Genomic DNA, 65,484 nt, shown 5'->3' on the forward strand with positions numbered 1-65,484 from the left:
CACTTAGATTCTGCTTTTATCCAGAGGCTACCAAGAAGCCATTTGCAATGTCATTAATACCAAGACATGTCTTTAATTGCAAGAGAAACATTATGTTGTCAGAGGTAAACAGAAGATACCATAAAGAATATTCTGGTGGAGTTCACCGTGTTTTTGCTAGACTCATCTTGGAGGCTCAGCTTATCATCTCAGCTCCTGCCAGAGGTTGCACAGCTGGTTCCTAGCAAAGAAGAGACACACTGCACTAGTTTGCTGCTGAGCAAAAAAAGTGTTTAACTTCACGTATGTCTGCACTTCTGTATCTGTGCAGTGTGCTCATTGTTGAACTGGACGGCTGTCATGGAAAGACCCCTGATTTTCTTCCCATGTTCTTTAACTGTAGTCACATGTGGCCAATCCAAACCCCTGCAGTGCAACTGTTTTTTCCTATTTACACATGTTACTAAGAAACATCAGCTAAGGATATGTTATTACAAGTTTGGGAATGACCCTGTTTTTGGCACAGGGCCAAGCCAAACATTTTATTTCATTTAAAAAAGCAGAATATGATAGAGTCAGTAGTTATAATTATGATTGGCAAGCAGAGGTGGAGTGCTACTATGAAACAGAAAGACGGGAAATTCCAATAATCCTAATTGATAAGCATGGTCATTAATTCCATCGGTGGGATTATAAAACAAATGTCATTCTGTCTTAAAAGCAGTTTGTCCAGGAAAGGGCACGGGAGACAAACTGTGAAAGAGACTGATTCATTGATCAAGGCACTTTGATGTGATAAAGATGTTAACACTGAGATATTTTTTTTTAAAGTTTGGTTTTGTGAGAATTATTAAGCTTCACATCTATAATCAAAAAAAGGGGGGGGGGTAATTAAAAAACAGAAATATGATTTAAGTAGCAATGAAGCAGACCTAGAGGGGGAAAAAATGATGAAATAGTCTTATGAAATAGGCAAAGAAGAATCTAAAATCCATTTAATTGTCTCTAAGCACAACACAGAATGCTTTCTCTTTGTCACACCAGTACTGTTGTAACTGATTTCTTAGTCCTCCCCTTCTCCTGTTTACATATACAAGAAGGAATATGCTGCTTTCTCTTTGTCAGTCTCTTGTTAGAACATACGAACCACAACATTCTAGTAACAAAATTACCCTGTCTTTGCGGTTATTTTCTGAAGAGGGACAGTAATTCAGAAATGACTATTTTCCTCTCTTTGTACTGGTTAGTTCATTGTGGACTCTAAATGCTGGCATGAGACACACAGACTGCGCTGGAGTCAAATTTGGAGGGGATGTTACTGGCGCACCCACTTGCACTGTTCTGCTTGAGAGTTTGTCAGTGTTTCAATTGCAAACCACTCCTTGCGGAGATTTATAACTAGGTCATAAAAGTTCCCTCCCAGCTAAAATTTGCACTTCTTTTAAGTTTTATGACACAAACACAAAATAGAAGTCTGATTTTTTTCAGGGGATATATTTCATCATAACATATAAAGATTTACACGCTTAAATCCCATCCTCCTTTGGGGGAGTTACATATCAGATTATATCTGTATTCATCAGCGCACGGAATATGGGGGCAAATCATCACCTGGTGCTTTGTCCCTAACCTCAGTGAAGCCCATAGACCAATGCTGATTCATATCAGCTAATCTGGCTCATAGCCATATGGTTGTGGGTTTTTTTTTCCTCAGCTTTTTGGTGAGGATGATTTCAGTACACCTCCTAAATGATTGGCAGAGGAGAGGGAGAATCTGTTTCAATGTACCTTCTGAAACTGGAGTCAGAGCAATACAGAACAGAGGTTAGAGTCTGAAATACATTTTTTTTCTCCCTGTCAGAGCTAGAGAGCTAGCAGCCTGAATCCAAAATGATCAGAGCTAATGATGTCCATTGGCCTCATTGTCTCTGAAGAACTGTATAAAGCAACAGCTAGAAAAGTGCCAAGCCCACAATATCCATAACCCTCTTTCACGAGATGATCTCCAATGTTATGCAAGGTACAAGGTGTATTATGCACACTGATGAATTGGTATTTCATTTGTTTGTGAGTTGTTTTTCATGTCAGACATGAGGATGTATGCATATTTTTTCCTGTTACTGTTTGTGGACAAAAGATGTGTTTCAGTTCATGGGCACCATTTACAAACATTGCCTAGAGCTGGCTAGAAGAGAAGTGTACAGGCTGTTGCGTCAAAAGCTTGCTTCCTTCCTGAAGCTTTAGCAGACCTTTCAGAGATTTATGTTGGTTTTGTTTGTTTTTGTGTGTTTTTTTTTTTCCCAAAGTACTGACTTTTCTTCCACAGTTACCCTGGGCTCTTGGAAGATCTTCCCAAACTGCCAGAAGCCAGATCTTCAGGTAGTTATGGTGAAAGCTGTGGGCTGCACAATTAAAGGACAGTGCAGTTGAAATGGTGCCAAATCCATCCTAAGTACAAGTTTTTCACAAAAACACCACAAAAATACTTAGTCTGACATTGCCCATTACACTTTTTTCTAATAAAATTGTTGTTATTTTACCAACCCAGTTTTCAGAGATTTAGTTCTCTTTTGTAGACACAGCCACGCTGTGTTTCCTTAGCCAATAACTAGGGCCATGTGAAATACTCCCTGTCAAATCCCAAACCACCAGACACCGGCCAGGTTTCAGTTTTCATTATGAACTCAAAATTCAGACCAGGATGGTCTGTTGAGGAAATGGTTTGTTAAGGTTCACAAACCTTGTGAACAATTTTTGGCCCTATTTTGATTAACCCCACCTCTAACGGGAGGAGGCATGTTTGAAAACCAGGTTGAAGATGGTCTTCTCCTGATGCATTTCCCAGGCCTTAGGCTAAGCCAAGCAGACAAACCAAGCCTCCACTCAGCCACTGCTTCTGAAAAAAATTTGTAGTGCGGTCTGGCACTCTTTACTTCTCAGATGGTTAACCTATGTTAAAGCACAGCACTGAAAGAGCCATTTCAAATGAGTTTGAAACGTGCCTCGTTCTCAGCATAAGCATGGAACTAGCTAATCAGAGCTGCATGGATATAGTGTTCAGACTTCTTGGTCTCCATCCAAGGGTACTTGGAGCTTGAGGTTTTAAGTTACTGCTTGGTTAGTTATATATTCAAAACAGAATGACAGTTTTAACTTCTAACTAAGATGATAAAAAAATGAAAACTTCCCTCACCCCCAATTTTAACACTCTGAAACTACTCTTACCATTACAACATGCAGTGCGTGGGGGTGTGTAGGCATGACGCACATACTTTTGCTTTTGTTTTTTGTCTGTCCTGGTGTTATATTCCTGAGACATTGTTTTATCACTAGATGAAAGCCTTGGCACTGAAATATTGCCGTGTGGCTTGCATTAGTGATAGTAATAGTCTGCTCCAGAATTACCCACCCAACATGCCTTTGAATTTATTTGATTGAATTGACCTGTCGAGGTCTCAGACATGGCTAATCTTGTTCTCCGGCAGACTGTCTTCATTAGGACATGGCAGGATCCTGCAGAAGCAGCATTCTGCTGGGATAGTGTCATTTTGCAGTATGGAGAGCTTGCAACCAGTAGGTTTGTCTGATACCTGGCAGCACAGAGCAGATTTAAATGAGTGTTAGGGTGTTTGGGGGTTTTGTTTGTTTGTTTTTCTCCTTGGTGTGAACTACCTCCAAAACTGGGGTTCCTTCTACCAAGTCATACTACTTGTGATGCCAAAATGGGCAGACTGTATGTGAAGGGAAACTCGAAGTCTGGGAGAGGCACTAAATCCAATATTGGTTGTGGCACTGTTGAAGCTAATTCTGGCTGGCAAGTATGAATGAGACTGAGTAATGCTGCAATCTGTCACCTCTCACCCTAGTTAGTATGACAGCACTCTCAAGGCATCCCATACAAAAATAAAACATATCTGAAAAAGTGTTAGAAACTGGTATGAGGTGACTTGCTTGATTTTAAACATAGAGTTATCAAAGAAACCAGCCCTGTTTCAGTTCAGCTGTATCCATGCAGTAGCTTCTATGATTGCTGTGGGTTTGTAAATTGTCCATGCAAAATATTTTCCTCCCTTTTTCTCACAATATCTTAGTTTATCTATATATTCAGAAGAATTCCAAGTTTCCGTTCTTGATGTTCTGTTCAAGTTTGTTTCACTGTAGTTAGTCACGTAAGAGAAGTCAAACAATTTTTTTTATGTGTTGCAGAATGGTTGAACTGTTTCCATCTTAGGGAAAGAGGGGAGGAAAAATGGGAAGACGTACTTAAGAGGGAAGTAGACGACTTGATTCACATATATCTAACAGTGAACATCAGAATATTATCTACAGATTGGGACATACATTGAGCATATAAGCAAAACATTTAGAATTGATTGAAGTAAATATTTTGATGCCAAACACGTAAACTGATTTGTCACAATCACTGCCAGAAGATGTTCTTCAGATTAAAACTATCTGGAAAAAGGGGCAATGCATCAGGTGGCGGAATGATGGGAAGAGATCAGGAACCACTGAGGCAAAGAAGGGAACTCATAGTGGATAGTGAAATGGAAGAACCTAGCACTAGCTGGGAAATTAAAACTGGATCAGAAGATAGCTGGACAGGGGAAAGATGAGGGAGAGGTAGAGGTGTGCTAAAGAAAAGTTGAGATCAGGAAACAAGGAAAAAGTGGAAGTGGCTGGGTGAAGATTTGAGGGCAAACAGCTGTTGAGAAGGTAGGTATGAAGACAGCATGTGTCCTATGGTTTGGAACACAGGAAAGAGAGGAATGGCAATGTTATGAGGCAGATGGGCAAGGGAAGTTAAAACAGAGTGGCAAGATGAGTAGGTGAGGATCTACAAGGTAAAATGGGAATTCAGGCTCTCTAGACAATAAGACTGAGAGAAAAAAAGTGATTTTATGCTTAAAAAGTCTGAGGACTCGGATTTGTCAGGCAAGGAGAGAGACATGCTGGGAGCAGCCAGTGGAAAGGTTTCATGGGAAAAATGAAATTGGGATCCTGAGCCAGCAGCAGGGAAGAGAGAACTAAGGCAAAGCTGTGTCAAGGAAGGTAAGAAAGGAGGGGTAATTCTGTCATGGGATAGACAAATAGCCAAGGAACATGGAACAGTACATGCGATACCAGTTCCTCTGCTGTCAGCAAATATCTGCTTAAATGCTAGCAGAGAGTGTGTCATTCTACTTTAGTGCTGCCAGTGGGGAGGTAAACAACCTATTGCTATAAGCAATTCCATTAAACTAAATTTCTTAGATCTGTGTGGAAAATTCATATGCTCGACAGTGTAGTACTTACAAGTAGTTACATAATGGAACTTCTGCTTTTTCACTTTGCTTTCTAAAAACATCTAAAATAAAAGCCAAATTACACAGAAAAAAATACATATTGAGTCATATTAAAGTTACATTTAAGCACCTGAAAGTTTTAAAATTTCCAAGGCACTCTGAACTTTGCCATCATGATTACATTTCCCTACCCTATCCCATAAATTTGTTCTCTGATACCATCTTTAATTGCAGAAATACATTTTTATTTTTTTTTTTCCCCACAGGGCACTTACTCACCAAGCTTCTTTGGGAGTGAATCGGGAATGAGTACTGGGGCAAGGTATTGTCTCTAATACTCTTGCTTCATTTGTTAAAAAAATCGTGAGATGTATAATGATAGAACAAGGGGGGTATAGGATGAAAAAGGCCAAGTCATACGGCTATGATGGTTGAATACTGGCTTACATAGTTAGATTTTCTCCCTTTCCCTTTACCATTCAGTCTCTGTGCCTTGCCAGGCATCACACTTTTCCACAGGTGGCCACTAATTGTGTGTTCCTCATTTCTGGGGTCCTCACAGGAGACTCTAGGGTCTGGTTTGCAGAAAAGCTGAGTATTCACAGCTGCAACTGGAGTTAGTGGTACTAGTGTTTTAAATGCATAAAGGACTATGTAGCATTATATACCCCAAAATATCCATACAATAAATTTTAAGAGAACTGATTAGTGAAGTCAACTGGCATAAGGAATACAGGGATTTGAATGTGGAGAAAGTTTGGAATTTCTCAAATCAAAGGTATAAAACTATCTGTTACTTGGATCCCAACAAGGAGGGGGAAAAAGACTTACCAAAGATGGCCCTAGCCCTAACTGCATGAAGAACCCTCTCTAAGGGGATATTAAGAGTAAGCATGGAGCTTACAAGGGATGGAAAAAAGGATCAACCAGCAAAGAAAACTATGTCTTGGAGGTCAGCAAGTATAGAGACAAAGTGAAAATTACCAGGAATCAGATTGAGTTGTACCTTGAAAATAAAACTAAAGCAAGCAGCAAGAAGTTCTTCAGTTATAGAAATAAAAAGAGAACAAGGAAAAAAAAAAAAAGAAGACTTGAGGGGGAGGGGGAGATGGAATGCTATAAGAAGAAAGAATATGGCAGTGATTGGTTTTCCAAGGTGGTGATGGGCAAGATGACAAATAGGAATGAGGATTTGGAGAAACCAAAATGAGGTGAAGCAAAATTCAAAATATTTACTACAATAAAGCGAGGAGACTGGATAATATCCACTTATGAATGCTGAAAGAACTGGCACATGAAATTGCAGGTTACATGCAAAGTAATTTCATAAATCTTTAAAACAGCAAGTGCCAGGCAGCCAACAAGAGTAAATGACACATTACTCTGAAACTGTATTTAATATTTCCAGTAAATTGAAAGCACAAGTCTAATGCTGCTAAAAGGAAGGAAATCTGATTTGGGGAATTTACTTACCTTCTAGGCTTACCTCCCTAATATGCAGCAATTTAGATTATATTTTAAAGATAAGGACAATTATAAATTGTGGGGGAAAGGATTCTATTGAAGCTAGGGTGTACCAAATTTTGTCATGCCAGGATAACTTGATATATGTGTTTGATAATCAGTGGATTTAGTTTGCATCTACTTCACTGAAAATCTCGTGTAGATTACATACGAATAAAATAAGTAGTTAAGAGACCACAGATATGGCTTAATATTGAAGTTTAAGGTGTGTAAAGGGTATGTAAGAGTGGCCAGTACCGACAGCTGGTGAGAGAACACAAGTAGAAGTCTGCAAAGAAGGTTTACCTACTAGAATATTTTCATAAATGATGCTGGCTCAGACTTAGCAGTATGCTAATGAAATTTGCTCTTGACTTCAAGATGGGAAGCACTGACAAAAGGAGGGATCCAGATATCATATATGCAGAATTGTATGACACTGAGGACTGGACTATTCATGAGGTCATGCACATAAAGAGCTAAAGACAGGAATTTCTGCTCTAGGCTGGGAGCTCATCAATTTTTCTATGAGCGAGGAGGAAAAAGGTTTGGTTTTACATTGTGAAAACAAATGTTCATGTCATTTGAAGGAGCCTAGGAATTAGAAAATGAAAGTCTAAACTACATCAGGAAAGATAACTGCAGTAAAAAGAGGGAAGTCCTAATATTATTTTAAAAGGCACAGGTAAGATCCAGTAGGGTATACCAGGTATAGTTCTGTATGCTGAAATATGATGATTTGAACTAGAACCCATGTCTGTCTTGTAAGACAAAATAAAAGCAGCTTTGCTTGCTTTGTCTGGTAGAAAAAGAGGCTGAGGCAATGTATGGTTTATCTCTCTTAGTACATGTGAAGAGGTGGAGCTGGTTTGAAGGTATGGGGGAAGAAGGAGGGTAGTCAATACTGGATTTCAAGAATTCTCTAAGCTAAAGGAAATTAAGGGCAAAAGAAGGCACAGATATGAAATACTCATATATGCATTAGCCTAGGAACTGGGATGAGCTTTGTGAGCATCAGAAGGGTACTGAAAACCTTCCAGCAGAAGAGAGATGAGCAAAAATGCTGTTCTGCAGCTGCATCTAGCAGCCCCCCAATGCATACCGACTTTCCTGCTGTCTCCTCTCCTCTGACAGGCAGCAGCCTGGATTCTTCCCACCAAGCTCCACGCAGGTTGCTACATGTTGCCTTTAAAATGTGTTTGTTGTTGCCATGTCCTTTGTGCCAGTACTTGCTGATTTTCTGAAGCCAGACATTACAAGTACATAAGTCACAGAAGAGACAAGGAATCCTGTCTTGCCAGCCCATTACAGCCTCATAAGTCTCACAGATGTTCAAATATATTGGTTTTGAAATGAAACTCCCACTATGTGGTTGAATTATTGCTGCTAGTGAAGGACCTGCCTCCACCCTATCTGGCTTCCCTTTATTGTTCCGTGGTGTTTTCATGGTTGTTTGCGTGACTGGCATATCTTATTTCCAGTGATGGCTTAAGCTCTTTCAGAGTTCCCAAATTCTGGAATTAATTCCATTTATCACAACATGTGGAGTTTTTACACTTATTCCACAGAAATATTCGCATTTTTCTCTACCTCTGTCTTGCATTTGCTGTTACCCCACAACAATGGGCTGGGTTAAGCTTGAAGGTCCATCCCTAACCCGGTATCTCATTTCTGAAGATGGTCAGGGCCAGATGACTGAAGAAGGGTGTGGGAAGAGGGCAAAAGTAGTGAGACTTCCTCAAAACACTCTTCAGCCTCCAAGAATTTGTGGCTCGGGTAATTCCTGAGCCAGAGATGGGGCCTTTGTTTTTAATAGCTCTGATGGATTTTTCTTCTGTGAATTTGTTCATGAATTTTTAAATACAAGTTAACTTGTGGTATCCCACAGCATCCTGTGGCAAGGAGTTAGCTGGCTTTACTGTGAGTTAAGAAAGGGAAAATCTACCTTTTTATTTGTTTGAAAAATGCTTCCTGCCTTTCATTTGATGCCCTCTAGCTTGTATACTAGAAGAAATAGTGTGTAGTTGTCTTCTGTTTGCCATCTTCATGCCACTTGTGATTTTACAGATATCTATCATGTTGTCACTTAGGCTGGAGTCTTAGTCTATTTAATCACTCCACATATGGAAGCCAGTCCATACCTTTTGTCAGCCTTGTAATCATTCTCTGCGCCTTTACCAGCTTTTACTGATTGTTTGGGCGTAGTGGGAAGTGTGGTGGTGGTTTCCTCCGGTGGCGGTTTGTACTGGGGCTTCATATCCAGCCAGAACTGAAAGGTGAACTAATGGCACCTTTGCATTCCCAAGAGCTCAATCAGGTAGTGTTTTAGCTCTGAAAACTTTAATGTGCCTCTGTCCACTGCTCAGAGAAGTGCTCTGATCTGCCAGCTTTGCACGGTCTTCCTCAAAGTGCTTCATATTGTTCCTGTTCCTCCCTCCCTTCTGTCCACCTCTCCCTTTCCCTGCATGCATTCATCCTCTCTGGCCTTCTAAAGACCCTTTCTATGCTGAGTGCCCCCATCTGAAGTATAACACATGTATCTCTAAAAAATAAATCTCTTCCTAACAAACAAACATGGCATCTTCAAATGCTAGCAGATCAGAACCTGTCTAGTCTACCTCTCCCAACTTCCCAGCCCTTGCATGCCAGCTCCTGGTTCATTGTCACTTCCTATCAGTTTCTCTGTATTTCTACTCCCAAAGCCCTAGGATTTCTCCCCCTTGTTGTCTCCTGTCCTCGCACCCCCTACCTGCACTAACTTCCATGGCATAGTGGTCAGAACTTCAATGGGGTTGATGTCCCATGCCTCTCAGTGTTCAAGAGATATTTGGATAATGCTATTAATAATATGCTTTAACTTTTGGTTAGCCCTAAAATGGACTCAATGATCTTTGTAGGTCCCTTCGAACTGTTCTGTTCTGTTCTAGCAGCCTGCCTCAAGCTGATGATCTTGAACTTGCCCTGAAGGAGGAATCCATTTTGCCAGTACAGGAGCCACAGATCATGCCCTCAGCCCAACTCAACTCACCAATGCACCAGGAAGGGAAGGCATAGGAAGGAGTCGACAGCCATCCAGCAGCTGCATGCACATAGAGATCTTCACCATAGCCACAACCTTTGGTCCTGTTGGCTTCCTATCCTTGTGCCACCACCAGCTCAAAGTGAACTCAAAGCATCTTCAAGTGCCTGTCAGAGAAGGAGAGAAATCTTACAGGTAGGAAAAACAAGCAAAAGAAAGCAGGAAAAGGAGAGACAATGTTCTGTTGCTTCTTTCCCTGCTCTTCCTTGTAGTTATTTTGAGGCCACACAAGTGAGCTACCCCCATCTGAGAGCTGCTGCCTTCTCTGCCCAACAGACTGAGGAACTTTGGGATATTCTTATTTTTTTCAGGGTCCATTCAGGACCACCCCTATGTGATATCATTGTATGTTAATTGTCTAAGGGAGAGCTAGGAGGAAGCAGAGCCCAGAAAACCAGCGGGCCATGAATGTAAATCAGTGGTTTCCCCCTTTCATCTCCTGGTCTAGGCTTTGCTTTTATCTCTCTGCTTCTCAGGTCTGACCAATATCTCTCAGAGATCAAAAGATGTCTGGCTTCATCTTGTCTGCATTCAGATATATTCCACTCCTAGTACTTGCTTGGGAATTGGTTGTGATTGTTATTGTGAAATTAACTGGATAGCCTGTTCTTGTTATCTGTGGCTACTGCAATAGTGCTGTGGTGAACTACATGCCTGGTGCTTCTGAATCCCTCTAGTTAGTGACAGGTTTAGTACTTAGCATAAAACTTGGGTAGCTGGGTTCGTGACAATAATATTTAGACTCAAAGTTAAATGTCAAATGCAATGACAAATGGTCAGGTAACTGGCAGTAGTTCTGGTGCCACAAGCCACTGTTGGCATCAGAGCGTTGTTGCCCAAAACAATTTTGGTAGTAACTGCACCATTACTAAGGGTGCAAGTCTATTCAGTATTCTGCTGCGTAGAACCCTTCCACTTTGCTTTGAAGGCTTTCTCTTGATTATTAGACCAAAGGTTTATTCTATGCTGGTTTCTGGCTGTAATGGCTATTGTCATCGTTAGTGACTTATTCAGGGCTGCGTTTTGTGCCGCACATGAAAAGTTATTTCTGGCTTCAGCTTGTCTTGTATCGGTCTTCTTGAAATGTGGCCTTATATGCTTGAGACTAATGAACAAAGCAATTATTCTTGTTCCTGTTGCATACTGAGAAAAAATTCTGATTAGTTGTATGATTTGCACTGAGCTGCTTCTATTAGTGGATTGGTGTGTCAGTGACACCAAATTTTTCACACTAATGTGCTTTCATGTATTTGTATATGTATATGTAGATGCTTGTTTCTTCCCCAGAGTTTGAACCAGATCCATTGCTCCAGAATAATAATTAGTGAACTGATCAATTATTCCAGTCTTACAATATTTTCTTATATTACCAACAGAATGGAATTAAGTTTGATGAATTTGTTGATCTGATATATTCATAGAAAGCATTTTTGGTGGTGGCTTAATTAAATTTAAAAGACACCATGACTTATCATTTGCTTGTTTTCTACCAGTTCAAATCCTTATTGAGGCCAAAATTGGCATCTGTGCGAACCGTTTGCTACATTATTCCCATGGCCTAGTCATCCCTAACTGCCCTGAACCACAAATCATTTGCTCATTCCTGTTCAAGCCATCAGCCTAGCCCTCTGGGCTTTGCAGAATCCAGCAATAAATCTAGCTCTGGTGACCCAGATCTTCTGAACCCTAACCTTAAAATTAAGGTTAATAGTCCAGAGACCCCTAACAGCAAGAGAATTAATCATAAGCCATTTGTCTCTGATAGCCTATCTTCTAGTCCTACAGGTCATGCAGTGACCAACAATAAAACTATCTCGTTAGTCCTTGCTGTCCCAAAAGTAACCTGAACCCTAGTTCTAACTTTTAACCTAACCTCAAAACCAATATCTGACCCTGAATTAAGCAGGCATCTTTGGTCTGTGGCACAATGAAGAGAGATCATTGGTTAGCCTTGCTGTTGATGACATCAGAAACTGAAAAAGTATGGCTTAAGGCTAGCTGCTGTAAAATTCTCAGTGCTAGCCCATGGACTCATAGGAGCAAGTCTGAATGAGTAAGGATAGTTTCTGCTATTATGGTTAGAAATGAAACTGAAACTAGCTGGCAGAAATGCTTAGTTTTGTGGCTGTGATAAGTTGGCAAGTTATAATTAGGAGCAGGTCTGGTTATAGAAAGTGAGGAACTGAAGAATTAGCTCTACAGCTGGATCATTTTCTCTCCAGTGAGGCAAAGAGGAGATCTGGAGACAAAATCTTCTAGTGTTGAAAACAAAGGAGAGACCTAGAGGCAGCATGGCCAGATGCTGCCATATTCTCCAGATTCTCATACTGACCTGAAAAAAAAAATGATTTTAAATACCTAATGCTGACTTGAGCCCTATTCCGAAACAGAGAAACAATTCTGTCCTGCCTCGTAAGCTACAGCAAACTACAGTTTGTCTTCAAAACCCTAGACTTAATCAACTCTGCATCCAAGAGGCCAGGAATACTAAACTGCATGCTCTTCCTGAGCTGTCCATCACCCTTTTCCTGGAGAATTTGTAGAATGAAGAAAATAGTTTGTCCCTCCATGTCTCCTGCTTGAAATCTTGCCCTTTTCTAAATGCTACCATTGCCTTAAAGCTAGCAGAGAGGCTAAGAACAGGTAAAGATCCTTCTGGTTACTTCTTTAGCACTTGGTCTTTGAACATGGCAAATCTGCAGTCCTGTAATAACAACCAAAAATACTCAATCTGTGTTAAGCTGAATGCTGAACCTAACCCAGCAGTTTTCCAGTGCTGGAAAGTGGAAAGGACGTCTTTTCATTTGGATTTGAATATGAGTTGTTTTGGATGTTAGAATTTAGTTTAGGTTTACAGGTAGCATCAGAAAATAAGAAACTGTGACTTACTCTACAGAAAAATTCTATTTGCCCAAATCTTGGAAGCCCCAAAAGACTTTCAAGGGTGCAGATAAATGGCTTATCATTAGATTAAACCTAATGCAAGTGACAGATCTTTCTTCAGGTTTGGGCAAGGTTTAAGACTGAAGAATGCTAGCTTTAGCTTTATTACCAAAACTCAGCTTCCAGTGAAGGGAAGTTTATGGATGTAGTTTGCGGAGACAAAAGTCTTACTGTGACTGTGATTCCTGTCAGGCTTTCAGCCCTCTCTGCCAGGGCAGGGTTTAGGAAGCAAAAAATTTTGAAGGTAGATTTATTCCTGAATCTTACAGGCACTGAGAGGGTAAGATTCTGGATGAAGTTAGCAGGGAAAAAGAATTTATGACTAATTTCTTATCCCTCATCAGACGCGACCGTATTAAAATAGGCTAGGACTAAACAACCTGCAACTCATAAGGACTACAAAATTAATCATAAACTATTTGGCCTGCAGGCTACTTACCTCATGTTGGTCATGTTGGCAAGTTTCCAGAACAAGAAAAGTCCCTGAAGTTCTAGACTTCCTCTCCCCCATCTTACCTGTGCCCTGAAAGACAGGTTCTTAAAGTGCTGAAATTACTCATCAGTTATTTTTTCCTGGTAGCCTTGTCCCTCATCTTACCTGTTATGACTTGCAAGGTACAAGCATAAAACTATTCAGACTTTCACCCTCTAAGCTGCAACCCTGAAATGGAGCTTTGCCTTCTTACAGAAGCAAAACTTAAATAATTTCTGTCAAATGAACACATGACTCTGGCACAGCTTCTAAGATTCAGGAGTAGTATTAACATTACTTTTCCGAATAAAACTCTATCAGTACACCTAACCATGTTACTAACCATAATCCAAAACAAAAAATCACAAACTATTACAGCAAAAATATAGTTTTCCTGCTAACTTCATCTCTCCTTCCTTACCATAACTAGACTCAGAAATGAACATCATTCCAGATTTCTTCTTTCCCTGGCCTACAAACACTAAGCATCTGAAAGAGCTGCTTACAGCCTAAGAAAATTGATCTGAAATTCCAGTATTTGATACTAGAACTAGTACTATTTAAGCTAGTAGAACTAGAACTAGTGCTATTTAAGCACAAGATTTAAGCACAAGATTAAGCACAAGATAGTGCTATTTAAGCACAAGATTTAAGCTTGTGTCTTGCTCTAGATTTTCTTGTGCTAAATTGCAGCCCATGAGCTGACCCCAATCCTAGCCTGAAGGCAGTCAAAGTAACCAAAGACATTTTACAGAACAAACATTTTATATTTTACATTGCAAACTCCCATTTTTAAGCTGTATCCTCCACCTACTCATTTGAAATTCCAAGGTTTAGGAAGGAAAGCAGCTCCTTGCTTCCTAATCCCAACTCTCACCAGAAACACCTTTGTTGTGCTGCTGCTCAGTGCCAGCGTGCCCTCAGGCAGCAGGTGAGTAGCTTAGGAAAGGGGGCAATTTTTTCCAAAACAACCCACATGCACATGTCTGGCTAAGCAGAAATGCCTGCCAGGGCTGAACTTTAGAGGCAGACACATCTAACCAGTTGCTGCAGTTGTTCCCTGAGCATTCAATAGGTGGTAAAGATGTCCTTCATGGCTGTTGCTGTTTCATCTGTTGAAGTTTTAATGGGAGATTTTTTTTTTTTTTGGCGGGGGGGGGGCAGTGGTTAATTAACTCCTCCTCCAAGCCACAAACCCTTATGCTCTTTATTGTCCTTCATTGTAAGACATCTGATACCCAAACACATCCACATTTCCCCTGTCCCCTGAGAGCAGGAAGCATGGAAACACAATGGGCACTCCTGGAGCTCTGCTCTATGTCTGCTGCCAGGCCTGTGAAGAGCAAAGCGATCAAGATTTTTATGGTCATGGCCCTTCCTCAATCTCTGTTCTTCAGGTCTTGGAGTGATTTGAGGGGTACCCCGAGGCCATCCAGACTGGGATGTCCACTGCCACCTCCTACCAGCCGAGCACAGCGTGCTGCTGGGGAGCCATGGCAGAAGAAGTATGCCAAAATCCATGCTGGGAACTGGAAGTATTTCCTGCAGTGTCCTATCTACCAAAGTGTGCCTGTGAGTTGTTTGGGAGCAGGCCAAAATTAACTGTTTCTAGCAGCTTCATATTGTAGAGAAGTGTTTTCCAGTGCCTAGGAATTATTTCATTTACTAATGTTTATGTATCTTTAGAGATAAAAATGAATCAGTTACCTTTTCCTCTGCAATTCTTCTGAAACTGAAAGTATTTGTGACATAGGTTTCTCCTCATTCCAGAAGGACCTCTTCATGGACCTGCAGGCCCTGCTGGGTACATCAGAATTCATACCTCTCCTGTTTCTATTTTCTGAGGTCCTAAGCAAATCTAGGCCTGTCTTCAAGAGCAGCCACAAACCACATCTGGTTCTGTACATGCAGACAGACCTTACAGAGTCAAGCAGGAAAGACAATTTTCAAAACCTCCCTTCAAAACCTTGACTCAACCATACCTTAACAGCTCTCAAATGCTACAGGCCTTCTGGCAGCAGTGGACCTCATGGGATCTCACAGTAGCATGTTATCTGCTTATTCTAAAGCAAACCCAACATAACTTTTCTACTTTTTGGAGAGCTGAAGAGCTCTACCCTAATTTGAGGTAGCACATTAGCTTATGGATGAAAATATAGCAGAACTGGGCCATACAAAAGTTCATACAAGGGCCATGTAAGTAAGTTAGGCATTTCTATTCTAGAAAGCACACAACACAGGGTGGGGTTGATAATGGTTTATAAAATCATTCACAGAATCAATAGGCATCATTTGGCCACTGTCTTTTCCAATATAAACGCTAGATTAATCAAATGAAATTATAAAGAGACATGTTTAAAACTGCTGACAAAGTTGGTTCTTTGCAGACCATATAACTAAGGCACAGTGTTCCTAGTTTGTGGAACTGAGTGTTTACATGTACTCAAGGTGAGACTAGACAAGATCATGAAAATGAATTTAATGTCTGAATGTTGGGAGTGTACAATCAGGCTTACTCTGTTTTATACTCTAGGCGTCTCTTTATAATAATTCTCAGAGCCGGATAGACGTTTGGTTTGACACTGTAATGCCAGGCCCATATGCATAATGTCCAAGCCCTACGTGCCTTTATCAAGTGTGGCCAGTGATCTGAAACAGCCACAGGGAAGAGCTGCTGTCACCTGCCACATCAAATCTGTTTGCCAGCCAAACTGAGCTCATAGCACAGCAGCAAAGCACAGGAGCAAACCAGACTGGTCAGTCCTTGCTCTCCCAAATCCTAACTCTGATCTTAACATTAAATGAAGCTGGAACTCTAACTATAATCCACTTTTCTCTGCAAGCCTTGCAATGAAGTGTTGGACATACTTTTGATCTTCAAGCTGGCGCTGTAGGCACAGCCAGGACTAATAGTGCTTCAGAAAAAAAATCTTCATCTTTCACCTATTCTCACCCTGTTCCTGTAAGTCTTGCAGGATATAGCAATTAATTATGATTATTTTTTTTTGACTCCACTTTTGATATCCCTAACATTCATTCAAATCTATACCATAGTTTTTTGAACCATTATTTCCCTAGCCATAAGCCATTTGCCAGTGCTGGCTGGAACACTTCAGATAGCCCTTTAAGCTTTGAAGGATCTGACAATGAAATTGAGCTCTTCTTTTCCAAATCCTAATGCTGTACCCAACCTTATTACTAGCTTTCCCAATCTTTCCATAAATCCTGACAACTCCAGTCCTCTTCCAATCTCTTCATCTGCTGAAAGCTCTTCTTCCTTCTCAACTGGCTGTACACTGGGACATATTTCTTACACTCTTTGCTCTTGTATTCAGTGGCTGAGAATGTTAATTTCTGCCTTTCATGTTCTTCCCACAGTATGTACAATGAGCCATGATTTTCAGTCTGGCTGTGTCCTGAGTCATTGGCTTCTTTATCTTGCATCTATGTACTTGTTCTGTGCACTAATGGCCGTCACTGTTTTGATTTTTCCTTTGGACAGCTCCTGTGCTGTTGACATTTGTATGTGTTTCCCCAGGGTTGGGGATATTTCTCTTGACATTTTCTCCTGCAAACTGAAATCACATGTCCCAGGAAAAAAAAAAAAAAAAAAAAAAGCTGTTTCTGATTAGAGGATCTTTTTTGTCTCTAAAGTTACATGTGGATACCAGAGCTCTCCATTGTGCAACTCACATACCTAAGAAGCTCTCTTCTTCTTTATTTCAGGTAAAATAAAGTACTTCCCTGACCTTCATCCTAACCCCAATACCTGTCCATAGTGTCCTTCTGCCTAAAATCATTTACAATTATCAATTATTCCTGTATTTTCCAGCCAAAGTACTGCATATGAGATAGGGAAAAATCCTTGCCTTACTAATTCTTACGGTCAGTTCAGTATTCAGAATCCATTTTTCTCTTGCATGGTTTCTGTGATTATGCAACACTCTTTGTCTAGAAATCCAGCTTTCCTGTAGAGTGTGTTATATTGCTTCTTTCCATAAATGTTGCCTTGTTCTCTTCTTAAACACGCACCCTTCTTCAGCGTGAGTATCACTCCCTCATCACTTCTACCCTAGTTAATAAAATCATAGGATTTCATTATCCTTCAATTAAAGAAGATCTTTATTAGGAGAAGTCTGTTCACAGATGCTGCAAATCAACTCCAGCAAGCATGATGACTACATAATGCAAACAGACTGGTGCCTCCTCCAGACTTTCTTCTCTAGCTTGCGCTGCATGCACATTGCCACATCTCCAGAGAATGACTGAAGCAATCTACGTAATTATTGGTACACTACGCCCTTTTCAGACAGTGTTAGGTAAAACCTCAGATAGGAGAATTTTGCTTACAGGTTCCTTTTTTGCTGCTCGGCTTACAGGGCTATGTTTCCATGGTTAACACATCTCAGCAGAAGCCATTTCCAGCTAGTTTTTCAGTGACAAGATACCATGCAGCTGAGTTCTCTGATTCAGCCTGGGGACATGGGAGGATGTGCAGGGAGATAAGAAGGCAGGGTAGAGGTGGTAGAAGATTTGTTTCTAGAGTCTAGTGCTGATTCGGACTTCATTTCTGCTGATATCAGATCATTGATCCAAACACCACTACACCCGCTTTGTACCAGTTTGAGTAGAATTCAGACTGGCAGGCTTCAGCAAATGCTGTCTGATATATGCATCGATTGCATCTTTCAGTTCTTTTGAAAACAGCAATGTTGTACTGATGTATTTGGCTTGATATTTTCTCAGGGGTTTATGCTCAATTCACTGGCCCCTGAACTGCATTGTTTTACAGAGAGAGAGGTTTGTTTCATGCAATCTGTGCAGAGTTCATGCAATGTGCCCTCCAATCTCTCCTTCCTCCAATCAGTTCCAGCAATTTGGCATTACTAATAAGAGGGGGACATATTTTGTTTCATTTCAAACCCACTCACACACTTTTAAAATGAGGAACAGGACTCCAAAAGGATTAGATTTGTTTTCCTTTTAAAGGGGGCAAAATGCCAATCTGGGCTGCTGTGAAGAGAAGGAAGTCCTGAATTAACAATGTATGAATTCCTAGCTGCGGCCAGACACTCTTCCTATGAAGAGGGAAAAGTCCCATGTTTTCAGAGGATCCCACATACAACTGCACCCTGTGATTTCTGTAAAGCTCTCCCACTCTTCCCATTCTCCCAGGAAGCAATTCTGTGATCATAGACTGTAGTCCTTTGCCCTCATTCCCATATATCCCCCACTGCATTTCTAGACTTACATTTATTCTTTTGTGGATGGGAGAAGTAATGATATTTTGTCTTCTCTCTATCATAAGGCAGTTGCTACATTTTTCTGCTTTGAGAGGTTTGTTTTCATGAGTCACTAACTCCTAGTCATCCCCCTTTCGGGTCGGAGAAATCTGAAGCAGAGCAAGGGCTCAAATGGTAAAAACTAAGCAAGAGAATTATGTCCAAGCCCTGTCTGCTGCTGCTGCCACTGCACCCAGGAACATACACTGCAAGCAGGGTACATGGAGAATGTTTACAGCTGGAGGAGTATGGATGCCAAAATAGTCAGCTGCAGCTCTGGGCAAAATCTTTCCAGCCATGCCAATAGCATGAAACTTTCTTAGGCTATTTAGGGAAGTTGTGTCCTTCAAAAGCAGGGGCTTGGTTGTGTCAGAGCAAAGACAGCCTAGGCTTGTTTATGGTGGTATACCTTGAGTTTTGCTGTCTTTCAGTACCCTGGTCTGTGCCTTTGCTACTGCTGGATTTCAGAATGGGTGGTAAATCTTTTATGTAGCAGAGCAAGCCTGGTTTTCTTCCATTTCCTCTTCTCCGAATGAATAAAGCATCATTTGCAGTAGCAGGCTGCTTTCTTCCCAACAGAGGAAGAGATTCTGTAAGGAAGAAGGGCTGTGTAGCTCCCCGAGTGATGATTTAGATTACTTATTTTTTTGTGGCTGCCCATTTTTTGTGGCTGCCCCTTTTTTCTCTAAAAAATCTGTGTATTTGCAATAATTTTATACATCATATGCCTCTCCACTTCAGCTTAAGGTCACTGCCTCTTGCCACTGTGCAAGAAAGCTGGGGCTATAACACTGGAGTTTGCAGCTCAGCTTAGCAAAGTTGAAGCTAGGTAACGGTGGGTGAGGGCAAAGCAGCTGCTGTGACGGGGCTGTCTGCTGAAACAGCTGGATATCTCTGGAGAGCAGTAACTCCCTGCTCCCAGCTGCTGCTGCCAGCACAACTTCTGTGCTCCTGCTCTTGTTTTTGTCTTTCCCTGCTGGGGGTTCAGAAAGCTGAGCAGCAGCTCACACACTGTTTTGCTGATGGGTTTGTAGGTAGCATTATAGTTTCTTGCAGATGTGTTGTATTATCAGCAATGCAGACCTCTTGAACTGAGAAGTCACAACTCAGGACAGCCTCTTTCAGAAGCCATGGCAGCTAGATTTTGTTTTAGCTTCTTTAACTTTTCTTTCTTTGTCCTAAAAAAAGAAAGCAAAGATTCACATGTAGTAGACCAGCTGCAGCAGTGACGGTCTTGATAAGGAAACACCAACTATCAATATGGGTGCAACAAAAAACAAGGGGCTTGAAAACCTTGATGTTTGCCAGCCATTCTCCCAGCTCAGCTGAGGGAAAAACATTCCTTCCGAGCTGCTCAGTGAGGAAGGTGGAGTGTCTGCCTCAGTGTCCTGCAAGGCGACCAAGACTTGGAGGTCTGAAAGGGGCATGGGTACTTCCGTTCTCCTCCTTGTGCAGCCTACATCACCGTTACCATTTTTCCTACAGAAGCAGTGGAGTAGGAGCGAACAGAAAAAGGAGAGTTATGAGTTTTCCAACCTTCTCCAACTTCTTTTTTCAAAGCCTGGGATTTTATAAAACTCTAACTCCAAAACATATTAAAAGCCTGAGCTGCTTACAAAACCTCCAGCTCCACAGGGTTTGCTTATCCCTAGTAATTATCACTTAATATTTGGCCCAGCACAGCTATCTTTCAGTCTTACAGGGATAAATGTATTTGTTTCACTGCTATCTGAGCTCTTTTTCATCATCAGACAGAAACCTATAGTTTATTATTCCTGGACAGAGGCCTACACACACTGTGTGTTACTTCTGTAGTTCCTTCAGTCAGTGGGAAATGTTTTAGTATTATTATCATTAAATATTTTGCCAGACGCTGTGGTCTTCCAGCTTTCACAAAGATAGGGAGGGAAGGGAAGTGTGGCTAAAGTGCAGGCTTAAGAGATGCGAGATGAGTTGTGTTTTTTCCTTATCTGTGCCAAACTGCTTAAGGATAAAATTCCTCTGGTAACAAGAAAGACTATAAGGCCCTTAATGAGCTACTATCTCCTCATACTCAGATTTCTCATCCCATCAAATTAAATGAAGCATTTCATGACCACAGGTGCATTTAGCAGTAGCACTCAGGCCTAAATAACTTGTGCAATACTTCTACTTTTTGAGCTCTGCGTTGTTGTTTCTTGGTGTGCTTAGAGCAATACAGGCTTAGGTCATATTTTTACAGGAGAAATTAAAGTTTCCTCAGTTCTAAGTCCATGATTTCTATGCATTTAGTATCTTCTCAGTCATGGTATATTATTTTTCTTGTTTACATGTATTTAGTCTATAGAGTTAATCTGGAACTATATATAATGGTGTTCACATGCAAAAGAGGCCAATATCAATTTACTCAGTAGTGCTGCAAAAACACAAACTAACAGATAAATTTTAAGCTTACATCTTCCAAAGTTTTTAAGGCTCTTGTTTACAGTAGAAATTATAAGCACTAGATGCTTTAACACCTACCAAATTTATGCAACATTGACAATTTTAATTATATTATGTATTACAGTGTGTTTGTCTAAGAGTGGTATCAGAGCTTGGTGAGGCATAACATCAGGACAAAGTATATTTGCAACAGGAAATAAGCTAATCTCAGACTTGTGAATCCCCTAGTGCCATCACACTGCTCTGCTAATTTGTCATTCCTACATGAAAGTCCTGAAGCTTGTAATACAGTTTCTGAGACTTGCCTTAACAACTGCCTGAAAATAACATGTGCCAGTCATATCATATGGGCTTACGTGTCAGTAGCAAGCAGTAGGAAGCAGTAGCAAAAAGTCAGGGGTCCCTAACTCCCACAGCGGTGGTCTTACCGCAGAAAGAGGAGGGTTGACCCTGCACACCACACTCAGGTAGCTATTGTTCATATCTCAAACCTTCTGTTAGACTGGCCTTCTGTCCTCTGACCTCAGCAGGAGCTACTCAACTTCAAAACTCAAGCCTCTTTAGGTACAATTGCAGCATACTGATTTTAGAGCTGAACTTGAGGGAATTGCAATCTACTATATTACCCATCAACCTGCCCTCTGGGAGATGTAACTGGGCCAGGAAAAGACTGGGGCTCGTAGTTTGGCAGAAAGAGGGGATGCAGGTGGATGTGGAGGAGCCGCACTGCCAGGAGCAATAGGATGCCGATCCCTTCCACCCACCCCACCAGCCCCCTGCTTCTCCCCCGGCAGCAGGGGCCGTAAGGACCGGTAACACAGGCAGTGGTGAGCGAGTTAATAGTTCTCCTAATGGCCTACATGCTCTGCGTGCATCAAATGAAATGAGTATGAAAATGGTTCATTACCTGCCTGAGATCCAGGGTCAGGTTTTTCAAAGGATTTTAGGTACATAAAGTTGCAGGTGGACAGCTAGTAATGTTTACAAAAGCTCTTGTGTGCCAGATTCCCATGGATTTCAGTATGGGTTAGGCACATGGAGATAGAGTGTCTTTAGGCATCCAAGTCCTTTGAGAGGTGAAGTATTTTGCATTTACTGCAGTGTCCTGCAGGGTGCATAAGGATTATTACTATAGAGCAGCTTGTGTGCTGTAAATCCAACATACTGGCTTACCCTGTGGTGACTTGTTCGTCTTCCCATACCCAGTGGAACAAAATCTGTTGTGTACATCCCACGTATCTACCATCCAGGGAACAATGCCTATTTGTTTTCTGGAAGCCTTCTCTTGAGTTTACTCTTCTTATTAAGAAGGGAAAAAGATGGAGAGAGAGAGAGGGGGAGAGAGTGAGGCATCGGTGTCCAGCACACAGCACATTACCAGCTACACTGCCAATTAACGTGCCAGGATTCCCTTGCTCGCACATGTTATGTTGTTTTGATGTAACTAAACGACAGTTGCATTCAGCTGCTTCTTTCTATGGAAAAAACATCTTCAAAAGAGCAGATGAGCGTGACCCCATTTCTCGTTTTGTTTCCCATTACTTTAATTGTATATATATTGAACATATCATCTATCGTGGAAAATTGCTTTCGTCTCTCTAACATCTGCAGGACACTACTATGGCAAAGACTAGTGCATCTGCTGACACAGCTTTTGCACTCCCCATTTGTTATTCCGTTTCATACTCACAAATTTCAAACCTGTGTTCCTAAAGCTAGCCTGCAAAACCCACTGATCTCACTGGGAAGTGCAGGTGCTCAGCAACACAGCAGATCAGGCCATTTTTGTTTAGGTGTCTAAATGTGCCTTTACTGGCTTAGACATTTGAACTCAACATTTTTGCTCTGGGAGCATTAATCTTGCATCTCAAGTGTACACTAAATTCCAGTTTGCTTCCTCCGTCTCAGTTTGTTAAAAATGTGGTTCCATGGTTTTATTAATACCATTCAACAGAGTTTTTTTCCTTGGTTCTTCAACCATACCACTTGCTCATTGGTGAGCCCTAAATGATCTACATGTAGCGTCCTGTGTATGCATAGAGCATTCATTGTCAGAAGATGAATTCATCCAAGATGCTGAGGTTGATGTTTGTTGTAATTTCTTTGCATAACATCTTCTACTCGTAATTCTTGTAAATCTGAAGAGATTCTGGTGTGACAGAAGGGCTGGAAGGTTTGCAATTAAAACTGGGGCTAATGTATTCTGCGAGTGGCTCTGTTTAATCCCGTGACTGTCTGTGTGCAACGCATGCATATCATCCCCAAATGCCTTGGTACACATGTTAACAATGGGAAAAGTGGCTTGGTGGAAGAATGTAACTTTCTAACTCAGCTGCTGCAGTTGGCAGAGGCTGCTCCTCCCTTGGTCCACAATTTGTCTTACCGGATCTTGTGACCGCCTGTGAAAAATGCCCCAAATTGTTTTTCTTACATTTTCACCTGCAAGACTTTAAATTAGAGACAGGAAAAGCATTTCAGCAGTATTGAAATAAATGTTTTTCTAATTGCACAATTTTTTATTTTTTTTAAAGTGCATTTTTCAAAGCATTTGTTTAAAGATGAAAATACACTATATGGGGGAAAAAAAAAAAAGAGGTAGGAAACTGCAGAGTTCCACGTGTTGAGTTCTTTTTAATCCTATTTTTAGGGGACTGAAAACAGTTTGCCTCCCTTCAAATGAGCTGTCTGTTTAGTCTCTATAGGAAGTGGAAGTCTTTCTGAGATCCATAGATATCCTGGGATATCTACAAGGGACAAAGTCATTCATGACAAGGTTCAGCACCTGGTCTTTGCTTCTTGCCTTATCTTCTACATGGTAGCATCACCAGACGCCAAGGGGTGTGTGTCCTTGGTGAGAGCCAAGATCAGTATTTGAGACTGGGCAAAACAAGACCAGGTTAGAGAGAGAGAGAACATTTCCAGAAGCATTGAGCCCTGTCTTGCAGCTGCCATCTGAAAGATGCACTGGTATCCATCTTCTGAGGCACCACCTATACAGTGCCTGTCTCTCAACCCTTCCAGTGTTTTGAACCTTTCCTATTGTGCCATTGATCACATTAGCTGAGTTCCTGGAAAACTAAAGAGCTTTAATTATATGATACTTACCTAGGAAAGGAATAATTATCAGAGAATATATCAAGGAATAAATCAGGTTTTGAGAAGGAGTGAGTCTGGGACAGGATCATGAGTAAAGCTCATAACTGATATATTTTTAAAACCGAATAGGTAATTTAGTTCAAATGGCTAAACATCTAAAAGCTCACATGTAGTATATTCAGAGGAATCTGAGTCCCTTTCCCAGAGGCATGCAAGTTCCCAAGTTCCCGGGACTTTCCATGGGAATTAGGCTTGCTAGGTACTTTAAAAACAAAGAGTAACAAAAATGTCGATGCTTCTAAATCACTTTTGGTGGTTTGCAAATACTATGATCCAGTCAGCTCAGTCCTTATTTTAAGCAGAGAAGCCTATATTTTCACCTGAAAACCCATGTTCTGATTCTTTGTTTGTTTGTTTAATAGATTTTCTGTTTTCTTCCTCGGTTGGTAAAATGACTTCTTTTGAATCACAAGCAGAATATCCCTACAGCAATGAGTAACTCAGCTTCTTGGTAAAACCAACTTCTTGGTAAATTCGTCACAAGCCATAGATATGAGGGCAGAATCTTATGTTAGTGCAAATGTAAACATGGATTTAGTGTTTGTATGTATTTAAGCCATTTACACATTTACGCCTCATTCCTGTGTGCAAACTAGGAGGATGATAAAATGTGCCGAAAGCTATGGATATTGAATTGGAAGAGTCCTTGCAGATTTTTTTTTTTTAAATAACACCTCTCTAAGTTTTTCCATCCTTGATTTTAATGTGCCTGTCAGGTCAATCCTCTGTCATCTGTAGATGTCAACGGGAGTTTGCCACTGGTTTCAATGGAAATGTGTTTTGGTCCTTCTGCTGTAACTCCCTTGTTAAGAGAATCCTACTGATCAGAAATGACTCATTCAGAAACAGAACTTTTGATCTGTTTGAAAAACTCCTTTTACATATTTAGCACTGCTCAAAGTGTATTATTTAAAGAATCGTATAACAAATTAGGTCATAAAATTCAACTGAAAAGTTCCTTTTTTTGTTCCTCAAACCCAGCGTCTTCCTCTCTCTGCCCAGATCCTCCCCCCCAAAAAAGTGAAGGATACAATAATGCCAGTAATTATGTGTTATGTGATTTTTATTGCCTTGCAATTTATTACAAATGTTTTTGTGGGTGGTACAAAGTATTTGAACAGGTTTTCAAACTAGTCAGAAATTTATTAAATATTGGTGATTGTTATTACAGGTTGTGTTTTATGATCTATGGTTGATTTATATGTGCAAAACCAAAAGGCAATGCAGCATAGCTCTCACAGCATTTTTCTTGTGGTAACACTCCACGATGTAGAGTGAGCTGAAGGAACTCTACGCAAACTGAAGAACAAAAAGTGACCACTACAGAAACAGAAACAAAAGCAAAAATATTATGCATGCCCTGCTGCTTCCATTACCTCAGGTACGGTTTGTAGATAGTATTTCCGCAGAGTTGTTTGCAAACTGTTCATAAATCTAAATATGATAGGAAATCTGAACCTGATTTTGGATTCAGAATGTTTTGCTCAACTAGATGTTGAGGATCTTGTAGTCCCAAAGCACGAACCTACAGACAAAAATCTCTTGAAATGCAGATGTAGAAATATCTTCCAAAAGAGGAGTCAGGTAATTGCTGTTTTGATGTATGTCTGATCAAAAATCTGAATGATAGATTCAAGGAAAGGCACAAGACACACCATGTATAACAGCTAGAACATAAGGTTACCCGGATTATTTCATGACGCATACTTTTTAAACTGCGCAGTAATGACTAATAGTCAAAAAAGGACACATGGATGTATTTGCCCTGCAGATGTCCTGCAGATCCCAGGCTAGCTAGCTGATTTTCTCAGAAGTCCTGGTAGTCCTTCCATATGCTATCCCATTTCAAACTCAGATTGTAACATCAACCACACCATGCCCAGGACCCCCCATACATCTTCTCTCCTCCTTTTTTTTTTTTTCACTATTGGTCACCCATCAGAAATTATTCCCATCCTGACTGGTTTGAGAACAGATAAAAATGAACAGCAACTAACCACAGAAAATCTTAAATTTGAACAGGATGTTTTCAGATAAATAAGAAACATGCTTCTGCCTGAAAAAAAAAAAAGACAATTCAAATTCAATAGCTGTTTATATACATAAAGGCTTTCCTGACCCTTCTTTCCCTGCAGCTGGTAGAAAACTATACACTGCTGATAAATGTAGAATTGGGAACTTGCTCCACCTTACTTTATGATGGAAAATTTTGAAGGAAAAGCTGTGGCTGTTGCACGCACACAGGTGGCATCACCTTTACTGCACAGACCTGGTGTGGCTGAGCTTACAGACATCTAACTTGCTGGCCCAGAGACTGGGCACTAATTTGTCTTGAGCTGCCAGAGGTAGTGGTGGTTGGGAAATGAGTCACATCTACCTCTGCTTCTGTTGTTGAAGCAAAGGGATTACCAAACTAATGAGATGCAAGGCTGTCTAGGTTTCCCAAATTGTAAGGTCCCAAATCAAAAAAAAAAAAAAAAAAAAAATAATGGCTTGGGCTGCAGGCCATCTCTATGTACTTGCATTGCAGCCAGCAGCAAAAGGTTTCTGCTTCATTTCAGCCTTCAAAACCCATAGGATTATTTTTTTCTCACATCCTCAAAACCAATGAAAAAGATTGGTATTCCTAAACTTAGAATAAAGGGGTACAAGTGACCCTCTGGACTGACAGGAGAGGGGAAAAATCCCAAGTAGAAATATATTCAGATCCATGGTGGGCTGATGAAGGATAGCCTCATTTCTGATCTGAGTTTTATTCTGGCCCTGAAAGCAAATCCTGTCTAGACCGAGAAAGGATCCACATGGACTTTTACTGCTCAGCCCCTTCCTTCCACCATGCTGTGCCTGTCAGCATAATCCCAAGCCTTGCCTCAATTAAAACATGACGCTGTGCACACGACTCTCCCCCAGGTAGCAGATGAGAGAAACGTCCTATAGCTTAAGTTCTACCTTTGGAAAGTGTAAAAACATTATACTGCTGAAAAAAAAGAAGTATCATGCTGAATGACAATAGAGGCTTTTATTTATTCATCAGTTGTTGGAGATTTGGGGCGAAAAATGCTGTTAGCTGTAAATCTTTGGCGCAAGTTTGAAGTCTCTGCAGAATCCATTAAATATAAGGCTGTAGCAAAGAGGCAGATCATTCCTTCTTTAGGCATTTAACTCCCATTTACATCAATGGAAATTAGATAATTCACACATCTGTTTCTTCATCTAACATTTCCAACTGTGTGCTTTAGGTGCTTAACTTCAAACCAGACCCTATAAGGACCTATTTGTGCGGCTCAACAACTTAGCTACAGAAGTCTAGGTGCTGTTACAGTGAATAAAATTTGGCAAAGTGGAGGCACCTAAAGTTCCTAATTATTTTTAATTTATTTTGTAATTTCATTTGCTCTTCAGTAGGTGTGGGCAAAAATATATGCTGCTTCTCTAGGTAAGTTTGTATCTTCCATCTTTATACCATCAGATTTAGGGTACACTGATAAAAACTCATTTTCTTAACTTTAAGGAGAGTTTGAGTCCCTCCACTATTCCTTGATCCCTCCTAAATGTTCCTTTTCATAGATGCTATTTGCACTTTTCAAATTTATTACTAAAAATACATGTGCCCGTACACATACACATACACATGCACCTCTAATAATTGTTTAGGTGATTACACTTATGGGCTATGCGTTTTTAGGTGACCTGGTAAAAAAACGCACTTTAAAATACAGTTTTCTTATGTAACATTGATAACATATCCATTTCAACACCATTTTCAAATACATACTACAGAAGTATGTTTAAATTCTACACAATTTAAAAGGCAGATGACTGCTTTCCTCTAAAGAACGTATTGTTCTGTGGGTAGGTGAGCCACTTGCTGTTAATTTCTTACCACAAATCATTCTTTCATGTCTCTTGATAGATACATTTTTTTTTTGTCTAGAACAATTCCATCCAGTTAACTGCAATGAGGTTTCAGAAATACAGTAATTCAGGAGATGTCAAAAGCCACATGAGCATCTGCATCCTGATCTTACAAGGCACTAAGTGCCCTGAGGGCAATCCAGAAAACACATTTATCTGTACACACAGCCCTGTATCATCTGCAGCCCATGACTGAAGCTCTGACTCCAGTGAAATCAAAGTAAGATCTTCCTTTGAGCTCCGTAATGCTGGGGCTTCACTCCGCCAACCTTTAATCAATGCTTTGCGGCTGGGAAGAGGGATCCTTATCTACAGTGGCTTGGTGACATTACACCACAGGGTGGTGCCCCAGTGGTGAACCTTCTCAAGCACCCAGCACACATTTGGGGCCAAGAGCATGGCTCTATCTTGTATCTTCCCAGACACATATGTAGACAACATCAAGGCAGCTTGCTGGGTTGGCTCTGCCTCAGAAATGTTCTCAGCGACCTTTCCAGGCACTAGCTATAAGAAGCCATCAAGATGCTAATTTAGGACTCAGTACACTAAGTACTGATAGGTACCTAGTATCCTCTAGGTACTGGCCTTTCCCATGGGATGTTTTTTTACAAAGAAAAGCATGGAGAAAACAGCCAGGGGTTCCTGGTGGGGATGCTGCAAAGGAGAGCAGCTGAGTATGCCTGAGTCCTGCCTGAGTGTGTGTAAACAAGGATGGGCTCACCCCAGCCCTTACATTCACAGAAGGGGTGACTAAGCAAGGACTCCACCCTATTTCAGAAGGGCTGTGATTTTCAATTCCTTTCAAGAGTACCCGTGTCTGTGGTTCAGACATTCTTCTGCTGAAACACCTCTCCTTGTTCCATCACATTGTCCTGGTGGGGGAGTTAAGCTGGAAGTGTGGAAATGCTCCCCTGAAACCCCAGCTGAGGTTCCCAGGAGCATGCGTGAGCCCCACGCAGCGTGGCAGGGCTGGATGCCCTGCAGGGTTTCACCTCTCCAGAGAGGGGTCAGAGGTGCCCCAGGGCCATGAGAAGCACAAGGAGAGGCAGTTTGCCTCAGAAATGGCTGGGTTGGAAGCAGGTGGGACACCATGGGTGGAGCCCACTCACAGCAGACTGGTGACCTTACACGATGGGACTGAGCCAGGTTGTGACAGATGGTATCCCTGGATCTGAGACTGGATCCTGGCTCTTACTGTTTAGTTAATTAATTGGGAGGAACATACAAATTAACTTGGTAAATTTTGAATACAGTTTAAACGCCTCTGGTTTTGCAGATAGCTTGAATCTGATGATTCAATTTAAGTTGCTAATGTAAGTTGCTGGTCAATTTTAGTGTTTTTCCCCTGGCCCTTGTCAGTTGATTTGCAGAAATAATTCTGGAAGGACACAACTAAAAACCCTATAATAAAGCTGGTGAGGTTTATTAAATAGTCAGTACTAATGGGATAGAGATATTGCTGGCACTGATGTATACCTCAGTAGGGTTCACCTCTAGCAAGTCCCTGGCATAAAACTGTCTTGGTGGAGTGCATTTTTTCGAAGCAAACATAATCTCTAAAGTGCCTTATCTTATATCAGGTAGGCTGGAAGTCTGGTTTCTGAAGCTGCCACCTGAAATATTTTACACTGTTAAGACAGAAAGAAAAAGAGACAGAAATACACCTATACCCACCCTGCTGATGGACTTCCCTGTGACAATGGGAGAGATGGCAATGTGGGTTTATTGCTGTGCAGTGGGTGCAGGCTGCCTCTCGGGAAGGGCTGTGCCTGTCAGATGTGAAGTGGCGTTTTGTGGAGCTGTAGCCACACAGGGAAACAGGGATGGCAGGGCAAGGATGAGCTTTAGCCATGAAGCCTCTTCTTGCAGGCGCAAGCTTGCAGGCAGTCAATTGTCCCAGACAAACCTCCAGAGGAGTTGCCTCCCCTTTGGTGAGCTTCCAGAGTGAGCGCTACTCACACTCTAAAGTATTTCTTTTTTATCTCAGCAGTGCAACAAAAGGAGCTGCCACAGCCCACTCTCGGGGCAAAAGCCCCATCCTCTTCTGTCACTTCTTTTAAGATGTGGGTGATGCTTCTGCTCCAAGATAGTCCATTTACCTCCACAGTGTTTTTTTCTCGCAGGTTTCCAGGAATGAGAACAGCTGGAGAAACTGAATGTTATGCTTCATTGATGGGGGAAATTCTCTGTACTGCAATATTAGTACTCACTGCCTGTTGTGGTCACCAAGCACTGTCATCAACAAGGTTTCAAGGGGATGGTAAGGAAGTGGGATGTACTGAAGCTCTCATGCTTGAGCAATACAAGTCCAGAAGGGTAATGCGGGGAGTAAGTTTATCATGTAAACAGTGAACTGTCTGTAAAAGGGGAAGTTTTATGCAGTGATGGGGATGTGGGAAATGAGAAACCACGAATTAATGAGAAACCCTACCGAGGTTAAAGTAATTTACTGATTAATCTTGATTCCACTTCTTTTGGTCAGAGTGGAAGGAGAGACTCTTAGGCAAATAAAAAAGACATAGCATTGCGTGATAAATCTTTTATTGACAGGGATCTGAGATTAATTGTAAGTGACTAAACCTTATCAGTACAAATAGCTTATGCCATACCAAGGCACCAGGTATTTTGAATGTCCCACCTGGACAGCTGTTTCATACACATTTTTTGAAACATTACTGGAAATCCTCTCTTCTATGTTTACCTGTAAGGCTTCAGTAGGGTATTTATTCTTCAGGGGGATTTTGGGGAATAAAAAAAAAGTCACTAAAAATACCAGTGCAGTAGTGGTGTGATTAGACGCAACCCAAATTTCCAGTCTGATTTCTTGGGACCTTCCAAATGTAGTTACAAGGCTGTGTAGAAAGCTAGGAATCTCCCCTTCTATTCTGCCCACATCCAGCCTTCAAGGTCATGCATAAAATTACTTCCCTCTGATATCAGGATTTAATGTGACTGTTTCTTTTTGCCAAGGCAAGATTTCTGGGGATGATTTCTCCAATTTGAGGAAATGCTGAGAATAGCAGTGTGGTAGAAGATAGCATCATTTTTAGGAATGGATATGAGACACAATTCCTCAAGTGTTTTTTAGTGAACCTTCTGGAAATGGACAGTTGATACAATTTATGATAAAATGCCCATCACTGGGAATAGACATTGGGGTGAAAACTGTAGTCCAGAACTGTGCCATTTGAGGAGGAGAAGAAGAAGAAGAAGGAAGGAAGGAAGGAAGGAAGGAAGGAAGGAAGGAAGGAAGGAAGGAAGGAAGGAAGGAATGGAGGGAGGGAGGGACAGAGGGAGGGACAGAGGGACAGAGGAGGGAAGAAGGAGGGAGGGAGGGAGGGAGGAGAAAGAGCTTGCCACATAAATTATTTTCTTTTTATTTCCCAAAGTAAAATTCTCAAATTGGAGTGGCATATGCTGCCACAAAGCCTATGTTAAATGATGGATTAGTTACAGGATGAACATCCATTATCTTATGAATCATCTAGAAAGAAATGGGTGCTTTATAGGGAAGAGTTTATAGGGAAGAGAAACTAGGAACTTCCCATTATGGTTTCCAATCGGAAGCAGCCTTGTGCTCTAATCCTGGCACATTGTGAGATGCCAGACTGTTACCATATCAATGCTATTTTGATGCTTTGAGCAAACTAGCCTTCTAATCTGAAAGACTGTCCTTCATTCAGTATATTTTATTATGAACTGGTTTAGAAAATGTCAAACTTAATATGCCAAGAGCAATCAGCATTTTTCTAGATATACCAAGATATTGGTATGTACAATTTCAAATAGCAGGAGCTGGATTCTTATAAACAACTATAAGCTGCATTTGCATTCCATACAAAATTTCATATAAACTAACTTCCATCTGCTTTACCTGCCATGTTTTTCATGTTTCTTTCTCATTCTAGTCCATTTTTTTGCTCACTGTAAGGACAGGATACCTAAATAAAAGCTTTCATTTATATATCTAAGTATATAATATATTTAATTAAATAAGCATACAATTTGGGGCCCTATGGTTCTGAAGCATGACTTACATTGCCATGGTTATGGCAGACCTCTGGAAAGATGAGTTAGAAGAATTACCTGACAGTTTGATCCACTAACACAAATCAAAGGAGGAAAAAAACTTGTGCCAGTAAGGGGTCCTGATGAGCTCCAGGATAAAGAAGAAGTGGGAAAGAAATTTCCCCAGAAACTTTCACCCAATCCTACGAGGGTAAGAAGTAAGAATGCTTTCACAGAGAGAACAGGAAAAAGGAAAAGTGCAAAAAACAACAAGTCTCAACTCTTCCAGCCTTCTGTAGATGAAGAAAACAACCACCATATTATTGTATAAGGTGTGTATCAGAGAACAGTTTGACACCGGATTTGGCATCCCACAGGCCATCTTAGGGCCCTTCTGACTGCCCTGTGTTTTAGCCAGCACTATTATGATGCTGGAGCGTCTATGCTAGAATGAAAGTTAATCTGGCTATTCCATCTCCCAAAGGCAAATTCTCAATTTAAATGTTTGGCCTTCAAGATGAGAGCGAGGCAAAATCCCCATGTGTGAGTAGATTTATTTATTCTGAAGCTATCTGCTCATGGAGAAATCAGGGCATATTTAGCTCACACATAATTGCCATGCATACATTGTTTCTAGTGTACAGCTGGCTTGCATTTGACCAGCTCAACACAAGGGAAAAAAGAAAAATTGTTTGTTGCATCTGTCCCTTTGGACTTGGCTCAGTTGCTTTTACTTGTTGCAATGTAAGGTAATTTTTGCAGTATTATTGTGTAAATGAGGTTGAAGGAAATAAGAAAACTTGGGATTATATCATGAACGTTGTTCCTGTTGTGTGGTCATGGTACACTTGTATTTTATGACCAAATTGTAAATTCCTTGAAATTACAATGTCACTATAATCTGAATGCACAAAGTAATGCATTAACAATATAGAAGCATGTGAGAAAGAGACAATATTCCACTCCAATTGCATCATAGGAGAAAAAATAAGCATTTGGGAAATAAATTTTCTTCTACACAAAAGAAGTAACAGAGGGGAATTTTAAAAATGAAGTGTCTGCACAGATTAAAAGCAAAACTTTTAAAACTGTTCAGAACTCTAACAGATGAGACAAGCCCACAATGTTGACAACTCCTATCAAATTCTACGTCCAAATATTTTTAACTTTCCAGGTGATACAGATGCATGGATCTACTTCAGAGCATCAGAGTTCACAGTGTTTCATGTCTAGCAGTGCAGTTCTGACTTCATATGTATAAGCCAAGAGAGTAATTTCTGGATGTAAATCCTGCTTAGGTCAAGGTCAGGTCTGAGTTCAAAGAAGACTTAAGTTTCAGTTCAGATTTGTTTACTGTGAAACCTTGCCAGACCTCTATTGTCCATTAGGTCCTCTATGTCTTTTAATGCAACAGTTCAGTGATTGTGATTAATTCACAGGAGCCCACAAGGAGCCTCTTGATCATGTTTTACCTCGTAATTGAAAATAAAATTGAGAGACTCGTTGTCTTCAAATGATGTTGATGGAGAAGTAGTATCCCTGGGACTCATAAAAATGTTCCTATCTGTATCACATTTTGTAACAATAAAAATTCTGATGGAGAAAACCCATTTCCACGTTCCAGCTCCTCCCTGCTAATGTCTCCTATTATGCAATGCTGTCATTATAGTTACTGGGTCATATTAACCTAAAATCTCTGATAATCCCTCTACCTAGGATGAGAGAGAGCTAATTACTTCTCAAGACTTCTGAGGAGAAGTTCAGAAGACTTAAGTAGAACATTTAGATCTGTGAAAATATATAAACATTTTTCATATGGCAGGTCTTTTGTAGACCCCTTGATAAATAGTCAGCAGTGTGATGGCTACAATATTAAAGCCTCATTTCTAGTGATATTTCTACCATCAGATCAAAGCATCACAATATTTCACCTGGTATCAAACTGAAAGCAGATTCTGTTTTCATTAAGGGCTGAAACGAAAATGCACGGCACCTGAACTTAACAGGCTCACTCACCTTCAGCATTTTGCATGTGATCCCCTCACTGCAGAGTGCTCATGGGTTTGCCTCCTCCCCTGAGACCCGCTGTGCAGAGGTACATCCAGCAGAGCTGTATGTGTGGATGTGTCTTCAATATTACCATTCATATGGTAGTTCTCCACGTAAGTCATCTGTCAGGGTGAGGGCCTTTTGCTCTACTTCAAACGTTCCTGAAATCCAGAGGGGGTCTGATTTCATGGGTCCAGAAGAGGTTTCTCACAAAAACAGAGACATTTTCAAGATATTCAGAACCACAAATCCAGCCCCCATTGAATTTCAGTTTCCCTTACAGGTCGTTATTGTTTTCACCACTTTATGGCAGTACTGGCCAAAATCAATCTTTTACAGCTCCACTTCCTACTTATACTAAAAGAAAAAGGTTGGGGCACTTAATTAGAGCTATTTATATTTTCAAAATGAGGAAGACATTCTGAAAAAGAAATTGTTTTTGCAGCCAATTCAGGGACCTTCTGTCTACAAAATCTGCTCTAGACACTTTCCCACCACAACTTTCTTTCCATTATTAGGAACTTACACCATGTTGTATTTAGCTTGGTATTTTGCCAAAAAATGTTCTTTAGGTCTCTATAGTACAAAATCTGACAGAAAGCATAACAGAGGGAAAAAAAAAAAAAAAAAAAAGGTATTTTTAAGTCCCTACTTTTTTCCATTTTCCCATCAGAAAATTTTTAAAAAAATATTATTAATATAAATCCATCTCTGTTCCAGTTTTTGCTCTGGTTATTTATACCCTTTAAATATAATCCATGTAGAGAAGTCCAAAGTTATTAAATCTGTTCAGATAGTCCTTCAATCTATTCAGGAGCTGAGTGTACCTGGCACAAGTACCGAGTATTTCCTTTTGGTTTCTGAGCTAGAAGCAAGACTTGAAGTAAATGATTTTCTGCTATGATAATGATGATACTAACAGACGTCCTGAGTGGAAAAGGCCAGGAAGGTTCGGAATCTGACTCACGTTCTGATATTGTCTCTTTCTTTTTTAACCTAGGAAAACTCAGCTCAGATTCCGTCTGTGGTTTTCAGCAAGAATACTGCTTTTCCCTTCTTCCCGCACTATTTTCCAGCCAGATTGACTGAACTACAGAAAGGTCAAATGACTTGCTTGGAGGGTAAGCTATGAGTCAGGAGCACAGCTAGTATTGAATCAAACCTTTTCCTGTCTTCCAGTCCAACCACTAGACAACACACAATTGCTTTCATTGACCAGAGAGTTCTAATGAAGTCAGCGTTAGCTGTGGCATACACTAGCATGACTCTCTGAACAGTGTTAGTACGCATTAGGAGGAGTCTCCAAAAATCAGTCACCTTCTACCAACAATTCAGTTGGTATGTGGCAGACAGCAGACCTTGAGTCCCTTTCTTTACATGCTTTGTGTCCTGCCTGTGCATATTGCCATTTGCACACTTCAGTCATGCAGCTGTGCGCCCATCTGCACTGGGAGCTGGTGTACACAGCTCTACTCGGGGGCTGACCTACAGCCTTCGTTCTCAATCTTCTGGTCTTGGGACGTCCAACGGGATTTCAGCTGCTCCTCCTTTACAGGCAAGAAGATGGAAAGGGGCCTATTATTCTGTTCTGCTGTAATATGAGATCACGGTTGGGAAAATGTTCAGAAACACTGGACGAGATAAGCTCAACAATCTGTTTTGACCTTAGGCTCTACTGATGTTTGGATTTAGCTGACCTACATGCATCTGCACAAATGTTAGCAGATAGATGTCTGGAAAACTTGCAGATAGACTGATGGAAGATACTGTTAAAAGAAAATATATATATATATATGACTGGAAAGGAGCTTGAGCAAGCATCTATTCTACCCTCACCTAAAGCAGGATGGGCTTTATCTACACCATTCCTAGCAGGCAACTCAGCTTCAGTGACCTCCCCAGGCTATCTGTGCTATCACTCGGGTTATTAGGTTAGACATTAAGGGGAACCTTTATTGCTCCCTCTTTCTGAAATGGGAGTGTGCCACTTTCATGTACAGGATGTAAACCAATCAAAAAACAGAGTCCATGCTATTTGGAAGAGCATGTATTACAAAGTCAATAGTAGAGGAGTAAATGTGTCTTCAGCAAAAATTCCCTTTTTCTTGTGGTGATTTTTTCCAGTACAGAGAAATTGTTTTTTTCTCTTTGTACTGAATAATGCCTGGCTCTGCCTTTCTCCTACTAAGGCTCTATTTTCAAAGATTTTCTAAGTGTTATTCTATTAAACTGCCTTTGTATGTGAAGAAAAGGTAATAGGAAAAAGAAATAGTTTTCAAATGAGACTGAAGATTTGACTTTTCAAAGCCAGGAAATTTGTATTGAATCATCTGACTGAATTTGCTGTGCTGCGCTGTGCTGCGATGTTTTAGCTCATACGGCACACAAGATAACCACTGTTCAGAGACCCTGCAGTAACTCAGCAAAATAGGATGAATGGAGGATGACGTTTCTGCTATAAATCATCGGGTCTATTGTGTATATGTGTAATAGACAGGACTTGGGAAGCAGGGAAATATAGGACTGTTATGGAATACCAGAAGGAATCTTTTACTGATGACTGGATGTCCGCTCAAAAAAAAAAAAAAAAAAGGGAAAAAAAAAAAGACCCTCTCTAATATAAAGTCACCATATAAATTAGAAATGGAAACAGCTACTATTAGAGCATCTTTTCCATCCTCCTGTCACTGTGGAATTGTTCCCTACCGTGTGTTCCTGAGTGTTTTGTCCAGTCTTCTCTGAAACAGTTTAAGCAACAAGGTTTCCATTGCTTCTCCTTGGAATCCTACCCCACACTGTAGTAGATCTCGTTAATAGGAGATGTTGCTGTAAAGCATAAATTTTCCTGCTCTCAGTTTCATCTCATTAATTCCACTTATACCCCCTTCTCCGGTCCTAATCAATTCCTTTGCCTTTTAAGTGTTTATATCCTCCTAAGACTTATGGGGAATTACCATACCCCAATTAGATATCATCCAGCCAAGATATTTGCAAAGCCCATTCCCTTCATTTTCCTTCAGCCCACATCTAAGCCTTGGATCATTTTTTCCCCTCTCTGAAGTCCCTTCAGTTTGTCATCGAGTCGCCCTCAATTTAAGTTGAAGAGAGGTCTGGTCCCTACACTGCAGCCAGAGATGCGGCGATCGGGTTTCCAGAACACTAGCAATCCCCCGCTCACCACAAAGTCAGATGGAGGCGAGTGGCTGTGGAGACCACTCAGGAAGAAAAAGGAAATAAAGGAGAGTGGCAGTTTGCAGGGGAAAAGCCGCGGAAACTATCAGCTAAACAGCATCGGTGGTGGCACAGGGGTAGGAGCCCCAGCGGAGCTGTGGCCGTGGGGTAGGGCAGCGATGCCTCGCACCACGGGCCGGCAGCCTGAGCAGTGCTGGTGGGGCAGAAGTACCCCCACATCGCCCCACGCCACTGTCCCTCAGCATGACCTCATGAGCGGCGGCAACCTGGGTGATCGTGTTTTTTACAGATGGACAAAGCCCACTCTGTGTACAGGTTTTTTCCTCTTGGCTGTAAAATGAGGGGGTCGGAGAGAAACGTGGGCTGTATCATAGACTCCTGGTGGTCCACCCCCTCCGCCCAGCCCTGCAGACTGTCCAAAACCTTGTCATTTTACCCCAGAAGGCAAGCAGGCCTGGGGTAGATCCAGAACGGATTACAACATAATCCAATTCACAGGGAGGGGTATTTTTGAAAGAGGATTTTTTTTTCTTTCTTCTGGCTGCCTGCCAAAAAATAAATAAATGCTGTAAGTCTCATGTAATGTTTTTAGAGGGCACAGTGGTGGAAAGAGAAGGCTCATTTCCATATCCCTGTTAGAGAACAGGAGGGGAATTTTTTCATTTTTGCAGAGGTATGCAAAGTGGTCTGAGGGTACACAAGGTATAAATGCTGGCATTTCACACTGGGCTCTCAGGCCAGTATGTGTCTGAAGAAAGCAGAGTTTCGTTTCTAATCAGATCGATGTACTATGGGTGTTTGGTCTGTGTTTCAGCATCAAAAAGCCTCCTCCTGAACCTTTTGTGACCTTCAGAGAGTTTTGCATAATTAGCTTGATTAAAGACACAGCACAATTTTAGCACCAGGGACCAAAACCCACAAATTACTGAGGCTCGCATGTTTTGCAAAATAATACCATTCATGTGATTATTTGTTTTGTTCTAATCATTTTTGAAATATTACTCCATTGCTTAGATTTGAATTGCTGGTTGTAACAGATAGCCAGTTCCCAAGTAAAATGTAAGTCTATACAAAAATGTTTCCATTGCATGAGAAAATGTTATCGGATTTCTCTAGTGTCACAGGGCTGAGTATGATGTTAGTATTAAGGGGTATGGCTGAAAAAGGCCTGCAGTATGAGTGCTTTCCAGCTAAGTATGCTGTCATTTCACTGGACCTTCCTCAGGCTTTGCTTTTACCACTTTGATTTCAGTGGGTTAATTTCTAATTTTCAGAGTGGCAAATCCAATAAAAAACAGACATAGAACATATGATAGTACATAGCTAGACGTCCACATACAGGGAGAATCAAGTCGTCTTACAGACAGCAGTCTGGGCTCTGCTTTCATCAAGGGACCCAGGGGATAAATGTGGGGACCTGTAATGAAGGGAAGTGCTGCCATAATTCTCCTTGGGTCATGCAGGGTAGCAGCTGAGCAGGCCATGAATCCCCAGAGCATGGCCAGAGTGGAAATACCTGCCCGTTAACATAAATAAAGGGCAGCCCTTCGGCAAGGTGACCCATCTACCTCCTGCATGCTAAAAGGGGACCGTCTAGTTGTTTTCTCTCCGCTCACACAAGAGGTAGTAATTTCCCACTGCCTGAGGGTGGTGGAAAGAAAAATGCTCAGAATGTCCCAAGAGTCTCAGGCCCAGACGGAGAGCTCTTTTATAGGATCCTCATCCTCTGCCAAATGCCATTTTTCTGCACTGCTTTGGTATGAACTGGCTGTGGATCCCTGTCCATCTGCTTGCCTTTTCTGACAGGTTTCCTGACACACTCCCTGTCCCTCAAACAACAACAACAACAAAATAAAAATTAAAAAAATAAAATAAATCAGGCAAGTGCTCTGGGTTCACACAGTCCGTGTTCACGTGCATATTTAGCTGTGTAAAGCCAAGCTCACATCCTGCTGCTCATCTGTCTAGCTTCCAGTAGCTTTCAGACTGAAGAAAACCATCAGCTACATTACAGGGCTTGCAAAGTATTTAAAGAAACCCTGCCCTCATCCACACTGTACCTACAGCCTTCACTGTCCACTGGCCTGCTGCACAGATTTATGCAACCCTCTGCTGTTAGCACACCCTCATTGCTGCAAAATATCTTAGCCCAAGACCTTCATGTGTTAAAAGAAATTAAGGAAGTTGCAAAATCTGTTGGTACAATAATAACAGTGGGTGTTCTTACAGAAACCAGTATAAGCTGGTTGAGTGGCACATCTGGGACGGTTTTAAGAAGAAACTTGATTAATACCACAGATGACTGCTATTTAAAGCCTCTCTTTTTGATGCATAGTTTGGGGGAGGTTCAGTTTACCCCTAAGGAAAAAGCAGGAGTTAATACAGACAGTGAGTGTACATACTCTTCTGGATGATATTGATCACTGCCAATTTAGATTTGATGCTTTAAAAGTGGGGAACTTGGCTAGAATAAATATGAGGAAATTCCATTGGAGCAAAAAGCACAAGAAAACAGCAGGAAATCCCTCTCTTCTTAGATCAGAAATTTCACCTGATAGTCAGGTGAGTTCTCATTTGGAAAGCAAAGTGAAGGAGAAATGAAAGGTCAGTTATAATGGGTGCTAAGAAGAAAAGAGCATAAATCTGCTGCAGCTCACTCTGCAAGACTAACCATCAAACAAAATATTTCACCCAAAGAAATTTGCATAAAATGATTACAAGGTGAGGTTTAGTTTGGAAATGAGGTGTACCATGGCAATAGATAAAAATAGGACAGGACATGAGGATAAGTCTGCAGTGATAAATGCTGCTTGTTGGATACCACATATGTCAGTTGAGTGCCAGAGAAAGAGGGTTTTGGAGCAGTTAAATGTATTTGTGTGTTGGTCCTTCGTTGTTTGTGCTCCCTTTGCAGAGATGATAAGGACTGAAGAATCTAAGGCTGGAGGAACTTGGAAGAAATACATCTTCAGTAAAGGAGCAGGAACCCAGAATACTCATTTGAACGAAGTGTGAAATAGGTGGGATACCTGCACAGATATATTTTTAAAGCAATTAGATGTAACTGTTATTTACCAGCACTGGAAAGTCCACATGGTGTCTATTTGCAAGAGAAGATCACAGGAAGAAACCTTTTGCTTCAAAGGTTTAAAATTCACATTAATCTTCAGGAGAGGGAGGAATGCATTAGCAATAGAGTGATGGACCTGCTTTGCAGAGTACAGTTTATGAAGGGCCAAGCCCACACAGACTCAGCTAAGGAAATTTAGCTCTGCTCGTTGCCAGAGAGCAGGTCTGAGCACCTGTGTTCAGTAGTAGAGGATGAGTGGTGAATCCTCCGTAACACACTTGAACTTTTAAACAGTTTTGTGGCAATGTTCATGCCTTCAGGTATGGAGTGGTGGTGGTGGCTTCTTCTCTTGGTGTAACAGAGGGTAAGAGCGATGGAGCTTTTGGGATGAGCAGATTTTAGGCAGCGCTCAGTTCAGCATACGGACTGGTTGCGGCACCATATGGGAGGTGATGATATTATAGCAATAGATGTAATGGATCTGATCGTGATCTGGCTTGCGCCAGTTCGAGGCAGATGCAGCTCCTTCAGCTTTAATAGGCTTACCACAGCTTCACACCAAATGAAGTGAAACGAGTTTTGGGTACAATATATCTACATTAAACAATGAAAGACTTGTAATTTGTGTGATATCTTTTTTTATTTTATTTTATTTCTCTCTCTTTTTTTTTTCTTTAAAGTGCTAGCATATTGTGTGGGGAGACTTTTTTATTTCTATTAGCAGTTGCTATTCTGTTTGTTGTAAGCTGCGTGCGGGTTCCTACGCAAGACAAAGGCATGGCAGTGCTCTGGCTGGGGAGCTTTGTGCCAGCTCTTTTCTGAGGAGCTTCACAGCAGTTTTGGACACATCTATCTTCAATGGGAGTGGAGGGAAGAAAACAGAGCATGTGTGCACAGCAAAGGCAAACTTTCCAAAGTGGTTAATCTCACAGTACCCTTGCTGTGCAGACCCCAGCTGCTGCAAATGAAGTGGAGCCCAGGGAAGCAAAAGCATGAGGAATAGCAGGGAGGAAACAAAGGTGAGAAGCAATGGAGGAAATGAAGAGGCAACAAGCTAGGGAGGGAGGAGCAGTGAGCAGCAGGCAGGCTGTGATAGCAGCACTGCTCTTAGAAAAGAAGAAGGCAGAGGAATTATTTATTTATTTATTTATTATTTTTTTAAGATAGAAAAAGACCAGGGAATGTGGAGCTGTGCTGCCTTTCCTCTGTGTGAGAACTTGCTTGCTGCCAATCCATTTCCCACCACTAGTCATCAGCTTTGCCAGAAAATGGGTGGCTGGAGTCAGTGGGCAAATGCTCTTATAGAAGAGCTCCTTGCTGGGTTCAAGGTGTATGCACGCTTCCCCTTCATCCCCTGATCAGCACTTGGCTCTTCCCGTAGCTGTGTATTAAGCAGGTTACTTGCCTGGAAGATAGGGAGGAAAATGGTATTATTCAGAAAGATAGGGAGGAAAATGGTATTATTCAGAAAGATAGGGAGCAAAATGGGGGAAGGTGAACAGTAGGGAAGATGGGAAGCAGCAGGGAAGGCTGGGGCTGAAGAAAACAGCAAGAAAGTCATCCCATGGCCCTCCTCTAGCCTCCTGCTTGGCTGTGGCTGAAGCACATCTGATGTGTAGGCAGCACTCAGGGCCTAGGAATTTGTATGGCCTTGACATTTGCAGGAATATACCTTGCACAGTTGTTAGAGATGCTTTTGTCTTGTCAACATGGGAAACAGCCTGGAAGAGTCCAGGCCTGGGAGGCAGTCACAGATTAGGGAAATTGTCTTTGGAGTTGTCTGTATGGGCCAATATAAATTTAAAGAGGATAGTATGCTATTGTTTTACTCTTTTTTGGCCATGGCTAAATAAAGAAAATATGTTGCAAATATATGAGGTATCTACTTTCAGCTTTGCAGGCTTAAAAAGACTGATGATCTGGATAATAGTCAAAGTTTGGGATTTCATTTTCCTATAGGCTTCTTGGATGAAACATGAAGAAGAACAGCCTTTAAAACATTGTCCTTTGTGCAGAAAGACATTGCTGATTCCTCCAGCTGATCCGCTGCCTTTGCAGATGATTTCTGGCTGTCAAGTGGCAATCAGTTGAAGTCTGAGGAGATGAGGAGAGCTGTGACGTGACCACAGAAAGCCAAGCAGAGTTTCACTGTGAGAACGTCTCCTCTGTCTCTTCCTCTCTGCCTGCCCCATCCTTCTGCTGAAACTCGCCGAGCTGGATTCCGACCGGCCAGTGGAAAGCACCCTGCATCATTTCTGCTTCATGTACCTCCGACGGACCGCATGACTGGTCAGACCACATCATCTGGTGAAGGAAGGCAGAAAACAAGGAACTCGATGACGGTGCATGACAGAGGGAAAAGGATCGCTGAACCAGTGACATCCCCGCAGGTCTCGGGGAACCCATGAGGTAGAATGGCAGCACAAGCCCAGTCACATGAGTGCGTTAGCCACGCTGCAGTCATCCTGATGGTGACAACAGCCATGCAATGGCAAGGGCCGGGGCACATGCCTCTGCACAGTTGCAGAAGGGAAAATACCTCGTTTATTCTGCTCTTAGCTACAGTTGGGGTCAATAGAGGCACTGTGGGCCTCTATCGCCAATAACCTGCCTTTGAATGTAGCAGCACACAGCATTGCACTTACCCCAGAGCAATCCTTAATAATGCCATTATTTTCTAGTATGTCAAATGTTGCTAGGAAGCTGCTCCTCACTGAGGACTAGCTGTGTGGAAGGTTTCGGCTCTTGGAGTTCAGCTGTTTTTAATTACCCACACAGATAAGTGTAGCCATTTATTTTCTTTGAACTGGAAAAGGTTTCTTTTCTATTTTTAACCCCTGAAGACAGCTGAGTAATTCAAATGAAACTCCTCAGTCCAGAAATAACCTTTTTCTTCTTCTTCTTCTTCTTCTTCTTCTTCTTCTTCTTCTTCTTCTTCTTCTTCTTCTTTTTGCCCCACGAGGACCAAATCCAGTTTCTCAGGAGCCAAACTTCAACCCATACCTACTCAGTTCAGCTTGATTATGTTCAGCCCAGGTTTTCATAGTTCAGTAATAACCATAATATCTCAGCCCCGAACAGCATGGTATTATTGAGCAACACAGCTTGCATTTGTCTTTTAAGAAGAAGTCCTTCCACAACACCACTCACACAGAGAGGCACTGCTTAGAAGGACTCTTCACTGAGCATGATGCTACTCAACATGTATAAGGGTGACAAGATCTGGTCCAAAACAAACATGTATGACCCGTTTTCCGAAAGGGCTCAGCATGTTGCCATTAATGTCACAGTGGGAAGAGGCTGCCTGCTAAGCACTTACAAAAGTCTGGCCCTTGTTTAGATGTGAATGGGGGCTCAAGCTCTTCAGAAAATCTGGTGGCAATTGTGGGTGCTGAGTACTTAGGAAGCAGTGGTGGTCTTGAACCAGTGCTGCCATTACTCCCTGATTTACACCCTTGTCAGCCACTCATTTTCAGCAGAATTGCACCCTTTGGGGGCTGGATCAGCAGCCAGGCTGCAGGCCCCTGCTGGCATTTACAAACCAGGGCATATACAGATAGTTTTTCTATTTATTACTATTATTATTATTACTATTACTATTATTATTATCATTTTTTTTTATTATTTTTATTTTATTTTATTTCAGAAAAGGTTTTTGTAACGTTGCCCTGTTGCCTGAATCCGGACTGCTGCTGACTGACTGCCAGCTCCCAGATTAAATGTAAGTCATTACGGAATGTTTTCCTCACATGGGAAAGACTGGAGTGGCGCGGTGTTAGTTTTGCCCTCCAACATTAATTCTAATTACCTCAAAATGCAAACATGTTTGAGTTTCCAGCAGATGACATTATTTTTTCTTTGACATCAGACATCAAAGCAAGAAAAATAAACATGGGACAGTGACAGCATTAGGCCTCTAGTCATTTTTCAGAAGGTTTTTCATGTTCTATTCCAGACTGGTTCTTCTTTAAGTCTTGTCTCAGATATTAGGGAGGGGAAAGGTTTACAGACTCAGAGACTGATGGCGTCTTTTCCCTTCCAGTTCCCTTTAAATAAGAGAGTGAGATGGGGGGGGGGGGGGGGGGGGGGGGGGTGAGGAAAGAAACAGTCTGGTTTAGATCAGGGTTGGAGTCTCGGTTTTTTAGAGACACACACAGAGACACACACACCCCAATACTTGGGTTATTTTCTTAAATTTATTTTTAGCTTTTCTTCTGAATGCCCATGGATGATACTGTTGCATTTCAAAACTGCAATAATTCAAAGAGAACAGAAGTTTGGGAAATATGGACTATTCTGCCTCTGCCTAGTAAACACAGGAGCAGAACCCAAAAGCTTTGCAGATGTTTGGGACTCTCTGGACACAGCTGTTTTGAGAGGTGTCCCTGCTGCTAAAAAACAAAGTTTCTAGGTATCCCCTCCCCAGAGCACTGATCTGTCAGACCTCCCAAGGCCATGGGAATCTGAAAATGGACCCACCAGGGGAGCTGCCTCTCCTCCTACTTCCAGGCTTTGGGCTGGGCTAGCGTTTGCCCTCATGGTGTTTGTGAAGGCCTGGCACTGGCAGCTCCAGGTTGCCCTTCATGTGCTTCAACACTGTGCCGGGACCCTCTTGCCTCCACCCCAGCCTGCACCCAGAGCCTGCTTTTTGCCCCTTTGGCCCCAGCTCCTGGGCTGGCCCTGGGGCTCATGCTGGGCCTCTGTCAAATGGAAATAAAGCCACTACTCAACCTGACAGCATGGGAAGAAGACACAACCCAATGATCAGAGGCCCTGACTGCACTTTGGTGAGGCAGGCTGTAGAAAAGTCTGTATAAGAAATCAAATAGGGGAAAACTGTAGAGGTCCCTTCCCAGGGACTGGGATGACAAGGCTGCTGCAGGCCATGGCTAAGAGGCATGGTGCTGGTAACGCTGTGCAGGGCAGCATGGGTGGCACAGCCGTGCTGCTTGCTTCTCACTTTCTTGAGCGCTAAAACTGGCTCCCAAATTTTGAAATAAGGCCAGCCTGCGATGGGCACAGCCTGCCAGAGCTGGCACCGTGGCTGTGCAGAGCCTCCGTTCAGCACGCTCCTCGCTCCCCAGCCATGGAAAAACTTCTCCTTCCGTTGCATGGGGCAAGCAGTAGAGTTTAACAACTCTTCCTCACCCCCAGAAGAATTTAAAAAGTGTAGAAACAGATTCATTTTCAGTTAATAAATAGCAATAAATAAATAAATAAGTGCCGCGCTCTGCAGTTGTTGCCTGCGGTGCAAGTGCCAGCGTTTTGAAGTGTTCTTGTTGGGACGCCACAAATGTTTGTAATAAAGCTGACTGGCAAAATCTTGGGCCAGAGCCTCTGGGCTCTGCTCAGCCAGCTTCGCACCCATCCTCCCGACCCATTTTCCCTTGCTGTGTGCCCAGGGCGGGTGGCAGATCCCTCGGGGTGGGGTGGCTGGGCCACTGTGCAGCATCCAGCCTGCCTCGGGCTCCCCAGAGCACGTTTATCCCAGTGCTGAGACAGCTGAGGACGGTGGACAGATAACAGGGTTGAAAGATGCACAAAGATCGTTTTCGCAGCTCTTATCTGGTCTGGCAGAGGGCACAGCTGTAGCCTGGAGCCTGGTGCTGTCAGGCTGAACTTCTTCCCAGAGGTTTCATTTAGTCACTCCATGCACTACCTGGAAACTTCACTGCAATGCTCCTTCTGCCAGGAAGCATTTTAAGAAGGATCATGGGTCCCTTCACAGGAGGTAGAAAGAAAATACCTGACTGAGGAACGTGCTTTACCTTTCCAAAACTGCCCAGAGTGATGCTGAGAGAGCTCGAGCAGGAGACACCCTGAAAGGCTCTTTTGAAAAAGAGAGCACTGAAAACCTGCCCTGCAGAAGTCAGCATTTCCATTTGGACACACAGAAATGAATGTACTTAAAATCAGGCTTCCTATGGAAATTTGAACCCACCTGAATACTAATACTGGCAACAGCTTTTCATGTTGGTGGAGCATACCAATCCTCTTTGGGCAGAGTGTATTGTCTGGGGATAGGTTTTCAAAATTAGGTACCCAAAATGCTCTTACAAATGGATTTGATTACTTTCTGTCTGTACAAGACCAGGTTTGTGCAAGGGAATGGACAACTGCCTGAGGAGAAATGGTGGTGGAGTACATGAATATCCTTTTTCGCACACATCAGTGCATATTTGGTATATGAGGTGGTGCTTACACAGTTTTCCTTTCACTGTTCAGGCAGCCAGTTATTAAATGTGGCCTGTGGTGTTTCTGTTTCTTTGATGTTTTCAAATGAGATTGAGTTATTTTAACATGACCATTCTATCTAATTCTCTACTAAGTCCATCTCAAGACTTCAGAGGAAATTTAGATCAGGTTTTATTTTGTCCAACCTTTTTCACCCCTCCCTAATTTAAATGGAAAGAGAGCTATATCCTCTGGTAAAATTACATTCACAACAGTGTGTTTATGATGTGAGAGATCCTCTTGCTGCAGAAATGCATGGTCGTTCCTTTCCAGTTAAAAGAGAGTCTTTTGGCAGCTAGAAGCATTGGGACGATGCAGAGTGGGTGAGTTCTTGTCTCTTCTGGATGCTGAGTGATGGATGGTCACATTTATACATTTAGAGTCAGCCCAGTGCTTCACCCCAAGTTTGTAAAACAAGATCAAAGATCACAGAATCACAAAATGGTTTGGGTTGGAAGGGACCTTAAAGATCATCCAGTTCCAACCCCCTGCCATGGGCAGGGACACCTCCCACCAGACCAGGTTGCCCAAAGCCTCATCCACCCTGCCCTTGAGCAGGTCCAGGGATGGGGCATCCACATGTTTCCTGGGAAAGATACTGGAACTAGATTACATCTTCAGTGAAGCCTGAACCAGACAGTGCCAGGACTGCACTACAGGAACAAGTCTTAAAATTAGTTGGTGCTCAAGCCACTGGTATAAGTCAGCTGCATGCTTTGCACGGTATAGGACACAAGCTTGCTCATGAGTTGTACCAGGCACCCCCAGCCCGTTTCTGTAATCAGTGCGTGCACAGAGATTGCTCAATCATTCCTCAGGTCAAGAGGACCCACTGAGTTGTATCCCTAGCAACTACGTAAATGTAGAAAACTCTGTAGTGTGTGTGTGTGATGAGTAGCTATGTGTCCATTAATATTGCGTGACTTGGTGGAAGAGAGATTTTTCTAGTGTAACTTCAGAAGTGCTTAGGACAACAAGATGTTCTCTGTGGGAGCCGTCTATTTTCCACGTGGAAAGTACACAATGGGGTTTTGGGTAGGATTGGATGTATTTTGCTGCTTTGAATTACCGTCTGGATGAGTCAAGCTATTTGTGTGTGTGTGTGTCTGATCTCTCTGGTGCGGGCAAAAGGTTATTTCTGTGTGGACAGTGCCTTAAAGTTCCCATTAATGGTCAGGTTCTGTTCAGATGCAGGAATTTGTCTTTTTAAATGAAAATAAGTATTTGAAAAAATTCCTCTGTGATCAATACCTGTTTGGCAGTTTCACTCTTTGTGAAGCATATGTCTGGATAGCAGTCAGAGCTGGCTTTGGAAGAGATAGCCTACTGCCATACCCCCTTGCTATTTCTTTAAAATCTGGCTGTAGTGCATCTTTAGGCTGTGGGGTCATTTTTTTGTTTCACGCCTAGCAGTGATGCTTTATATATTCTCTAAGAATGTCTAGAAATAAAGATAAGGGATTTTGGAAACTGTAAATGCCCTTATCTCTACTGCTGGTGTAGGTAGAATGAGCACCCAGAGAAAAATATTTTTTTTGTATGAGGGAACAGCTGCTGTTGTTGTAGGTACTGAGTGAGGCCATGCTGCAGTCATTAATCTTGTAGTCCTCCCATAGCCTCTCACTAATGAGAAATAAAAGCAAGAACGTCACTGTTGGGGGATTAGAAATGCACGCCGTAGGAGAGAGGACCTAAATCCCCCATTGGTAATAGCTGTGCTTTGTTCCAGGTGAAGCTTGGTATTCTGATCAAACACCACTTAATGAGTAGATCTATTTCACAGAAATTATATTTCTGTGCTGGGTAGTTGCTGGGTGTTGGACAGAAGGTGATTTTCACAAACGCATTCATGTTAGCTGTTTGTTGTTGTTTTATTATTATTTTTACAAAATAACCATCGCTTGCTGAATTTACCAGCAGCCACAGCTGTATGGATGTCAGTATGGAGAGTGCCCACTGCAGGCTGTTTTACTATCCTCTGTTATCACTGCGCAGATAGTATACCAAGGAATGACTGCAACAAGCAAATCCTTATGATTTAGATATCTACAAACATGCTCTATAGCTGCTTGACATTTTAAGATCTAGTGGAAAGAAAAACATACTTTTTACCCCCAAGCATGTATGAGAAACTGAACAATGTGCTCTGTGCTTCCCTGTCCTACCAGTGTCTGCTAGCAGTCCCTTGCTGCTATCTGCCAGAGATGAGGCTGGCAATATCTACACTGGGACACTTACAGAAGTTCTTCATAGCATGTTCAGTTCAAGATTAGCTCTTTGGAAACTGCCATGTAGGAAATACAACAGTCCTTCAGGGTGTGTGAGTCGGGTGCCGTGCACTCTATGTGAGGGAAGAGAGTGCTCTGGATGCCCAGCAAGCCAATAACACAAGCAACGGTGATGAACCATGCAAACTGGGCAGCTGTTTCACCCTGTGGTCATCAGAAGGAACTGGTTAAGGCATGTTTTGGTGCCTATCCACTGGCCCATGCCACATACCACATACCGTGTGTAGTGCTCTGATTTTCCTGCGTGGCCTCTTGGCTGCCCCACCTCCAAAGATACTCTTTGCACAGAGCTTACCACATCTTTGAACACTTCTTGAATGTGCTATGGGAAGCATCTTGTTGTGAGAAGATCTCTGACTGTCCAGCTGATCAAATCCTCCTGGCTAAGATACTGAAGACATACCGGAAAGGGATGCAGAAGCTGCGCTTCTTCCAGGCTGAAAGGAGCCCCTGCGGGATGTGCAGCTGCTCAGTGAGGCAAATGTGGTAGTTTATCCTCACTCCAACCTCCTACATCAAGGCCAAAAGGAACACAGCATAGTAAGCAGTCATAGCAGCTGCTTAACTTATTTTAAATCTTTCCACTGGTATTTGGAGTATAAAGAAGGTGAGGCTAAGGTCTGCTACACTGGACAAAAAGCTTCCACAGCCAGGCTGTTAGGGTTGTCTAATTCCTAATAGTTTCAAGTACATATCAAAGGCAGCACCTAGTTCCATATCACGGCACCAAAGCAGTCTGATTTTCAAATGTGATGAGCGCTAAATAACCCAGCTGAAACTGAGATTTTTCCATCAAGCTGATCATTTAAGATGTCAACCAAAAGCATCCTTGGTACATGCAGGGTTCACATTGGCTCCTGTTTGTTTTACAGTTCGAGTCCTTTCAGCAGTGTTTCATGGCACACATGTATTCCCTGTGCATCCCAGCACCAAGTGCGCACGTGGGCTGCTGTTTCTGATAAAATGGTAGTGGTGGTACTGACTACCTAGCTGCTGGGAGAGGGGACAGTGTGTCGTGGTGGAGGCATGTTATAATGAGAAGTTCAAGGAATCCGCTGCGATTCAACAGCTGGTTCAATCAAACCAGCTGAAACTGCCTTCAGTACCATCCTGGACCAGATTTTTCAGAAAAAAATCAGCAGCTTGGTAGCTAAGCCCTTTCGCAAAACATCTTGCCACTTACTGTCACAATAGAAGCTGCTGGATGCTGACCACTTCAGAGAAGCTGGACCAAATGCGAGATGCCAAGCACTTGAAACTCTGGCACTAAGCTCCGTGGAGAATTTGATCCATTATGTGCTGCTCCACTTCAAAGTGGGTAGCAGCTTGTGACAACCGTACAGCATCACAGCAAATGTCACTTTTTGTGCAAACATTTAACCAACAGAAAGCGGCTTTTTTTGCTTGGTAGTGCATTTCACTCAAATTTCAATTTGCTTTGAAATTTTTTAGAATTTTCACTGAATGGAAAAGAAATACTGGGTTTGGGCCTTTCTGATGAAAACATGTACAACATTTTTCAGGGCAGCCAGGGGTGCAGGAACGACAGAGGAAGGTAGTATTTCCTCACCACGTCTTGTTCACTGTCTTCTGATATAGCCAAAATAACAATATTAGGACAAGTTTAAAACCAGAAAGAAACACAAAGCCTGCCCTTCAAAGACTTTCTGGCATTTTCTGCACAGATTCATGTTTAACTTTGAGAGAAAAAGAAGGACACAAACCTTCTCAAGGGGAAGACAGTTTAGCACAGAGTAAGAGCTGCAGTTCAACTCTACAATCTGGGTTCAGACCCATCTCCAGCTTTCAGTATAATCTTTCTTTGGATATTCTTTTTTTAAAATCAAAACCAGGAATTATACAGCTGTTGAGATAAGAATAATTAAGAACAATGCATTTCCTTTTAAAGCTCCTCAAAGGATAACCTCTAATAAGATGAATTGAGCGTCTCATTCAGGCCACACACAAACGATGGCTCATATTTAGTAACAACATTTTTTGGGGCAAAGATAAGCTAATTTTGCTCAAGAACAGAGGGTGGTCTTTAAGCCTTGCATTTGTCAAAGAAACAAGCACTTTTTTTATCTATAGAGCATAATCTTCCACAGCTCAAGAGGAACAGTGCAGGGGGAGGGAAACTCAGGCAATGTATTTATGTTGGAGCACAGGCCTGAGCATTTGAACATAAAGTTAAAGAGACAACGGACCAGATTGTTGAAACCTCACTTCCACTCTGAGACTTGTGTGTGCCCGTGCCATGGTTTCTGAAAGTGCCCAGCCTTGCAAGTCAGCCCTGGGTGAGCTGTGAGCTGAGTGCCATGGAGCCCGTCTTGATTTACAAGGAAACTGAAAATGAGTTCCCCATAGCTAACACCTCTTTTGCTTTTCTTGAGTCCCTTTTCTTTCTATTAAAATGATTCCCTACTGATCTTCATGAAGCATCAGCCATGTCACAGCAGTGGGAGTGAGCTTGCAGTGTGCTGGAGATCCCTACTGTCCTCTGCTCCCTCCCCAGTCATGCTGGGATCGGTGCCTGTGGGTGCCTGGCATCGGGTGGTCCTGCTTTCGCAGGGTCCATGGAGGCATGGCCAGGCAAGGAACTGGGACGCGGCTCTGATGTATGATCCCTCATGCTCTGCACAGTTTGCTCTCATGCATGCTAGCGTGCATCCGGAGAACCGCAGTGAGGATGCTTCTCCATGGCATTCACACAGGGTGCTGCAGACCAGAGCACAATCGAGAGCACAAACTTCTCCGTGCCTGTGAAACTGGCCTCATTTGGAAGGGTTCATGGAGGCAAGCCTTGATATGGAGAAAAGGCAAGACATAGTGCAAAGCATGCCACTGACAGGTTCTCCTCCTCCCCTCAAGACATTTCACCTGAAAAAAGAGAAGTACCAGCTGGAGTTATAAATGATTCCAGCTCCTAATTGCCAAATGCTTCCCCTCTCCCCTTTGTATCTGTTACAGATGTATCATCCACATATGAATGTTTCCTGGAATTTGGTTCCAGAGATTTGAGCTTGTGAAATTTTGGGGCCAGACTTACTCAAGTGGAACTCCCAGGGAGCAGAAATTGCTTCTCTGTTTAAATCAAGGGGCTTATCAGGGAATGCTAAATGATTTTTTTACAGCTTAAAGTCAAAAGAGCTGACCAGTCCTCTTGTTATTTGCTGCATGGCTTTCAGATTAAAAAATAAAATTAAAAAAAACTTCCCAGTCCCTCTGGTCCTGCAGCCAGCAGAGTCTGTTCCTGTCACCACCCTTCTAATTACTGGAAGGACCCCACTTGGCTGCAGAGATCAATGCAGGATTGTTTTACACCAGCCCAGATATTTTGCCTGCTTAAGCAGAATCTAAGAGTAATAGAGCTATCCATTAGCCAGTCCAGTGGCACTCAATCAAGCCATACTCTGCACTTATCCAGCATTTTTCACCAGCAGTGATTAAGCATTCATTGATTACAAGCATTAATTAGGGCTAATCACATGCCTGCAAATGTCGTGTTGTGAAAACATGAAAATAAGAGTGCTGTTTTAAAATGGGGTTGGGTGGTTTAGAAGGAGATAGGCATCTCTTGGGATCCTCAGGAGCCCCTTGTGCACATAACTCGTAAAGACAAGGTACTCAGCACCCAACCGCCCATCCCAGGTGGAGCTGCCAAGCACTGCAGCCTTTGATTTTGTTCTTTGCTGCACTCCAACCACTTCTCCAAATTATTCCACAACAATGGAAGAGGGCACAAAGTGGGAGAGAAGGCAAACGAGTGAGGGATCTGGTAGCCATGGGACCAGCACCACCACCCTCTCCGGGGACTGCATGCAGAGCTGGAACTTGTGGCACCAGGAGCAGCCCCAGGAAGCTGCTGAGTGTGCCAGGCTCACCGTGATTACCTGACGGGATTTCCACGGTTGTTCTTAGACCTGGGGTTGCTTGGGGTTGGGTTTTTGGTTTTTATTGTTTTAAGGCAGTTTAGTTTGCACAGGCACCAATATGGACGTGATAGACTTTAGCTGAAGGTGAGGTGATCCTTAGGCTGAACAGCAGCTTACAAATGCCCAGCGGGCTCTGTTAGCAACTCCAGACCTGTTTGTGCTTTCGGTACGTAGTGGGTTGGCATTGGACACATATGTAGCACAGCTATAAGATGTTGCCTAAATACATAAAAGGTCTTTTTTCTCCCAAGCTGGGTCCTGCTGTTCACAACCTCAACCTTCTTGTTTTTCACACTCCTCCATCCCACTCTAATTTCCATTGTTTTATCTCACCCAGCTCTTTCTGTCCCTCCCCTCAGCAGGACACAAAACAAACAACGGGCAAAGTCTTCATTTTGCAATGTTGCAAAATCGGGTGGGTTTGTCAGGAAAGGAAAGGAAAGGAAAGGAAAGGAAAGGAAAGGAAAGGAAAGGAAAGGAAAGGAAAGGAAAGGAAAGGAAAGGAAAGGAAAGGAAAGGAAAGGAAAGGAAAGGAAAGGAAAGGAAAGGAAAGGAAAGGAAAGGAAAGGAAAGGAAAGGGAAGGGAAGGGAAGGGAAGGGAAGGGAAGGGAAGGGAAGGGAAGGGAAGGGAAGGGAAGGGAAGGGAAGGGAAGGGAAGGGAAGGGAAGGGAAGGGAAGGGAAGGGAAGGGAAGGGAAGGGAAGGGAAGGGAAGGGAAGGGAAGGGAAGGGAAGGGAAGGGAAGGGAAGGGAAGGGAAGGGAAGGGAAGGGAAGGGAAGGGAAGGGAAGGGAAGGGAAGGGAAGGGAAGGGAAGGGAAGGGAAGGGAAGGGAAGGGAAGGGAAGGGAAGGGAAGGGAAGGGAAGGGAAGGGAAGGGAAGGGAAGGGAAGGGAAGGGAAGGGAAGGGAAGGGAAGGGAAGGGAAGGGAGCCAGTCCTTTCTCCCAGCATCCATGGCTTGCTTCCAGGACCCAGAGAAGACAGGACCACAGGGCCTGCTTGGCAAGGGCTGGCACGGGCACTGGGCTGCAGCAGTGCGGGGCTGCCAGAGGGCTCTTAGGGACCAGCATCCATCACCACTGAAGCCCGGCTCCTCCGCATGATGTGCAGACACTTTGCTTTACACACATGGACATTCACGTCCCCATACCCACCCTGAAGCCAAAAGTTACTGGTGAAGGGTGAGGAGGGGGGAGACCCGACGTGGCTGCCTGAGTTTTCACTCGGTCGGTATGCAAACCCCGCAGCAGCACGATATGGATCGCATTCCCGTCCCAGTCTAGCCTGCTCCACCCTTCCTCCCTGGATGGGGGCGGAAAGGGGATGCTCGGCCTGCCACTTGCTCAAAGGCTGCTCCTGGTGCTCAGCGTGCTTTGCACTCCATGACATTTCCACGCCCGGCTCCTTCTGCATGAGGCAGCAAGCCTTGCGGCACGCAGATGGAAAGGCTCACACCCCTCATGTGGCTTCGTGGCACCCTGCTTAAAAGCCTGCTGCTTGGGCCTGGACTTTTCTCTAGCAAGCGCAAACAAGGAGGAAGGTCATCGGGCTACTTTCAGCCAGCGCACACGGCCCAGTATGCAGTGGGAAGGCAATCCTTCAACAGGGGTGATAATGATTACGGTGGGGTGTATTGCAATTACAGTACCGGAAAGGGAGCCTTTCAGCAAAGAGGGTGCTGCATGAGCTCCAGCATTAAAGTGGTTGCAGTATACGACAGTAATTTAAGAGGGAATGGAAATCTGGGCACCAAATGGTGCAGCAAAAGCCCCTTTAAAGCCTGTGCGCAGTGATGATGTGCAAATGGCAGATGGCAGATGCTGACATTCCTCTAATACTGCAAGGAGGCCAGAAGCAGAAGGGGAGCAGATAAACCTCTTTCTCCTGAAGGAGGTCCCCCTGGGCGCATGGGCATGGCAGTGGGCAAAGCAGGTCACGGAGGCCCTCGCCAGTGCTGCTACTGTTGCTCAATGGGTGAAGTGTTTGGGAAATGCCTGCTGTTCCTTGGCGTGGTGAATAGGGTGGCAGCATCTGAGGCTTCTCTTTCTTCTGTCAGTGTTTAATGACTCCACAGGTCTCAGTGGAGTTGCCTCCATGTAAAACTGGCACACCAGCAAGCCAAATCAGGCCTCAACATCTGTAAAGCTGGATAGGTTCACAAGGATTTAATTCCCTCTTAAATATGTACAAATCACATGGGATGACACTGCCTAATTCCCCACATTTCTACATAGCACGGTACTGTCACTATTCACTGGGAAAGAATTTCATGTTTGCATTTTCCCAAATGAAATGCGGTAATACTGACATTGCTCATCCTCTCCTAACACTCAATAGCATTAATTTTTCTCTCTGCCTCTGGAGAAAAAGGCCCATATTTTCCACGCTGCATCGTACTGTCTGTGAGGGTCCTTGTCCTGGTACAATCACCTCTGCAGGGAAGTGGAGAGTTAGTCTGACATCTAACCAGATGCATGCAAATAGCAGAGAAATAACAGCACACACAGGTTTCTGCCTGTGGTGCTCTTGAAGCTGGAGTTTTACCTGCAGATATCTACTGGTAAGTGCCGCCAAGTACAAGAGGCACTGGCAAGCAGAGGTACATCATGCAACAATGCCTCCACCACCAGCCACAAAGCTGGGAGTAATACAGAGCCAGCAGGATCCAGGACTGCTTGTCTCGGTGACAATATTAGTAACCTTGCTGGCTTGGTTGTTTGCACCATGCTCCACTAAGGGCAGTATCTCATCCTCTAGGGGTGCAAGTAGGTTTTCCCTCTTGGAAAGACAAGGTAAGTTTTTAGATTTTACTTAGAAGGGAGAGTGTCCAGACAGCTTCAGGAAAGAAGAGGATCTTCAGAGAGTGTGATAGACTCTGCTCTTTACTTAGATGACAGTCTGCTTTCAAATGCAAGAATAGAGTCAGGTTTTAAATGCCCTAGTCTGTCTGTCCAGGTGCTGGCAGATGTTGAAGAAACAAGCTGGGTACACACAGCAATCAGGTCATTTCAGGGCAGGTACATCTGTGATTGAGGACATTATAGTCAGAGCACAGTCTGACCCTGCTCTATTGGTTTCTCTGTCAGTGGAAGAAACAGCCCAAAAGGATGGCATCTGCCCCTTGTCAGTGGAGGGTGACACTGCTACCCAGCAGAGGCTTTCTGAAAGTGTTGTCTCACCAGGAGCTATGTGGGTGTCATCCACCCATCCAGACTCAAGCTAGCCCCATCCCCTAGCCAGGCTTCTCCCACCTGGGAGGGTCAGGCTCAGCATGTAGCCTGAAGGACAACTCAACAGCTTTGTCTCAGCACAGTGCCCCCCATCTGTCTGTCCATCCAGGCCATGGCAGGCTCAACCTCCCCTGCCTGGGAACCCCATAAGGGCACAGAGAGCTACCTGGAGGCAGAGCCGCGCCACCGGGGTGACTGCTGTGCCATGCTACCCACCCGTTCTGTGTCTCACCTGTGGTGTGAAACACTGTATAAATATATTTATGTCATAAATCACAACTCAAGGCCCGCATTCACTGCCCCACGCTGGGGCTGTTTCACTTTACCCCACAGTAAAAGGCTGGTCTGGAGCAAAGTCATTCCCAGCCATCAAAAGCAGCAGAGGAGGGAAAGCTGGCTGCGGTTTTTGCATTGGGTCCAGCTCCCAGAGGCTGTGCAGATCCTGTACCATTAAACAAAGCTAAGCTTATGAGCTACGCTTGTGTTGCTATTGTCTTTGCTGCTGTTTTTATTGTTAATACCTTGGCTGCTGCTATTATGTCTGGTGTTTTTAGCACAGGAGCCAAGAAAGCAGCATTAACTGCACAAGCTCAAGACAGAAGAGGCTGCCAGGCGGAGCAACCGCTGGTGCTGGGAAGCAAAGTGGGTGTCTCTCCCCACCTTGACGCTGGGACCCGTGCTGGCTTTTGGCTGTGGAAATCCTTGTGCCCACCATGGCTGGGTGATGAGCATGATAAGCGTAAGTGTTGGCAGCAGGTGCTCAGGGATGATAATTTTTTTTCATAAACGACACCTGCTGAAGGTGAGCTCTTAGGGGCTGGACAAGCAGGCTGCTTGAAAACACGTAGCCACTCACACAGGGGGAAAAGTTGGCAGATTAGGAATTATTTTCTAATTGCTTTGAATTATTTGCAGTATCAGTGGTTTCCTGTGCCATCAAGCTTCTGGATATTGCCTGCTTGCCATAAACTGCAGCCTGTCCAACTTTCCATTCCCAGCTACACCCAAGCCTCAGCTCATCCAAGAGCTGCCGCTGCAAGGGGCACGCATGGGCTGGCAGCCGAGGGACTGATCGGTGGGGTGACACCGAGGCACCTGGCCCGGGGTATGCAGCACGGACTTGGACGGATCCACATGATTTCTTCCCTTGAATTTCAAGAGAAATCATGGCAAAAGGGCTAATGAGTCAAAGGGAGGAAGTGAGAGCAGAGGCGAAGGGAGAGCTCTGCTCCGCCGGTGCCAAGAGCTGGGGAGGGTTTCTGTCAGCTGGTTGGGAAAGCCGAGCAGCTGGAGAGCAAACTCCCGCCTGGCCTGCCTGCCGGCGTGGCCACGAGCACCACTGCCCTCTTTTGGGTGGAATTACAGCCCTGCATCTGCTTCGGCCACTGCACGCAGGCATGGGCGACCTCCTGGTTCAGCGTGCTTGGTGGCCTGTGTCCAGCAACAGCAAGGTCTTGGAGGAAATGTGTAGCAGTGCTATTTGTCTCGGACAAGAGACAGTATCCCTTTGAGAGCCAGCTCATGCCCCCAGAAGTATCTGATTACACTTAATTCAGCTTCCACAGCTATGGGATTTTTATCGTGCCCGGTCACAACCTGACAGAGTCCTCACAGTGACCTAGCCATAAAATTTGACTTGATGAGTGACACTTTTTATAAGACCAACTATTTCATTATGAAACTTTTGAGGTTGGAAAAAAAAATCCCAAACAAATAAGAACATGCCACTATTAATAAGGCCGTCAGTGCATTTTTACATATCCTCCTTGTAGCAATTGTGGCTGTGTGTAAAAGGCAAGTACGCCTTGTGATCGTGAGAGAGCGGCTAAAAAACATGAGTCACACAGTCAAACCTTGTGACTTGGTGGAACTAAGAAGGTCTCCTTAAAGGCAATTTGTGGAAGAATTGGAGAGAAACACAATTTTTCAAGGTCAGCCAAAGGCTAATGAGCGCTCTTTCATAGCGTGATTGTGTTGCCTGAATTTCTGCATTTCAAAGCCAGTTGAACTACTTTATTGCTGAAGCACTGTAACTGAAGAGGCTGCAATAATATTGACAAGTAATCCTGCCAGAACCTGAGGTGGTATTCAGCACAATACGAAACATTTTCCCCTTGCCTGGTTGAGTACGGAACAAAGAGTTAAACAAACGCGTGGTTCCCCCGAGTACCACTTATCTTCCTTCCCGAAGGGCATGCGTACAGATGCTTTGTAAGTTGGGTTGTCAACAGCTGAGGCCTGTGGCCAGATTCACATGTTCTCCACCTTTTTGCTTGCGAGCTGCAGGAGACTCATCTCCAGAGGGACAGTTTTTCATAACTTAATTAGATTGGCGCCATTCGCACAGCTCCAGTTTCAGGTTGGCTCAGCTTTTCTTCTGCTCCAGCTCTCCAGTGCAGGGGATTACAGTAGCACTGAAATTGGTCCTGAACTAAACATTTGGCAGCCACCTCAGGTCAAGGAGGCAGTTCATGGGACTGCTGTTGCTAAATTAGAAATAAATAAATGATCAACGCATGGCCCTTAATGAAAGACCGGGAATGAGAAACAAAATGGTCTTGCAGCTCTCCGCTTTGTGCATGCATAGGAATAGGTTGCATTGCTTTTTTTCCCATGAATGAGCCACTCTAGTCTAGTAAAACACTTCAACTAAAGCAGAGTAAACTCCAAATGAGGCCTCTTAGCATGGATTTACACTGGACTTGCTTCTGTGTATCTGGGAATTAGTCAGCCTGATCAGAATTCAGCCGAAGAAGAGGTGTTCCCACAGCAGTTTTCAGTGGTTTAACTGAACCAGTTTAGAAATGGTTCAGATCTTTAGCATAGAGACGAAGCCCTTAGCCTTGGCTGGTTGTGTGTTTCATACTACTAAACTGCAACCCAAGGAAAAGGAGATTTACAAACAGAGACTGGAGGAAAGGAAAGAGCAGGGACACCTTTCCAAGCCTGACGCATAACACGTCACCTCCTGCCTGTGATGTGCAGATGTCCACTTCAGAGAGCCATCCATAACCATGGGTACCTGGGCTCCCTGCTGCTCCCTGCTGCCCACAGAGACCCACAGTCCCCAGGCTCCTCGGCAATTCGCATGCCATGTGTGGGCACACAGAGGTGGCCAGGTTTTACCTGGGCAGCTAGTAGCCAGAAAGCTGCATGCCTGTGGCTTCTTCGCCAGCTGCAGTGATGGATTGCAATCCATCCCCAGCAAGCAGTTTTGAATGAGCCAGCTGATAAATGACATTTGAACAGGAGCCAGATGGAATAAATTAAAAGGAACTTGGAAAATTTCTTCAAAGGAAGAAATAGAGGTGTTTGCTGGGATTGTGAAAAATGACCACCCCTGATAGAGATCTAATGGGAGGGGAAGAAGAAAAAAGAAAAAAGAAAAAAAAAAAAAAGTATATCGTTACCTCACTTCCAAAAGCAAAGCAAAACAGAGGCAAATCCACATCCCAGATTTTCTCACCCACATATAAATAAAAGCAAGTAGACCTTGTTCTGTCCAGCCTGAGATTTTTGCTGCAAAAACTCTTCCAGCTATGGTACTTCCAAGACTGCATTTCCCTACATACTGTGGGTATTGATTATTCCTGTGGCTCTGTGGTGTGAGCCATTTGTGAGCTGGAAGCCAGCTGTGGAAGTCAGCTAGCAGCCTGTCCACAATATTCAGTGAATACTTTATAAATGGATTCAAGCCCGTGCTTTTTGGTGACCTTTTCTAGGGAAGTGCTCCGCTCAGTGTCTGAATTGCGTGGGTCATTGCTGGATCTGCACAGATGGCTGCAGGCATCGTTCGTGCCAATTTCTGAATCCTGACCTCAGGAGTGAGGCTGCTGCACTTTTTGTCTGCAGACAGTAGGTAGGACGTCTGTGCTAGCCACAGGCAGGTAAATCATGTACCTGGCACCCACCTGGTCTCCCTCTGCAAACACTGGGGAAAAGAGAGAGAGGTGGGCCCCTGCAGAGGACAATTCAAAGCAGATGCTTAATTTAGGTACAGCGAATCATCCTCTGCACGGGTTTTTATCTTTCTCCATGGGAGAGGCTGGAGAGACTGGCCGAGGCACTTGGCTGCCTGCAGCTGGTGGTGTGAGTGCTTTCCCTACCGAAGCCTATGAAAACATCCAGAAACAGAGCCATCCACGACCCTGCTAAGTAATTTATTCGCCCTCATTCTTAGCACTTGGTGCCAGCTTTCTCATTTGATCTGGCTTGAGTCACCCTCCTTGAGCTGTCGTTATGGCTTTCTCTGCTAGACAGAGAAAGATTTAGGAGGGGACGTCCTCGTCCCTCACGCTGAAATCCATGCTCCTCTGAATCCTCTCTGTGATGACAGGAATAAACTCATCTCGGAAAGTGTCTCACTCAAATGCAGCTTTGCTCTTTATTGTGTGGCTTCTTGGCAGGTTTTTAGCACCCCTTTGGCAAACACAACTTGGAGCCTCCGCCAATGCTCCTGCATGGCTGCAGCACTTAGTTTCTCCTGCACTCCACTTCTCCTGCACCCCCCTTCTCCTGCGTCCTGCTCCCTGCACAGGGCAGAGGGGCATTGCCAGGGGTTTCCACTTACCTGAAGCCCAACCACGCTTTGCAGGCTGGTGTTTCCTAAGCAGAGCTCTTTGCAGGATGCCACCTGAGCCCCTTTTGGCACAGCAGTCAAGCAAAAGGTTGAGCTGCTAAATTTGTTGTCCTTGCCTATCAATGGACTGAAAGGTAATTTGACTTCTCACAGGAAATAAACTCCTTGCCGCTGCTTTCCCATACAGGGTTAATAAGTAACTCTGTCAGCCTTTTCAGCATCAACATTGTCTGTTTTATGATTGATGTCTATCTTTGCTAGGACATTTTTTTTCTGTCCTTAGTGCATTTTTTGTGCTCTTTGTTCTTTGTGTTCCCAATGCAGGATGATTTCTATTGAGGCCTACAGCTTCCCTCCCTGCATCTCAGCATTTCACAACATCATCAATATTTTTTATTTATTCTTCCTTTGTTAGCGATCTATTTAGTAATTTCCAATTGCTGCTGAATTTGGATGAGTTTTTAGCTTAAGCTCTGAGCATGGTTGTGGAAAGGATGGGGATGACTAACTATTCATTTCTCTTTTATTTTAGTATACCTGCACACTCTTCATTCAGATTTATTCTGTTTAGATTTTTCATCCATACTAATTTGGCTTGCAGTTTTGAGGACCTTTGGGAAACCTCTCTGCTACAGTAGCCGTGTGTATTAATCATTACTTGTGTATCTCTTCTCTTTGCCCATAGAGAATCAGGCCACAGTTACCAGTCCCCATGCAAACAGCCACCTCCAACTCAAGAATCAGCAGTGGCCAGCCATGAGGTCCATCATAAAGCCATCTCCTTCCATGTGCAATTGCTTCTTTGCTGCGTAAGTATTATTTGCTAATTTTAGAAACTCTAGGCTGTTTTATTGCTGGATCAGTGGGACCTCAAGAATATTTCTCAAACTGAAGTCACCTATAGCAACCTTCACACTTTCTTCTTTCCTGCATGAAAGATGGCTCCTGAAAGGAGTCAGGATTTTCTTTTCCTTGTCTGAGTGGTCTTGAGAGCTCCCCATACTTCCTCTCTTGGGTTTTTAATAGGAGACCAGCATCACCCAAAATCAGCATCCCCTGCTCTGATCAAGTCTCAAGCGATCAGCACCCAGGGCAGCCAGGACACGTCCATCTTGACACTTCTTCCGTGCCTGGTGAGACCGCAGCATCATGGTGTTGGAGGGTTTTCAGCACAGCCAGGCTCATAGTATTATTTTTACTCTTATTTCCCGTTGCCAGTTACCTAAATTCCTGGAATTAATGTGTGGACATCTGAAAAAAAAATAAAAATTAAATGTTCATTCTTTGACTTCTTCACCAGATCAGTTTGCCTTGGTTTTGTCACACTGAATTTGAGATTCCTCCCTGCTTGCCTTGACTTCCTAATTTAAAATGAAACAGAAAATACACCTGGGATGATCCCAGCCTGGTGGTCTGAAGTGCAGGGCACCTGGGTGTTTGACAACACCAATGCTGCCAGCTTCACACCCACCAACACGGTCCTGGTATTTCCTGCCACCTCCAAGCTCCTGCTCAGAGAATCAGGGGTCTCTCTAGCACTTGGGACTTTTCTTCTTCATTCCCACTACCATCATTCCTACATGCTGCTACCTGCTCAGGATACCTTTAATGCCAATAGCTTCAATATTTTGAATACACATCAAAATACCATGGATGAAATTTTTTTTGAGCTTTTCTTCTGTTTGTTGTTGTTGGTAGTGGTGGTGGTGTTTCATTTTTTTGTTGTTTTTTTTTTGGTATTTTTTGTTTGTTTGTTTGTTTTTGAGTTACCAATTTATTGGGACTGTGAAGATTCACAATAGCGAAAACACAGGAGACTTTTGGGGCTTATAGAACATAAGTTGGCTGAACAGCCAAGTGGTTTGCTATACAGTGCATTTCTAAATGAATAGCTTTGTACGTCAAGCTTTCAAGCTGTTGTGAAAGTCCTGTTGTGTACCAACCATCAGCATTTTAACATCTTTAGAAATCATGCCCTACAGGTTAGCTTCAGTTTAGGCTTCTTGCTAGCATGGTGCTCCCCATGCTACTGCAATGCAGATGCTTAAACTAATCCAGCTGTGGAATAAGAGTTTGCCTTGCAATTTTTTATTTTTTTTTTAACAACCATTTCTAGCCAAATAAGACTATAATTTAATTGCATGAGTTTATAAGTGAAAGGAAAACATACATAAACATGTTTTGTTTCAATATAGCATAACCAAGTATTTTACTGATTTTTAGATCCATGTAGGCATTTCTGTCATGAATACTTTATAATCACAACTGAAATTGCTGATGATTTTTTCTGCAGTTCTCTGCAGTTGTTTCCATGCAAACGATGCTTGATGTGAATATGATAACCCAACAGTAAAACTGTCTGGAAAGAGAAACAATAAATGACATGTTTCTGGTGGGGTCTGGTTCTGTGAAAGTTGCTCTGGTCATCTCTCAAAATTGCATGCTTCTAGTCAGGGCTGCATTGTTCATAAGCAATTTATTTATTTGTTTATTTATTTATTTGTCTCCATTTCATGTGCTCAGGTTTGCATATTTGAAGGGACCTGATTTCCAGAAGGCGTTCACAGTCTAACTCCTTTCACTCGGGTTGCTTTAAAGTACTTCAAGTTGAGTCCCAAAAAAATGAAGCCATCAATAACCATTAGTCATCCTATTGTTTGTTTGTTTGTTTTTAATCAGCCCCCCCCCCCCCTTTAGAAGCATGTGGACATTTTTGTTTTCCATTCATATTTGAAAGGAAGCCAGATCTCAAAATCTGGAAATCCTTTGCCAGATAGGCCTTCTTCCACTCTTTATGCAGCTCTCTGCTGGCTTCATTGTGAGTGCCCCAGATGAAGCCGTGAAGAGAAGACAAAAGTGCAAATGCTAGGAAATGAATTGTGCTTTTCACAGCTGTCACAGCACTCTAACCATGGATGAGTTATGCTTATAGATAGTAGGCCGACATGATTTACCATTAGCCTGACTTTCTGCCCTGTCAGAGCAGTACCTGGTGAGTGCTGGAGCACCTGGGCTCTCGGGTGGATCACCCGCACCCGCTGCGGAAGAAAACCTTTGTGCAAAAAGAGCAGCAATATCCGGGCTGGCCATCCACTTCCATTCTGCTTGGCCTCAGATTATATATTTCATATGTTTTTTTAGCTGAAGCCAGGCCAGGACTTCTCCAGCTTTGACAGAAGGGCTAAATGAGTGCAGGGAGTTTTATGTGCCTCTTCCCACAGCCTTCCAGTAAGTGTGCAGGAAGTCATTGATCAACAGGATTTAGGCAACGTGCACCAGAAAGGTACGCGTGTGTGGCGTGGTGGCCTCCGCAGCATGACACTGCCTCTGATTCAATAAGCCCAGGGATAAGAGGCTAGGTGGTAAGCCACCCACACCATGTGTGTGATGCATCCCCGCAGCAGTGTGGTCAGTTTTAAAGCCCGCTCCATAAAGCTGCATGCTCTTACTAATGCTATGGTTTGGATGTGGTCATTGCAGAGCGATCTTCCTGGAAAATTGCTAAACACGCTGTCACAAACAGAAGGCAAGCTCCCTGACCCAGTGGCTTATACTTCCCTGGGAGCAGGAACAGGCTCTGACCCCTGGCAGATTGCTCGGTTTTGTTTTCCTGTCCGGATTCGCACAGCTCATCTGTGCCGTGGCACAGGAGAAGACATGGAGGGCATGACGTCTGCTCTGCAGGCTACGGAGCATTAGGGCCACACAGCACAGAGGCAGGGGGCTGCAGAGGAAACCTCACAGCAGCAGCTCACGTGTGTTCACAGGAAGGGGACAGTTTGATTTTTCACTTTTTCTGTGCCTCAATTTCCCCACTTGGCTGCATTTCGCTGCTCAGGGTAGGATGCAGCTGTGGCCAGGAGGACAGCAAGGGGGTTGATGTCAGTTCAGCAGCCCTGTCATTGCATGACTCGGAGCATAAACTAATGAAGTGAATCTGTTTTCCTTCTCTGTTTCTTTCTTATCTGTGCTTTTCCACATACAGAGGAAATGGAGAGGGGGAGGCAGTGAGAGGCTGTTATCATGCAGCGATGAGACAGGCTGCGGAGGAAAGGATGCTACTCCTTCAGTGATCCCAAATGTGCTCCCAAATCTCAGAAGAGCTGAGTATTTCAGCTGAAAGAGTCAACTATGAAATAATCGATTCCCTGGACACCAAAATAGTTGTCATTATTGTACAGCATCAACAGCCCATTGAGCTGAATGGGGGCAGCCCATGCAGGGCTAGTGTTTCAGTCTGTCCACCTGCAGCCTAGTAAATAATGGAGAGGATAGTTTACTGTTACAGAGGGATCGGAATTGCCTGGCTGAATAGTCACAATCCAAGGAAATGTGTTTTAATTTAGCTAAATGAAAAGTAATACATCTGGGAACAAAGAGTTCAGGCTGTACCTACAGGACAGAAGACTCTGCCTTGGAAAGCAGGATTATGGGGTCATTGTGGTGACTACCTCCACGATCGCTGCTGGTTCAGATGGGTGAGAGGGCTCATATGGTGCTGTGAACCCGGGAGCAAATGACCGGACCTGGGAAGTCAGAAGCATCGGCAGGAGCATCCCTGGGCTGCAGCAGTCTTACCTGGTGTCCACCTCCTAGCAGGAATATGGGAATGCCAGGGAGAGCCACTGAAGTGTCCTGGTGGCTGGGAAAATTAATGCCTCTGTCAAGTAAGGGTTAAAGCGTGCACTCAAGTCAGTTTTTCCAAGGAGAGGTTTGGTTTGTCTTTGTGATGCTGGAGAACAGAATTGCAGTGAGGGGACACTGAATTACACTAATTCAGCTATGGCATGAGACCCTACTTCATAGATATGCCTGAGTCCACCTTTGGAGAGGAAATCTCCAGCTGGCATATTTAAAGTTTGACT

The 65,484-nt window shown here is 43.1% G+C and overlaps 2 long non-coding RNA genes across 2 annotated transcripts; both read left to right on the plus strand.

The window, feature by feature from the left end:
• Window positions 1-9,722: 9,722 nt before the first annotated feature.
• LOC310894325 lies at window positions 9,723-38,408 on the plus strand. The gene is made up of 3 exons (XR_014579810.1): window positions 9,723-9,981; window positions 30,162-30,298; window positions 35,096-38,408. It is a non-coding gene; the product is annotated as an uncharacterized lncRNA (long non-coding RNA).
• A 3,912-nt stretch (window positions 38,409-42,320) lies between these two features.
• LOC310894326 lies at window positions 42,321-62,178 on the plus strand. Its single transcript, XR_014579811.1, has 4 exons — window positions 42,321-42,766; window positions 44,004-44,078; window positions 61,305-61,428; window positions 61,646-62,178. It is a non-coding gene; the product is annotated as an uncharacterized lncRNA (long non-coding RNA).
• Window positions 62,179-65,484: the final 3,306 nt, after the last annotated feature.

This window comes from Anser anser (assembly GCF_964211835.1).
Source record: "Anser anser genome assembly, chromosome: 2".
NCBI lineage: Eukaryota > Metazoa > Chordata > Aves > Anseriformes > Anatidae > Anser > Anser anser.